The sequence below is a fragment of the Lissotriton helveticus genome, chromosome 1_1 (assembly GCF_964261635.1).
Source record: "Lissotriton helveticus chromosome 1_1, aLisHel1.1, whole genome shotgun sequence".
NCBI lineage: Eukaryota > Metazoa > Chordata > Amphibia > Caudata > Salamandridae > Lissotriton > Lissotriton helveticus.
Window position 1 is genome coordinate 1,908,420,834 of NC_136057.1, and position 72,089 is coordinate 1,908,492,922.

General features: G+C 45.8%; 1 protein-coding gene across 1 annotated transcript; it reads left to right on the forward strand.

The window, feature by feature from the left end:
• The first annotated feature begins 7,284 nt into the window (after positions 1 to 7,284).
• LOC144775634 (uncharacterized) lies at positions 7,285 to 36,828 on the forward strand. The gene is made up of 5 exons (XM_078659239.1): positions 7,285 to 7,418; positions 27,438 to 27,557; positions 28,424 to 28,576; positions 36,053 to 36,409; positions 36,704 to 36,828. The coding sequence occupies exons 1-4, from the start codon at positions 7,398 to 7,400 to the stop codon at positions 36,164 to 36,166; spliced, it is 408 nt and encodes a 135-aa protein (XP_078515365.1). The 5' UTR covers positions 7,285 to 7,397; the 3' UTR covers positions 36,167 to 36,409; positions 36,704 to 36,828.
• The last annotated feature ends 35,261 nt before the right edge of the window (positions 36,829 to 72,089 follow it).

A 72,089-nucleotide genomic window follows, 5' to 3' on the forward strand; every position in this document is an offset into this window, starting at 1 on the left:
GAGGCTAAAAGGTTTTGGTCGTTCATCAGGGCTGTTGGATCCCTACAGAAACATTATCAGATGTCCCCTATATCCCTACATGCTAACGTGAGGGGGGTTTACACCCAAGGTGTGCCCATTGAATCCTACCTGGAATATGTCTTCAGTTAAAAACATCCTGCATCAGCAAAAATAGGGGAAGAATAATACAAACAAGGACAGGTCACCGAGAACGTACGGTGTGCAAAACATGATTACTTATAAAAAAGCACACCATGGTGAAAGTCATAACTCTAGCCACAGGCATCCTTACATGCTACTAATCATCACCCAACATGTGCAAAAGATAAACTTATATCTCTTGAGTGTAAGTGGGGAATAAAACACACAAACCTTAATGGTCAGGAAGGGGGTAACAAAAACTAATGTGTACTGTGGTAGAAAGTCTCCACAACTACGTCCAGTCTCTGTTAAGTTACCGAACCGTCTATTTTGAGTATGGGAACCTATAACTCACACAGTGAAATAAGTCCACTACAATTAATCGTGACTAATGTTAAAAACATGCATACCCCTTATGCTAGACTTCAGGCTTTTGGTCAAAATGAGAGGTGAAGGCCTTCGTAGTCACACACTAAAAAGTAAAAATACATAAACAGGAAGGACAACATGAAATGAGCCCAAGAAAATATAAGATGAATAGGTTGGCATGCAACTCACAGGGGATGAGAAAGACAATAAACATCTTAATCTTTGTTGTTAATATCACTTTAGGCTGCTGAGTGAGAGTGCCAGCTCCACAGCAGGTTTGAGTACAGGTTAGAGCAGTTAAGTAGTTGCCAGCTACCTATATCCATGTCTTAGTTCGTCAAGGTCCCCAAATTGAGAGACAGATACAGACCCCTAGATAACGTGTAATCAAACAGCTGTTGTAGTATAAGTTCGTATGCCTAGTTGCAGAGTAATCTGTGTTCAAAACAATCAATATTACCACAATAATCTGATGGGCAGTTGTATATCACAAGAGTACAATCCCCCCAACGACAATACTGCTCGTTTCTTCACAGTGACAAATGCATGCCACAGCAGTATGTCGGCTCTCCTCTACAGGTTGATTTTTTAGATTATTTTGTTATGTATGCCAAACACAACAGTGTGTATGTCACACTATAATAAAGCAAACAATCAATCGCTTAGTCACCCCACATCTCGTTATGGCAAATGCAGGGTGGGGATAAACTTCAACCACAATCGTTAGGCATCCGAAGCACTCAGCCAGTGCTGTATCAGGTGCGATACGCACCTCGGTTCCCCGGATCCTCCTCCCGCTCCTTACCTCTTCAGAAGGACCACCACTCAGAAGAACCTGTTAAGTCTGCTCCCTACCAGATGGTTCAGTGCTGGCTTGGATGGGAGTGGATCAAGTACATTTGAAAACAAACGGTGCCTCCCAGCAGCACGAGTTCGTTGTACAATTAGTGACGGCACCCGGAGGCGTGGTCCCTAGGGCAGACAGCCAGTGTTGCCAGATTTTTAGACCCGTCTCAAGCCCAATGCCACTCAAATATAAGCCCAAAATAAGCCCAACCAGACCAGTTTCAGCCCAAAAACAAGCTCAAACTCGCAACTCTCAAATTATGCAGAAATTGTCAACAGAATCCACTTAAAGGATAAATCTAAATTCTATTCAATATACAGATAGTGGAAGGGGGTTAACTGGGCACCTGTGTTAATGCTACTCATTTTCATGACCCGTCACCATTGTGACATTGCAACTTGTAACAGGCACTGCTAAAGCTACAATAGTAGAAAACACAGAGATTGAGAAAGGCAGAAATAGTATTATGTGCTAATTACTGTTTCCTCTAATTTGTATTTTAAGCAGCTCCCAAAGGTAATGCCTAGTAGCCCGCGTTTACCCCATAGCCCTCAAGCCCCTCCCTCCTTCCCGAATGGAGTCTGACAACCTCCACTTCTGTTTCATCTGAAGCATATTTGTCAACATTTGGAAACAAATAAGAGGGAGATTCAGAGACAAACCCATGTTAAAATATTTACTCCTTTAACTTGTATTTTGTTTAGGGGGGTGCTTTAAGAGGTAATTACATAAAATAGTACACTTTTAGCTTCCAAAATGTGCAGTCTTCTGCCTAAATTGAATAATAGTACCACCTATGGGAGAGGTTGTGGCGTTACGGCCACTGCCATGTGTTGGAGGCAGCAGCAGTGTGCGCTTCCCTCACACAGAACCGGTAACACACAGATAGTAGCAAAGCAACCTTCACTTATTTATTTGAGATTAGCAATAGCTAGATCCAAAGTTATCAGAACACTTTACAACAGCAAATGTTCACATGAAAGATAACAAGTCTATACAGAACATCTGATTCAGAGTGTTTTACTTATCATATAGCACTCATTCCTACTCTTACTATAAATGAACTTACTTCAATTTGTGCTTGCTTCTACATGCTGTGGCCAGGCCCCGCAAGTTGACGGCCACAGCAGCACAGGGCTGCACCACCAGGGCGGGTCTGACAGTCTGAGACTCAAGAGAAAAGTGACACAGTGCATAGGTTTCAGATTGCTTATGTGTGACATTTTCATAATTTCAGTGTAATTATGAGTGACATTCAACGACTATGAGTGACACTTTCTTGTGAGCAAAAATCAAGCAACGAAGTTGAGGAAAACATATATAACAAATTGTAGCCATTTCAGCAATGAGAAACTCTACGAAGATCTTAAAACTATTACAAAGCACCAGAAATGGAAGGGCACTATTCAACATGAAAACAGACTGCATAGTTGCCACGTTTTAAGAGTGCTTATGTGTGACATTTTCGAGGTTTCAGAGTACTTATGAATGATATTCAACTGTTAAATGTATGACACTGAGAGTGACATTTTTTTGTGAGCAAAATCAAGAAATTAAGTTCATGTAAACAGATAAACATAAGAAATGACACTTATTTAAGCAATGTCAAGCTATGAAAAGAAAATGAAACTGATGCAAATCACCTGATCCTACTGACAAACTATTATTTACCCACAATCTAATCCTACATGATTTTACACTTGGGATCACCACTACTGCTTTCAGAACCACAGAAAATTGAACTGAGAGTGTAAAATTGCCAGACCATGACTGGGTCATAAAGGCAAATGCTAGCGGCAGTAGAACTTAAGTTTACACAGTGCGCTATGTGTTTCTTGTAAAAACAGCCTCACCGTGATAGGAAACAAGTAAATTCGTTTATTTTGCCTATGTCCTCCCTAAAAGGATCGCAGCAATGACATCCTAGGACCCGACACGACTTGTAAAAAAATAAAAGCCTGATCCTGTCTGGTGTTCAACTCGTGCAGAGTCATGAGAACACTGAAAGGAGATTGCCTTGCCAACAATTACCGACCACATAACAGTGACTGATTTACAAAACAAAAGTAGAGAATATATTACTTCACTTACTATTTGCTGCAATTCAAAGGTGGGGAGCGTGCCAATTCATAACGGGCCGCTTATGGCAGCAATGAGGACTCAGAGTTAAGTCACAGGCTGGCTCCGGTCTGGAGCGGGACTCTTGAAGTCCATTGCAGCGTTGGTGGTCACATTCAGTCACTCACTTTGTTTCAATCATTTCCATGACGATGAGACAGTGACAGTATGACTGTGATACGATTCCGACGCCTGTCACCACCCTGCTGAGTGTGCTGCGCGCACCGAGTGGACATAGCAAGGGTCATCATAGTCAACTCTTTCCCCTCCTACCCACCACGGGGGTTGCTCCCCGTACATCTGCTCACCTTCGACCAGGGCACAAGTCCTAAAAAAAGAAGTGGGGGGACTCTCCAAGGTAGGTGTGGTCACAGGAAGTGACATCACGACAGGAAGTGACATCACGACAGGGAGTGGCATCACGACAGGAAGTGACATCACATGTAAGGCAGATCTATCATTTGCATATATTACAAGATTTAACAATTGAAGCTGCTTGTTACTTAAGCCTGTGAGCAGCAGGCATTGAGCTACTGATAGATTCACCTTTACAGTCATCAGCACATCTGCTATGAGCCTAAGCAATTAGTTCCCAAGGCAGGAATGGAATCTAGTTGAAATGGAATTTACATGAAGCAAGTCTCACGTACAGGGGTGTTGCTTTTCAAACTCTGGTAGAACCAGAAGACGGTTGTCAGGTCTGAGAAGACAGTTTTCTACCACTTCGATAAAGACTCCTTGTTCTAATGCCAAGTTTATCCCTAAAAAGTTGCTAAGATGGTGCACATGTAAAGTGGCTAAGACACCTTCTTCAGGGCTAGAGGGAGTGAAACCCACCCACCTGCAGTCAATTGAACCCATTTGACATTTTACACACACAACCTTGATATATTACTATGGGGGGGGCCCGAGTATTGAAAAGATGGAGCAAGAACTGCAAGCTCCCCTGCAAATTACACACCACATGCCTCCAATATTCCTCTCTTGGGGGCCTGCTGTAAAATCTTGTTTATTTTGTGGAAGCAAACTTTGGAAAGGGCATTTAGTGATTAATTTGTGAGGAACAGGCAAATCTACAGTACGCTTTAACAGCACTTTCAGGATCACCTGGTAGGAACAAGTGACTTTAAATGTTGCTGGTTGGAGTTTCCAAATTTCTCAGTCCTATTTCTTTACGTGGACAAGTAAGTCACAGGGGAAAAAGCTCTCTCCGTGCGGGAGAAAGATACTGGGAAAAATGAAGGGCATGTTGCAGGTGGGCGGGACTGCCGAGTTGCAGACCCACCCATTCATTGGTTGAGGTCGGATCTTGGCGTCTATTGGGTACCCTGGCAACGGTGCACCTGGTAGGTGCAGAGGAGTGGTGACCGGCGTGCTTGGTAACTTCCGGATTCAGCCAGCCAATCGCCCACCAGGAAATGCTTTGTTTACTTTGTGCGCGCCGCGCTCCCATTTTGTAATGGTGGACGCGGTTTTGATTTAGCAGGGTGGACCGCGTCCACCCTGAAAAACCCTCGGAAATAAGTGGGGGGATGCCGTCCACCCGCGTGGTACCCCGACTCGTGCCCTGTTTGTAGCTTGTCCAACGGTAGTGCAGAAAACACTTGGGTGCCGTCCCGCCACAGCCTGAGAGTGGCCTCTCCTGCAGAGCCCAGCTTCCCTCAGCCCTGTTACTCATCCAACCTATGCCCTTCCTCCGCACCCTAGTACGGGCCAACACCCAGCCAGGCACACACGTCATTTCTGCTTTCCATTCTCTGTCACGACCCTGGAGCACTCCCCGTTGACCTCAGACCCCCAATACTAATCTGTGTCAACAGACCCTTATTGTTACGAAAACACAGACAGCTATTCTTCAGGTGGCTAGTGCTTGTGCTGGGGAATCCTGCGCCCGCTACCCTCTGTCCCGTGTCCACCTCCAAGCGTGACAAGCGGTGGCATCCCCCACCCCCTAACTAGGTTCTAAGAGATGCAGTGGATTTTTCAAGTATTTGCACATCATATGAAAAGTTCCCTACAGGATCAAACTTTTCTGGGGTACATCCTGCGGGACATTGTCTGTTATTTGCAGGCTGTTGTTTCCAATCTGGTTAGCAATGGCTCAGCTGGTTAATGTTCCTGCAGAGATCTGCGCGTAACATGCATGGTTAACACAACACAATTAATATTGCTGCTGCTGTAGATTGCAAAGCAGTCTGCCTGTGACAGGTTTTCATCCGGTTATCACAACTGAGCTCTGTCTGTTATCTGCAGGTTGCTGGTTTCAATCCGGTTATCACGGGGCTTCACCTCGTTAAAGTTGTTGCCGTAGAGATCTGTCTGTAATCTGCAGGTTGCTGGTTCTATTTTTATTCTACGGAGTAAAGGACCTTGCAGTCCTTATGGTCGATCGGTCTCCGTAAAGAAGAGGAACACAAAAAACGTAAAAATGGCATCCCACAGAAATCGGAGTTAAACCTCCATATCAATTCAGAAGCAAATTTGTGCATATACAAGACCAGCTAAAGTGCAAATTCAACCATGGACTAAAAAAAAATTATGCTACAGCGAAAAAATACTACAATTGTAGTTTTTTTGTTGCAAGTGGAAAATGTAGCATTGCGCGTGAGCATTCATTTATCAGTCAGTGTTTGATGTAACTTGGCGATTGGAGCCACTCTGACTGATAGAAATTGTGAAACTGGTTGTGTGCACTTTGGACTCTACATCCCCACGTTCTCACCTCCACCTAATAGGCCTGCTCTTCATGCAGATCGCCGTCGCTGTGGAATAGTTTCACTCTGTAATGGCGCTCGGTGTGAGACTTGATCACGCGGGCCGAGCCATACATTTTTCCTACAATTCTTTTGATATGCAATTAGAAGTGAACTGATCTTGGGTGTGAGCATTTTAGGAGTAAATAGAGAGCAATTAACATTACAATTACTGCTGCAGGTGGACAACAAAAAGCACCAGCGACAATTTAAAAGCTGCTAAGTGTTTATTAACTGGCACCTGGTAGGTGCAGGGGCATGGTGACCGGCGTGCTTGGTAACTTCAGGATTCAGCCAGCCACTCGCCCACCCGGAAATGCTTTGTTTACTTTGTGCGCGCCGCGCTCCCATTTTGTAATGGTGGACGCGGTTTTGATTTAGCAGGGTGGACGGCGTCCACCCTGAAAAACCCTCGAAAATAAGTGGGGGGATGCCGTCCACCCGCGTGGTACCCCGACTCGTGCCCTGCCTTCGACTACGCCTCACAGGAACTTGCGGGAGCCTGCAGTCTCTGTCTCGGTCTCCTCCCCAACAGTCTCTGGGATATGAACCATGGCCGGAGGGGCAGCAGTGCACAGGCTGGGTGGTAGCTCTGCTTCCTCTCCTCCAGACTGCGACTTCTCCTTCTGCACCTTGGTGAGAGGGGCGCCGGGAATTGGGAGAGTGAATACAAAGCGTCGAAGGGGCCCCAGGCAGGAACACAGCACGCACCTCGTCCCCGCTTAGTGGAAAGGAGGTAGCAGCGCTGGCTCTCCCCGGAGGCTTGCTTCCTTTGTGTGTAGCGCTAGGCCCCGGTTAGGGTGACAGGTGCTGAGAGGGGCTCTGTTTGACAGACAGATCTGATTTGGGTGACAGCCCGGTGCAGCCGCTTGATTAACTGATTTTAAAAAAGCGCGCAGGGGATGGGCAAACAGTATTCCCAGGGCCGTCATTAGTAGTGCTTTCACACGCAACTTGATTGACAGTACTCTTACCCAATGATAGGGTGAAGTTTGGCAGTGCCAGCAGCAGGTGCGCTTGCACATACACACACGAACGCACTGCTGCGGGAGGGGACAACTGTCGTTGATGCTCACGTCACTGGTAGGGTCTTGTGTGCACAGGCTGACCTTGTGGGTGTCCTCCTCCAATCATAGTCACCATGTCAGCGCGCTGCATGCTCATTCGTCATGATGGACCTTGCAACACAGGTGAGCCACTGTGATAGACGCACACCACTGGCTCGTCATAGTCGGTGCCGCCCAAACCAGTATTTTGCGCACACTGGCCTTAAATCAGCCCAAAAAGTAGCCCCCGGCAGGTATGGCTTTTTCCCGCCCAATTGGGAAAAATGTCGCCCAATTGTGCGGGAAATAGCCCAATGTGGCAACATTGCCAACAGAACACCCAGAGCCCTAAGGTGTGCGGGAAATGTTGTTTTGTGAACCAAACCGGATGGGATTTGAGGCTCATCTCCGTGAGTGACACTTGGTATCAGTTTTTTTTCAAAAAGTTGATCTAAAAAAAAGTTTAAACTCCTTTTTGCATTTTGTTTAATAGAAGGGTTATATTACTGAAATCAGGTTATCATTATATTCTATTATACTTGCCTAATTCAATACTGGTCAACAGGAATGCACAGCATAGTCCCCGAGATAGTAATTTGTGTTAAAATATTAATTCACCACAGAGATGCTAAGATCTTGTATGTAATGTAGCTATCCCTACTTGAAACATAATACTTGTGTAAAAGGCAAAATCCAGGTTGTAACAGAAATTATCAGGATATTCCGCTGAGGCTGCAATATAATGGCATAGACCAGGAACCATTGGGTTAGTACTAGGCTCATATAACCCTCTGTGGTCTGGTCGTGATCTTTAGAGAAGGAGTAAGTTATGAGTATTGGCATCCTAGTCATTATGAGTAGGATATGCTAGAGGAGACCAGAATGGCCTAAACCATAGGGAAAACAGTTATTAAAACCAGGGAGCTTCCAAACATCATGGGCTTGTACACAATCTATAAGGCCACAGTTATGACTTTGTAGGCTCATTTATGTGTATCCCTGTGCACTCACTCGAAGCTCCACTGGTGAATTTTGGGTCAGCCAGCCAGTATGCTACCCCATGGGATATCATCATTGAGTCCAACTCGGTCTGTGTGAAGCCTGAATACCCATCTCTGTTCGAACAGGAGAAAAGCTTTGGTCTTGTAAGTATGTTCCTGTGATAACCTTGCTTCTGCATCTGATTGTACTGTGATGTTCAGAAATACAGATGCACACCTTACGTGTCATCATCCCGATGTACAGGAGTCCACATGGGCACCTGATGACATAGATGGCATTAGTGTAGTTGCAATTTGTTAAGATTTTCTGTCTCCATGGAGGTCGCATGCCCAAATCCAATTCTTTCGTCCTTTTTGTAAAGCGGCACACACTACAGGATCCACATAGGGAGTTTCCCGAGGGAGGAGGAAGGTTCCACAGTGTGGTCTGTTGGGTCCCCAGTCCCTTTGTTCTTGGTTTGGTGTGTAACATTATGTCTCTTATGTTCTTTGCTCTTCTGAAAGTGTACATTGGTCGTTCTATGTCCAACCCTCTGTACTAGGGGATTTTCCAGTTGTTGTTCATCACGGTTCGGAATCGGTTAGACAAGTTGCTAAAGGTGGAGACACAAATGAGTCAGTCACTTGTCTTCTTTCTTTGTGGCATACGCAGTTGTTCACAGTTGTAATGGAATTCCCTCTTCTTTGCTTTTTTGATCAGTTTTGTAGGATAGTTTTTTGCCATTCGTTTTTTAGTCAGATTATCCGCATGATTTAGATTGTTGTTTTTCTCCACACAGTTCCATCCTAGTGGTAGGAACTGGGCTGCCGGCAGATTTTCTTGTAGCCCCGTGAATGAAAACTTTCAAATCACACCTATGTTCCCAGGCCTATGTTCTACTGAATAGTCCATCCCCTGTAGAGAAATGGACCACCTCAAAAGTTTGGGATTTTCCCCCTTTATTTGTTTAAGCCATAAAAGGGACTTATGGTCTGTCTGAACAATGAAGTGAGTACCAAACAGGTATGGTTTCAACTTCTTCAAGGCCCAGACCACAGTATAAGTCTCCCTCTCTATAGCTGACAAACTTTTCTCTTGGGCGGACAACCTCCTGCTTATTAAAGCTACTGGTTGCAACAGGCCCTCTGCATTTATTTCTGACAAAACAGCTCCTACCCCTATCTCAGATACATATGTCTGGACAATGAAGGTTTTGGAATAGTCAGGACATTGCAGAATGGGAGCAGTGCACATGGCCTGCTTCAGGCTATCGAAAGCCTTTTGACAGATAACTGTCCACTGAACTTTCTTTGGCATTCTCTTGAGGTGAGGTCATTAAGAGGTGTCACAATGGACCCATATCCCTTAACAAACCTCCTGTAGTACCCAGTCAGGCCCAAGACAGCTCTGACCTGAATCTGGGTATTGGGAGCAACCCAGGCCATGATGGTCTGGATTTTGCTCTCTAATGGCTGAACCTAGCCTCCACCTACCAGGTGGCCTAAGTATAAAACCATGCTCTGCTGATGGTGAGGCCTACCTTTTGCAGGGCCTCCAGAACATTTTTGAGGTGGGCCAGATGATCCTCCCAGGTGGGGCTAAAGAGAGCACTATCATCTAGATGTGCTGCACTACAGGCTTTCAGACCTGTTAGACTTTGTTCACTAGCCTCTGAAATGTGTCAGGTGCATTTTACAGACCAAAGGGCATTACAAAAAATTGATAATGCCCACTGGGGGTTGAAAATGCTGTTTTGGCTTGGCATCCTCAGGTAGTCTGATTGGCTAGTAGCCTGCATAGGTCAAATGTACTCAGAAGTTTTGGCTGAGGCCAAAGTATCTATGAGCTCATCTGCCCTTGGAATAGGATGGGCATCAGTCCTAGTGACTGCTTTGAGCCATCTGTAGTCCACACAAAACCGTATCTCTCGTTTTCCACCCTTGATGTGAGGTTTTGGTACCAGGACTGCTGGACTAGCCCTAAAGTCTCAATGACCCCCAATTCCAGCTTCTTTTGGACCTCTGACTTGATGCAATCTCTGACATGGTTAGGCTGTCTGTAAATTGTACTCTTTACGGAAGACTGTCACCTGTGTTCACTTCATCAGTACACCAGGTGGTTTGACTGGGTGTCAGAGAAAACATATGTTTGTACTGATTGAGGACCTTCCGAGCTTGGCTCAGCAGCAGGAGGGTAGAATCGTGTCTCTGGCCGGGAGCAGCCCTAGTTTGTTGTCCGGTTCTGGAAGACTGGTACCAGGAACACTGAGAGAAGCTTTAAAGTGCATGGAATCAAAACCTCCACACCGTTTATGATGTGGAGGTATGATTCCAATGTGTTTGATACCAAACATGACAGAGTTCGTTACAGCCAGGTTAGAGATGGCAATCGCATAATGATGCATGGCCACTCTATATGTCATAATGGCTGATGAACTTACAACCCGGGAGAATGGACTCCGAAGGTTGTAGGGGTGCTCCGCTCATGCAGGGGCACCCTCACACTGAGAACCAGGCACCCTGTATAAGGATTGAAAGGCCTGCTTTAGGGGTGACTTAGGTTCAGTGCAGTGACCTCAGATATAAGGAAAGCTATATCTGTCGTAAATGGTGCTAACACCAGCGTACACAGGCTGCAATGGAAGGCCTGTAGTTAGGATTTGAGTGATCTCTCATTGGTGGCATAATACATGCTTCAGCCAATGGGAGACCCCTGGTATACCTATGTCCTGGGTAACTTAGTACCATGTACAAGGGACTTATCAGGGTACAACAGTAGCCAATCTGGAGTGTAATTAAGTACTCATCATGTCTAATTTGGGAAGGAAGCACAGAGACTGGGGTCCTGGTTAACAGTATCCCAGTCAGACTAGTCACAGTCAACATAATGACACCAGCAAAAAGTGAGGGTGACCATGAAAATAGATACTACTTTCCTACAGTATGGCAATATTAATGCTAACTGATGGTGCTCTTGCTAAAGAATGTTCAATGAGAAGATACAACAAAAGATTATTGGTACCCGCATTCCTTCCTGGCACTGTTTAGATCTCTCCTGCCCTCCGGACCGCAACTTCCACAAACTTTTGCGCGCGGACTCGCATAAAGCCAGCATCCGTGACCCCCAGCGGTTGTAGCCACGTTTCTTCCTGACACTGTTTGCAGTCTCCAGGGGTACCATCAGGTCATTTTCCAAGAGGAGTGCTTTGACGAAGGTGACTACATACCCCTGCCCCCTGCAGATCATGAGGCATATTTTTGCCTAAACAAAAATACAGTGTGTCATTGTACACCTGTATGTATTAAGTATCAGGTGAGCACACATTAGGTGTGCACCTCATTGTTTCCTATTCACAGGATTCTTTAGGAGTGGTACGCATTGGGGCTGGCCCTCATGTGGTCCTGAAGAAGAGCTTTCGGGGCAAGCTCGAAACAAGTCAAACCAATTTTAGGGACACCATACTCATTACAGTTAGGTATTTCCCTAGTAATAACCCCTGATTTTAAAATGTACCGACTAGGAGTAGGAATAAAATATCAGCTCACTAGCTAGGTATTTTTAACCTATTTTTCCCACTCCACATCACTGCACCACACATATTTTCCAAAAACGAAGTGCTCCTACGTAGTTCGCAAGTCGCATCCCGTCTCAATCCGCAGCGGATTGAGAGGACCCCAATGATGAAGCATACCACCTAGGGGTAACCCTGGTGGGTGAGGGGACTCTAGAAAATATTTTTTCTTTCTGGAAAGAGGGTTTTTCACACATGTTCAGTGGAATCCCGGTTCTTCCTATGGCTAGGTTTCTAATTCCGGTATTCCAGATGTTGTAAAATTGTTTGGATCTCTCCTGTCCGCCGGACCGCAACTTCCACAAACCTTTGCACATGGACGCACATAAAGCCAGCCCCAACAGCCCGCAGTGTGGGACGCGCGCAGGCAGGGCCCTGGCTTATGGCGAGCCCGTCCACGCCTGGAGGAGGCTTGGCTGGGCCCCCCCCTCTAACAACACGGACTCCACTAAGATACTGTGCACAGACATTATGATTATTTCTTTCACAATGAGTAAGCCCAAGGGTCAGAGTGACCAAGTGGGTGGGGGAATTGCAGGAACCCTCGATGCATTCTTAAGAAGGACGGCGTCTGTTATAACACATTAAATAGAACTGACTGAGCGACGCATATCTTGAGAGCCTAATCTTCAGAAGCGATCTTCCTTGGGGGCCAATGTACACCTAAAGCTCCCATGCAACCTCCCGTACCAGAACCAGAACTCGGACCAGGAATATTTACAGTCTCCAAACCCATCTTCTCCTACCCCATTTAGCATGTCAAGAATACCCACCATTGGCATGGGCCAGGAAAAGGAAAAAGGGGTGGCAGCCCTCAGAGACAGAAACTAGCAAAAATCTCTAGATCGGCCAAAACAAGGGTTGCTGAAGAAATGAAACCTGCTCAAAACGTAGCTAATCCTCCGCTACTCTAACTTTGTGCCCATTGATGAACGATGGCGACACGTGGCTGCGACTAGAAAATATGGTCTCTACCATGTTAAATCCTATCCTGTTGAAGCTAAGTCAGATTGGAGAGAAGTTAGCCCATATGGACTTTCAGGTCGCAAATAACTTTCACTCCCTTGAGGCATTGAATCTCAGGAACTGACCCAGCACTGGCACAGAGACGGTGGAGACCCGCAGATCAGAAATGATCCTGAACCGTCCAAATACAGATCCTGCTCATAGTAATCTGGTCAACCTTGCACACTCCAATTCTGATATCCATACTAACACAACCCACCATACTCAAACGTCCTTGCAACAGCTGAATGTCCACCTGGAGGCCCTAGTAGGGGAGGTTCCACAAAAATTCCATCCAAATACAGCATTGACATACACCAGGGCCGAAGAGGAGGTCTGACCACCCGGGGGGGACAGACTCATGGCCGGAAGCACCACCTACCGGCAGCATCCGCACTTGTATTGGTGTTGGCAAATGTACCGCTTTTGAGGGGGGAAACGTCGTTTACAACGCGGTCGTTACATCGCGATGCCATTACATTGCGGTTTTTAGAACGCAAGTCTTTACAACAACTTGCGCTGGATGGCGCTCTAGGACAAGGAATAGTATAATTTACTATCCAACACCTTCCCTACTGTATGTAGACTGGAGTTGGAATAGTAAATTATACTACTCCTAAGTCCAGCGCCCTCCAACGAAAGTCATTGTAACGACTTGCGTTGTAAAAACCGCGATGTAATGGCATGCGATGTATTAGCATGCGTTGTAATGTCATACAACCTTTTGATGGAGGGTCAACTAGAAATGACTGACCAACTAATGTCTAAATCCCTCCATTGACTGATGCATCGACTAAACGAAGTGGGTGGAAGGGACAGCTGTGTCTCTAATCAAGTCATTATGGCTAGAAGGATAGGTTGGTTGGGCACTTCAAGGAAAGAGATGCCGGGAGATTGCGTGGTGATAAATTTCTAGAATGAAATTGTGATTAGATCCCTCCTAGCGTACCAATGTAAGGCTTCCCCTAAGGGCTCCCAGATTACTGTTTTATCACTGGAATACTTCTACAGACCTCTTTTCCTGCCAGTTTCAGGAGATAAACCCCAACAGAGGGACCCACAGACAAGGTTAAATCCATCAAGAATTTTTGGGGCATTGGGGTTGAGGTTGGAGAATAGATTTGCTCCTCTCTCTGATCTAGAATCATGCGATTGACTATGCCCAACCAAGATAAAACTCAAGAAAGTTGCGACAGTCAGGATATTCTTGTCCCTGTCACTGAAGGGAGCCCAATTACAGCCAACACACAATTGGGGAAAATAAACTATTTTTAAAATAGCATCATGGAATGTGGCAGGTATTGTCCCAAAACTGGGTGACGATAACTGGAGAAAATTCTGGAAAGACCACGACATTGCATGTTTTCAGTAGACATGGTCTACGGGATCAATCTTTGTAAATGAATATCGCTCCTCCCAAACACTGAATAGACCTTCTTTTTCAGGGAGTGCTAAGGGGGGGTCTCTTAACCTTAATTCCAAATAATCAACCACTAAAAGTAAATGGTTTGTGGCGGGTGAGCTATATAAGGCATTAGCTGGGCGATTTTATCATACACCCCTGTAAATACAATGAAGTCCCTGGCTGTGGCTTAGAGGAATTGGGGGGAAAACCAATATGCCACTTCACTCATAGTGAATATGGAAACTGCTTAAATAGGATTCTATTTTCCATTAAAATGTTAATAATTAATGACCCAAAACTACCAAAAGGAAATCTAGGCCGAACTTTTAAGCGAATTGGGTATAAGTCAAAGATTGATTATATAGTAGTCACTAACCCCCTCAGCATTAGGGCCACCCTGTTAGAAAATCAATTCACAATTTGTAGCGACCATGTCATTCTATCCTTACAGTTAAGTGTATCCACAAGGGACTCGACATCCCGTCAGAAAGTTGGAACACCAATTGTGGCAAGAAAAAATGGCTTTCATGAAATTAAGATGGTTCCAGAAATTGTTTGATCCAACCAGGGTAATATATCTATATGCCTGGAACCCGAACTGACCAAGGGGTAATGGTGTCCTCTTTTTGTGGTCTTTTAGAAAAGGTAAAATTGCCTCTCACATGCACCAAATCCTTAAAGAGTGGGAGAGGCAAGGGCTGGCTTGACTCCCCTTGTACTAAAGCGAGGAAGGCTCTAATGTCTACCTTGAAAACCAAACCTAGAACCTCAGACCAAATAAGAGCACTGCAGACCGCTTATAACTTAGCAAGAAAAAAGGGGGCGTGGCCAGCCAGCTAACATGGAGGACGCGATCTGACAACGCTCCGTCATGTGACCCTTAATTATCCTGGAGTTTATCCGATAGAAGGGTCTCCTGTGATCGAGACCAGCGGGAGCGGTGTGGAAAAGCAGTGGGGAGCCTGTGGTGCCCGATGGTTATCGCCTGGACGGCATAGGCGAGGAGGCAGCGGTCCGGCTGGAGAAGGGCGGCGCCGGTGGCGAAAGGCGCAAAAGTACCACGGGAACTAACGGCTGTCGGAGAAGCCTGAGATGGCGCTGGGGCACCCCTAAAGGTATCGCAACCTGCCACAGTACTGCCCTGAAGGTCCATGGCGCCCTGGAGAGACTGATTAGGTGAGGTGCAGGTAAGGACCGACGGACCCCGTAACCATCGGCCGCCAGTGAGGAGGAGCGAGTCCCGGGACGAGAGGCGAGCACGCGCGGGTTGCGGGGCACCAGCGAAGAGGCACCAACCTGTGGCTCACGGACAGCACTGGGGACCCGGAAGCCTGAGAGCGGTGAAACAGCGGAGGCTGGCGGAGCCTGTGAGGCTACAGCTGGCAGTGCTGGGGTTTTGGGCACCATTTTGAGCGGGACTGAGGCTGAGGTGGTGTGCCCTCGAAGCTGGAGTTGCATGAGCACTGGGTGGCTAGGAGCGCCATAGGAGTGCTGCGCCTGTCCTAAAGCGGTGCTGCAACGGTTATCAGCTGCAAGAGCCTGGTGGAGCCGTGTTGTGTTTGGCGGAGAGGCGAGAACGACAATGCGGCACCTGGAGTAATAGACTGGGAAGGTGTGCTGCAGACTGAACAGGCCTCAGAGCCAATGCGCAACGCGACGCGACTGGTTCCCTGACAGAGACAGCAATCACCCAGGAGGAAGCTCCCCATTTGCTGACTGCGCAGCCGCGGGACAGCCGCGATAGGCCTTCTTCTCGGCACGGAAGATAAGGAGGGGCCTGGGCTTTGGCGACCTGCAGCTGACCAAGCTCGCCCGACTCAACGACCGTCTGCGGATGCCAATGGCACAGCAACTAGTCATGGGCAGGCTGCGGGACAAAGCGCAAAATGGACAGCCGAGGCCTGACAGTTTGGGACCTTCACCGGGGTGCCAGAGTGGGAGCTGGACGGCTGACCAGCTCATGTGATTGAGCGATGCTGAGTTGTACATCTCCATGGCTCACAAACATGTGTATACCATACACTGTTCTTCCTTCCTCCTACCCACCCCTCCCCCTCTCCTTATATGCTCGCATGCATGCTATTGGAATGTGCTATGTGCTAGCGATGCTTTTGTCATATAATGTAATTTATGTGCGCGTATGCGAGATGCCTTGCTAGTCAGGGGATAGGGCGTGCTGCGTGGGGGTTGCGGTGGCCAGTCTATATCGCGGTGTCCCACACCGCTCCTGAAAGATGGTCTAACCTGTGACTCATCACACATTTCCTACGAGTACAGGAGGCTTGAGACAGGGTCGTAGAGTAGACGAAATGCTGACATACCACGCACCCCATTAGCCACTTCACTGGACTAGCTCTTTATCATAAATGTTCCGCTCAAAGTTTGGACATATGCCCTTTCGGCTCTGGCCCACCCCAAGTGACCCCATTGTTCCGCGCTGAGACGACTTACCCAGCCACATGACACACACTAATGTAGTGACTTGGAACATACGTGGCATGCACACACCATAGAAACGCTACTCCGTCTTCTCCTACCTGCTGAGGCATGCTGTGGGGTTCGCCCTTCTGCAAGAGACCCACATGACCCAGACAGAGCCTGACAAACTCCGCCTGCGCTGGAGGGGGCGCATTTATGGCACAGTCTTCTCGGCGCATGCGCGAGGAACCCTGGTCTGAGTGAGGGCGGGCATCCCTTTCATATGTGCAGAAGCAAAGGTGGATCGAGAGGGTAGGTACTCCCTAGTGCGGGGGAAACTGAAAGGTCAGGAGGTATTACTAGGATCCCTATATGCCCCGAAGGTAGATCAGCAATCCTTCCTAGCACAGATGTCCCAGGTCCTCCACCCTTATGCTGGGCTCCCATGGCTGCTTGGTGGAGATTTCAACATGGTATTAGACGTGCACCTGGACAGGTCGTTCCCCCCCTCCGCGCTGTGGCGGTAGCGTCCAATGCGCAGGAGCTCAGGGACTGGCTTTTGCACTGGGCGTTGCAAGACCTGTGGCGCACACTGCATCCAGAAGACAGACTCTACTCTTACTATTCCACAGTCCATGACTTGCATGTCCGGTTGGACAGGATAGTGGGTTCCCAATCCCTGCTCCCACTCATTACGCAATCAGAGTACTTGGGGAAAACACACTCCGATCATCAGCTGGGAGGTGCAACACCCACCCGTCCCTACGTGGAGGTTACAGCCTACTGCGCTAGAGGACTCAGAGTTTTGCTTGTCTCTGGGTACGGCCATCCTCACGTACTTTGATGACAATGAGTGGACAGCGAGCAATGCCATGGTAGAATGGGATGCACACAAAGTGGATGTCCGGGGCACTGCATGGGAGCCACATGGAACATACTCAAGAGGCTTTCTACCTCCCTGACAAGCCTGGAGGCTGAGCTTCTGCGATACGAGCGGGAAGGGGAAGTAGGTACGCGCACAAGCTAGGAGACCTACGCACTCAGCATGCAGAGCTTCTGGAGAAGCTTAGGTGCCACAACTATGCTGCGCACATGGCCAGAACGCACGCTAAGGCAGAGAGAGCGGGCCGATTGTTGGCCTTGTTAATTACGCAAGAAGGGTGGGGCGCCCCGATAGAAGCCCTCCGCACAGCAGGGGGGGAGATGGTGTATACACAGCGTTAAATCCATTGCGCCCTCACAGACCACTATGCGCAACTGTACAGGGCCCAAGGTATTGGTCCCAGGCACATCTTAGAGGGGTTCTTGGACTCTGTCCAATTGCCCACGGCCTCTGAGGAGCAGAAGGAGACACTCAATGCGCCCCTCTCGCTGGAGGAAGTTGGGGAAGCAATCCAGTCCATGGCCTCTGGGAAGACCCCGGGGCCGGACGGCCTGCCCGCTGAATATTATAAAGCGTACCGGGAAACTCTGAAGCCATTGCTGCATAAGTTATACACCACAGCGGTGGAGAAAGGGTCACTGCCACCCTCTATGCTAGAGGCATTCCTGGTCTCCCTGCCTAAACCAGACAGGGACCCCACAGCCCTGGGTTCATATAGGCCCCTGGCGATGTTCAACGCGGACTACAAGGTCCTTGCTAAGGTGCTAGCGGAAAGATTGGCTCATGTGGTCCCCCACTTAATCCACACAGATCAGAACAGGTTTGTCCCAACAAGATCCACGTCTTTGAACCTCCGGAGATACTTTAGAGTGGCAGCTGAGGCTGCGCGGGAGTGGCCCAGGGCAGGTTGCCTTATGCTAGATCTGGAGAAGGCGTTTGATTGCCTAGAATGGGATAACGTATCGGCGATGTTAGCGAGATACAGGCTAGACATGGGATTCCTAGACATGGTTAGCTTATTATACAGGAACCCTGTGGTTCGAGTGCGATTGGGCCCCTACATGTATTTATTTATTTATTTATTTTTTGATATTTGTAAAGCGCATCATTTACCCTTAGGCGTCTTGGCGCTAGTAAAACCGGTTATTTGTGATGATTAACATGAGGAAAGAGTAATCATTGAGCAAACAGCCAAGTTTTTAAAAGCTTGCAGAATTGAAGGAGAGAGGAACTCTCCCTGATGTTTAGGGGTAGAGTGTTCCAGAGCTTTGGGGCAGCCACCAGAAAGCGTCGATCGCCCCATGAAATCGTTTTTGTGCGGGGAATGACCAGTTGGCTGAGGGTAGCTGAGCGTAGAACTCTGTTAGGTTTGTATCGTTGTAGCTGTTCTTTCAAAAAATGGGGTCCTTGGTTGTTGAGCGCCTTAAACACGATACAGAGGGACTTGAAATGGATTCTGTTTCGAATAGTGAGCCAGTGGTAATCCTTAATACTGTTGGATATTGATTCGTATTTTGTTTTGCCAGAAAGCAGACGTGCTGCTGCGTTCTGGATAGTTTGTAGTTTGGTGATTACTCTGGATTGGGCATTGAGGAAGAGGCCGTTACAGTAGTCCAGAGCAGAAAGGACAAGAGAGGTGACCAGTGTTTTGATGGCTGAATCAGGAAGAAAAGGACGTATTTTTCTTATCATCTTCAGTTTTAAGTGTGCTGTGGACACTGTTTTGTTAGCATGATCCATGAAATTTAGACCTTCATCGAAGATGATTCCGAGGTTTGACTTTAGCGGTTGGGGTGGGAGGGGTACCGAAAACGTCTGGCCACCAGCTTGATGGCCAGGCTGGAAGAAGGGGTCCGAAAATGAGCACCTCGGTTTTTTCTGAGTTTAATTTAAGGCAGTTGGTAGCCATCCATTCTCCTATGTCTACAAGTCCTTTCTTGAATTTTTCAGCCACTAGATCTCCGTCCCCCTTGATAGCCAACACTAGTTGGGTATCATCGGCATAGGAGGTTAGGCTCATCCCGTGTGCTTTGATGGTTTTAGCAAGGTCCGACACATAAATGTTAAAAAGTGTCGGACTCAGGGATGAGCCTTGAGGTACTCCACAAGGAGATGAAAGTTGGGCCGATTGAAAGGGTCCTAAGATAACAGCCTGCGTTCTTTTGGCTAGGAAGGACGCAATAAGGTCTTTGGCAGTGTGGCAGATGCCAAATCCCTCGAACCGGTGGTGGTGGGCCAAGGCACCCGGCAGGGGTGCCCTTTGTCCCCGCTACTGTTTGCGCTAGCGATCGAGCCCCTGGCTGTAGCTATCCGAGAGACCCTGGGTGATGGTATTCCGATGGGAGACGAAACCCAATAGGTATCGCTCTACGCCGACGACCTGTTGGTGTTTGGGCGGGATGTGAGACGCTTACCCACGCAGCTGGCACAGCTACTACACACATTTGCCGCCGTCTCGAGGCTCAGGGTGAACGCGGGTAATTCCTGCCTTTACGCTTTCAGGGAGGAACTGAAGACCCGGGATACCATCTGGAGGGTACAAGAGTCCAATGGAAAGAGGACACTTTCCGTTATCTGGGGATACAAATATACCGTAGCCCGGCCGACTTGTTCGACGGGAATCTTGGGAGGGCTGTTGCGGCCATTAGATCGCAGGTACGCTTCTGGAGCACACTTCCACCGACCACCACAGGTAGAATGGCACTTGCTAAAATGGTCATGCTTCCCCGCCTCCTGTACTACTTTGTCAACTTACCGTTGTTTATTCCGGCTTCCTTTTTTGCCATGCTCCATAATCTATTGAGTGACTTCATCTGGGGCACCTCTAGGCACCGACTGGCGCTGGCGAAGTTGTTCTTGCCGACGAATCGGGGGGGTATGGCTGCCCCCTGTTTTGAGCACTACTATCTGGCCGCGCAGCTGCAATGGGTTGCTCGTTGGCTGGCAGATAGCGGTAGAGAGGACACAGCCATGGCAATGCCGCCATACTCCCTAGAGCATATCACCAGACTCTCCACCCCATGGCAAAGGTCGAACGCCAGGGCCCGCACTTCTTGGAGGTGGCATGCAAGTTCTATTGAAGAGCCTTATACCTCACCCGCGGCACGATCCCTTATGCACCCGCCATACCCTTGGAGGGCTCACCTAGTGGTGAGGGGGTGCTCACGTCCTCCATGCTTGCGGAGTGGTGGGAGGCCAACATTCACATGCTCGGTGACCTCTGCAGGGAAGGGGAGTTTACGGCATATGAGATGTTGGTGACCGAGGAAGGGCTGCCCCCTGGGGGGTTTTGATGCACAGATCCCTGATAGCGCAGCTGACGGCCAGATGGGAGTATGTAGTTACGGAGCCCCGGCAGCATTTAACAATGCAGTACCTCCACGTCATGGGGAGGGGCAGACATCTGGTCCGCTGGTTTGCGGCGTCACTACAGGAGCACGTGGCAATCAGTTTAGACCCCCTTAGAGGCAAGTGGGAGCTGGACCTGAGGCGGTCACTAACAGATAAGGAATGGGAAAGGGTGCTAAGGGTCCGGTCTGAATCCCCAGAAACATGCGATTCCGCCAGATTCAGCTCTTCATTGTCCATAGGGCCTACCTCACGCCTGAGTTTATCAACACGTACTTCTGTCTTGCAGACGCACTTTGCCCCAGGTGTAATGAGCAGGAAGCTGGATTCCTACACATGTTCTGGAGCTGCCTGGGGCTGGGTACCTAATGGCAAACAGTCAGCGAGAGGTTGCGGACCTGCACGGGTCGAACCATACCCTTTGACTGGCCCGAGTACATCCTACACCACTTCAAGAGATCCCCCAAAGATAAGGTGACATCCCGCTTTCTAGACCTGGGGCTGGTGGTGGCAAAGTGCCTCCTCACAAGGAGGTGGAAGTCACATGACCCGCCATGTGCATCTGCATGGACTTCCTCATTCCAGGCGTGGGCCAGGGCAGAATGGACCGCCATACGCAGAGAGGAAACGATGGGGCTCAGGAAGGAACCCATAGCGGCACATTGGGAGTGAATGTTGGGTACACTACAACAAACAGACAGGGAGGGGAACACAGGAGATGTGGAAAGGATGGGTAACGCACATGAGGGCGGATGCATGCCACAAGTCGTACTCCTAACTGGATAGTCCGATATGTTCAACTCCTACTCCTCTGAGACATAACGATAGACACGCCAGGGTAGCCGTACTTGAGGAGCGCTCGCAAAACAAGGGCGGGGGCAGAGGGTTGGGGCTGGGGAAGTGGGAAGGGCGGAGAAGAAAGGGAGTCGGATTCTTTGTGAGGTTTCTGCTACCAAAGTTAACATTTACTGTTTCATATATATACCATCTGTTTCCAAGCTCAAGATGAAAGGCCAGCCCTGAACTGTACGGACCATTGAGCGGCCTACACTCCGATCCCTGGAAGAGCTCGGAGTCTAGACGCAGGCAGGGGAGCTATAGTTCAGGTTACTCTGGACGAACATCTGATGTATCACCCAGTACAAAGCTGGTATACTTGTTTCATGATATGTCATTTGCTAATGTACCTATGAAAGCTGTATATCGGTCATCAAATTTCTATGAGGAAAGTGTACAATGTAATGAGTGATTCTTAAATAACAATAAAAAGAGGTTTGACACAAAAAAATAACTTAGCAAGAAAAAACAGGGAAAGAGCCATTAAGGATGATGCATGGTCGGATCTTGAAGAGGCAGCAAGCACGGGTAATAGTCGAGCTTTCTGGAAGATAATTAATGCCACACGCTTTAAAAATCCCAGAGACCCCAAAATAGATATTAACGTAGATTAAGACGCTTGGGCGGTCCATTTTGAAAACATCTTTGCCTCTAGCACTCATCCTCCCTCGTCATTGCATACTATAGACCTAAACGCACAGGACTCACTGTCCTTCACACTCACTGATGTGAGAAGAAGCCTCATTGCCGGCACAGGGGTCGCCGAGTGCGACGCCTTGTGTCTGGTCGGACCACTACCTTGTGAAAGGAGAACTCCTGATCACACAAAAAAGGAAACCCGTAGAGGGGCAGAGGGTGGTGAGAAAATGGAAAAATGTCAATGGAGATAGATTGGTGACATATCTCCTAGCGAACCCACCCTTGAACCCGGGTGATAAGAACCCGGATGCTCTCCTCAACGATCTGGACGGTAGACTTCGGAAGGCGGCTGACCATGTAGCGCCAGCACGAAGGGTCAACCTAGTGAATAGAGGCTCTGGATCTCCCTTGTATAACGACTCTCTTAGGGAGAAGAAGAGGATTCTGCACAGGATGGAAAGAGCTTGGCGCAGAGCCTATGATATCAAGGCGAGAAGTCTCTATCTAATGGAACTTGTGACTTATAAGCGTGCTATAATAGCCAGGAAAGCCGAGTTTTATGAAGAAAGAATCATCACAGCCATAGACCCACAGAAAGAAATCTTTAGGGTACTAAATGAACTCAGGAAAACGAAAGAACAGAGGCCGGAGTTCACCTGGGAGGACTGCCAGAGATTCCAGGATTTCTTTACCGGTAAAATAACTGATCTACTCTCTGAGATCGCTGGCGCTCCCTTACACGACTGCCCCCCACAGATTAATCCGGCTAAGAAGTGGGTGGACAGCCCTTTAGACACCTTACCCTTGATTACGAAGGACGGACTGTCACAGCTTATAGGACGAGTTAAATCAGGATCCCAGACTGACCCTTGTCCTCCGGAAATATTCAAACTGGCGCTGCCAGGAATGGAGGAGGAGGTTCTAACACTCTTGAATTCATCCTTAGCATCAGGAAAGGTGCCGCTAGCCTTTAAGGAAGCTCGCTTAGTTCCTCTGCCAAAAAAACCTGGGGCAGATGTGAAATGCATGAAAAATTTTAGACCTATATCGCAGATCCCTTTCCTTGCCAAAGTGCTGGAGCAGCAGGTACTTCCTTGCCTTTCGGACCATCTGGAAAGGAACAGCCTGCTGGAACACAATCAATCGGGATTCCGTGCGAATCACAGCACGGAATTGGTCATGCTATCCATTCTAGATGAGCTCAGGAGTAGGGCGGACAGGAAGATGCCTGGTGCCCTGGTGTTGCTAGACCTCTCCGCGGCGTTTGACACCGTGTGTCATAAACAACTATTGTCGCGGTTGAGAGATTTTGGCATCCAGGGCACAGCTCTCACCTGGTTTGCCTCCTTCCTGTCAGGAAGGACGCAAAGAGTGCAGCTGGGTGAATTAGTCTCCACAGCAATGGCAACATCGTGTGGAGTGCCGCAGGGGTCAGCCCTGTCGCCGCTGCTATTCAACATATACTTACAACCATTGATTGCCCTCCTCAATCAAATGGACTGTCAGGTATACAACTATGCTGACGACACCCAAATCCTCATCCAAATGGATGAGGTCCCTGTGGTGTCCACAAGGATGCAAAACATCCTTAAGCATATAACTAACTGGATGTCACTAAATTCTCTAAAAATCAACCCTGACAAGACTGAGGTTCTACCTATCACTTTGGCGGGCAGCCCTTGGCATGATGGGTTCTGGCCCTTAGAACTCGGTCCACCCCCAGTACCTGCAGTGACGGTTAAGAGTCTAGGCATCCATGTGGATGACAAGCTATCCATGCGGAAGCAAGTTAGTATGGTGGTCGGAACTTGTGTTGGACTACTACGTCAACTCAGGAAAATCGCACCACTCTTGTCATTTCCAACCTTGAGACAGGCGGTCTCCGCAATGATACTTTCAAGGTTGGATTATGGCAATTCGCTCTATATAGGATTGCCCCAAAAACTTCTCAACAAACTCCAAGTGGTGATGAACGACGCCGCTCGGCTCATCTTTAAGAAACTTAGGAACTCGCACGCGTCCCCACTCCTGCGCCAGTTACACTGGCTGCCGGTAAGACAGAGGGTGCTCTTTAAAGGGCTATGCATTGCTCACAAGTCACTTTATGGTAAGGCCCCAGGATACATCAAGGCCCATCTAACCCCATATATACCGGGCAGGGCATTAAGATCTGCTGATGCCTCTCGTCTCACCCAACCACGCGCCAGATTAGTCACGGTGGGCGGTCGTGCGATTTCAAATACTCTCCCTGCAGTATGGAACAACCTGCCGACCGATCTGCGTAGGGAGTCCAATTTGATGGCCTTCCGCAAGAAGCTGAAAACTGTCCTATGTCAGGAAGCCTGGGTGGGGTTATAAGTCCGGCTGTACCAATCTAGAAATCTGTCTGTTTGTGCTCACTTAGGAATTTAGCGGTGCTACTTGGACAAGCGCTTAGAGACCCCAGGGTATAACGCGCTATATAAATCGAATAAAATAAATAAATAAATACTATGTAGCCCTTGAACTGCCCCATGACCGGATAGTGTCCCAATAGATTTTTTTCAGGATACCCCGGACCTATGGGCGCCCCTTCTAATGAATGTCCTTAATAACATAGCGCGGGCAGGCCCCCCCTCATGAGCAACAGGTGTTATTGTTCCAAAACACAAAAAAGGGGCTAGGGCTAACCTAAAGAACTACAGACCAATCTCCCTGCTGGATACCACAGCAAAGCTAATGGGCTGACTCCTTCTTTTTAGGCTAGAGGGTTGGGTCCAAGGGAATAATATCTTAATCCAGGCGCAGTACGGTTTCCAGCAGGGATAGGGTACTGTGGACCAGTGCTTGAACTTAGCCCTGGTAATAGACAAATACACCAGAGTGAAGGAAGGGAAGATCCAATTTGCATTTATTGACCTGTTGGCAGAGTTTGACTGTGTGGTTCATGACAAGCTATGGAACATAATGGAGGAGATGGGGGTTGACTTAGACATAATTCACTTCATTGGACTGTCATACTCAAACGCCACAGCATCGGTCCGCTACACCAAAAATGGGGACTGTACCCGCCCATTCTAAATCGGTAGAGGGGTAAGGCAGGGCTGCGTCCTCACGCCATTCCTCTTTTCTATTCATACAAACCGAGTTGAGGATGCCCTCTTGGTGACCACATGGGACGTTCCCATTTTCGACTCACACCAGCTACCCATATTGGCCTACGCAGATGACGCGGTGCTGATCGCAAGAATGGGGCTAGCTGTCCAACGCCTGATAACTGCGTATGTATCCTTCCTGGATTCAATAGATCTGAAATTTAATCCGACTAAGTCCTATGCAATTATATCTGGGGCTAGAAAAAGAGACAAAACCCCGTACCTCCACGCGGACCGCGGAAGGATTGAGGTAGTTGATTCCATCCGATACCTGGGGATTCTCTTTGTCAAAAGTCCATTGTGGTCAAAGCTGATGGAAGGAAGTATGTTGGGAATGGAGAGAAGCCTTTCGGCCTTAAAATCCTTTTCCAAAAAATTGGGCACTAGACCATTACTTCCGATAAAGAACATCTTTCAGTCTAAGATAAAGGCTGCAGCAACGTATGGGGCAGGTGTTTGGGGCATGGTATCGACAGACTCCTCCAAACGATTGAAAACACCTTTTTTAAGTCTCTGGTGGGCCTTCCTCCCTCCTCCTCTAACTATATTTTACATATAGAACTGGACTTGCCCTATATCTCAGACTCAATTCGGCTAGCCGCGATCCTACTGTGGCACTCAATCTGGCGGAGGGACATGGTGACCCTGACACAAAGTATTATAAGAAACTGCTTAAAATTAAAATTGGAAAACCACAGAAGGTTCAGGTGGCTTAACTACATTGAGTCAGTATTGAATGATATTGGGCTTCCTGACTTATTCAGGGATCCACTAGCTTCCAGAAAGGTCTCAAAGCAAAAGGTTTTAATTGATGGCAGAATACAACCGGATGGAAATGAATCAGAACAAACAGGCAGTTCATATCTATCTCCTGAGATCGCCTTTGATAGCAGGAGGGTACTCCTATTTAGCAAACGTCACTAGTGCACAACACAAATTCATATTATTAGGATTTTGCGTGATACCGTTGATGTTAGGCTACACAGAAAAAACATAATTATTCAGATTTGATTTTGTGCACTTGTGATAACCTCTCCACACACACTGAGCTACACTTGGTTTTGTTGTTTGCTCTATGAGAAAGGAATGACTATCTTGTCCCGATTTTAAAGCGCAAAATTTTAAACAACGTCGGGTGGCACTTTATTTTTTTTAATTGTTATCTGACCCTCTGGTTTGCTTTTCGGTAGCCAAGTTTTTATGGGCATGTATGAAAAAGAGGAAGGGGGTTGCAAATAGTATTGGATTTATTATGCGGTAAATTTGCACAATACACTTTGGGTCTATTTAAACAACATGAGTTTTTTATTAAATGTAAAATGCTGCTTTTGACTCTTATGTAAGATGAATTGGAAATTTATACTGTTCTATTTTTTTATTTGTGCTTGTATGATCTTACCTAGTGGATCGAATAAATAATAGATTGATTGATTGATTGAATAGTTTAGCAAATAAATAGCAATTAAATTAAAGAGCTAAGATTATAATCAGGTAACATTAATTTATATACAGTTTAGAAACACTACTTATATTGTTTAACATAATTAAAAATACTTTTCATAATCATATAAATAATTTAAAAAAAGCATATTTCAATATAATGAAACAATGTAATAATAATAAAAGATAATTCAATAAACATTATTTTAAAATTCAATGTTAGTGTAAAAAAGATTTAAAAAAACTTTGATTATGTTCAATGTTTTTGTCCACAATGTTTCTGTGGGCATAATCTTTTGATCACAACATTATTGTCAGAAAGATAATTTGGAGTCCAAAGATTAGTTAGAATACTGCATCACTATAAATTCGAAATACATTTCATCTCTCTGCTCTACAGTGAAGTTGGAGTATTTTGCTTAAACTAAGGTAGTCTTCTTATTCGAAGGATTTGTGTTTGGAAGAGATATTGTTAAATGCTGTGTTTTTTGTTCTTTTGCAGTTGAGTCAGAATGACACCACAAAGAAGAACAGAAGGAGGGACATTAAGACAGACCCAAAAGATGATCATTCAGGTGACAAGACTATCCCCACCTGGCCAGAACTGCATGATAGAAAACAGGTAACCTTTTTAATACCTTCTAAATATTATTGAATTTGTAATACATGGCAAATAATGCATATGTTATGGTCTCACTAAGGCCTACTACAATACGAGTCCTGCAATAATCACTGTGCAGTAATTATGTATCATTAATGCTAGGATGTGCGATTAATCTGTGATTATAAGTAACCACATTTATAGGTTAGTGGGAAAAAAAGGAGGAAATTGGTGTTAGATCCCGATTTCCTCATGAAATTCCCAAATTCTGGGCTATTTTACAGAGCCTAATTCAACAGGTTTGACCTTGTAGATTTGCCCCTTGATTCAATTGTGCCAAATTCATGTGTGGTAATATTGCATGCAAAATTCATGCATGGCGATTAGTATCAACTTGGGCTAACACACCTGTTTCGGTCCAAATCGATAATAAGAGCCCACTTGTAACGAGGGACTAAGTATGGGCTAAATTGATGAAAATAAAATAAGGGGGTTGACAATTGGTCAGCTTCTCTTCGTCCACTTCAGCACATTTTTTTAATCTTCACAAAGTTGACTATATCTTATTTTTGTTTTTGACAAGTAGTCAAAAAAAATCCTACAAAAGTGAGTTTTGTGTGACAGATAGCTTTCAAAACCTATTTCTAGAACTAATTCACAAAGTTGAGTATTTTTCTGGAAGAATTCAAACTTTGCACAGTTTATGGAGCCGAAATATAGATTATCCGCCTGTAATCATATAACATTATCAACTTCAAAAAAGGGTCCCTCAAGAAAAGATTCAGTTTACCAACGATTGTCACTCTTTACATTAGCATTGTCAGTTCTGCAAAGGTACATTTAGAAGGTGTACAAAGATAATAACCCTCATTGCTTTGTACATACAGGCTCAACAGATGAGCGGTGATGGGTCGAAGAAACATAACTTCAGTCCTGAAAGGCTTGTACTACCAAAAATCAGACCAGATCCAAGCAATGAGAGAAGAAAAGAGGCCAGATCACCCGTGCGATTCCCACCTATAAACGCAAATTCAAACTTGGTAAGTTAGAAATGTCAATAATCTGGTTATTTGTTGCCCCTACTGTAGGGCTCCCTGTGTAAATTTGAGATCACAGTTGGAGATCGTAGCAGTCAGCTTCATATCTTCTTGTAATTGATAAATGTGGCGTTGCAGGACCACATTATGGCCCTTATTGAGAGTGTCGTGTAATAAACAGGGGCGTAGCTTGAAGGGGGGTGTTTGGGGTCTTGCACCCTCCTAATAAATGTATTTTCGGAAAAATAGTTGGGCACAAGTGCTTTCAGTCGGGTATGGGAATGTGTCTGTCGGATTTCACCAGGAATTCTTACATACAATGCTGTTTCGAAAGTCCTCCAAAATGTTGGTCATTTTGCAAAATATAATTTTTTCTCTCACTTAGTACTCCTACCAATCTGGATTAATCTCCATTTCCACTGCCCCTTATGCCCCTCTCATGCACCTAGCTTGTTGTTAAATGTATTTTAACATTATATGCCAGCCTGATTGTTAGAAAATCTGAAGCTCACATTCCCCCAATCTTACTGACAAAGCTACGCCCCTGGTAATAATAAACCCTGTTATTTCACTTCCCCACAATTACTTTTACTGTCTCATTAATTCTGGGAGGGGGGGACAGGGATTATTCACCCTTGGAGGACAACATTTGGGGATTGGATTTAATGTGCCAATTTCCGCATGTTTGTCCAGTGTTTCTGCTGGAGATTCGCCTGCTTGCACAGAGCTGTGGTATTCTGCAGAATTTAAAATTTCGACTCCAAAGGGTCTGGATTATGGGGCCACTCTTAATGAGGTCCTGTGAGGCAGTGTTGACTGAAGGATGTGGAAAGGATGAGCACACTATGCAGCAATTATGAGGCATCTCCATTCATTCCGAAGCATCTTGGCAGAACAGAAAGGAACATTAGGTTGTTAGCATGTGTGTGTCTCACTAGAATGTACTTTAGGATTCAAGACATGTTCAGAAAAGACGTGCAACATGTTAATGTTTCTTCTTCTGAGTACAGTGCTAAAATAACCGCAGGTTTGAGAACAGTGTGAAGTGAACATGAATTCATGCTAATCCCAAACTGGAATCATTCCATCCACCCTGTCTGAAGTTCATATAAGTATTTAAGGTGCTTGTATTCTTCAGAAGCAAAAAGCCTTCCCCCTGATCGTCATATAGGGATGGCTACATTGTGATGTGGATTACAAATTATAGGGTATGGGACGCACAGGCTTACCGGGGCAAGAATTATGATTACTGGCTTGTATTGCCACCCCATTGCATGCAATCTTGGGTATGAATGGGCGGTGTTGGGTAAAACATCATGATGTGGCACCCAGAATTACGGACCATTTCCTGTATATATATTCCCAATTCTGATAAAGGTGCCACACACAGTTTCTCCTGCTGAAATCAGAAGGAACTGTGGGTGGAAATGGGTGGAACCCCAGATGTGACTCTGTACCTGCCAGAATTAGCCAAAGTAGTTTCTCCCATGTAGATATTCCTGCCCCACTTCGGAATGGACCCCCATTTTACGGACATTATCTCGCCTGTAAATTTCTGATGTCAAAAAGCAACAGCCGAGATTGACCAGTCACCTTATGTAAAGTGTCTGCCTTGGTATTGTATCTGTACATCTGCAAATTATGCAGTAAGTGCTGGGAAATGTGATAAGTGCAGCAAAATCATGTATTGCCAGAAAGTCCTGCTGATGCACAATTGTGTTTTGCAATTGACAACATAATTATCCATGTTACATTATGTTACACTATTGTCGGTTAAGTTACTGTGCACTCTTTATATAGCCCAGCCAATTGCGTGTTCTTGTTTGAGTTTTAGAACTATCAAAGCATGAATATCCCCTCCAACACAGATCAGCAGCAGCCCTATCACATTTCAGGAAGGAAGTAAATATCAACGCTTCAAACCCTACCTCACCTCTTCCACCAGCTCTCCCTCCGCCCTCTGCCCCCTTTGACTGATTCCAAGGCGTCCATTGCACACACGTCTATCACATGTAGTGAGCTGCTTGTGAATCTTGTAGTGCGAGATGAGCTGTGATAATTTTGAGCCTCCAACTGAAACAAAGCAGATGACATGACGCGCACACGAGCACAAGAGAAATTCAGGGTCAGATGTGCAAAGCATTGTAACTGTTGCAAAAACTCCAGTTTGGTATTTGCAACCATTAAAATGCCTTTTCGAATGTACTAATCCCATTTTAGGGGTTCGTAAAATGGGATTTCAATCCCACACTTAATCAGTATTTGGAAGACTCATGATGCAGGTGACCCTCTTAAATACCGTTTTGATATATTATATATATTGAGAAAGGCGGAGCGCCGAAACGCGTCTGTTGCGAACTCTAAAATAAATATCTTAGAGCTACCCTGGAGTGCGTGGTTTCTTTGGTTGAAGCTTTGTGGAAACCGTGAGCTGAATATATATATATATATATATATATATATATATATATATATATATATATATATATATATATGTGTGTATGTATGTATGTATGTATGTATGTATATATATATATATATATATATATATATATATATATATATATATATATATATATATCCAAAACAAACAGGAAGCCCAAGTGAAGCAGATCCACACGAAGTTGAATAGGCACGTTTTCTTTATTTGCATCCATTTCACAGCTCGATCCCCAAAATGCTCCGAGCACAACCTTCTATCATAAGAGCCTGACGCGTTTCAGGAATTGTCCTTTCATCAGAGGCAAGGTTAGAAAGTTCTGAGAAACAGTCTCTGGTCGTACACCTCTTCAAATACAAATCACCTGCCAAGTGGGCGTGGCCTATCTTGCACTGCATTCTGTGCCTTGTAGTGTACTAACCCTCTTCCAACAGTGGGGCTGCTTCTCTGACTTCTCAATAACCACTATTGTTCCCCCAGTGGGGTGAAGGGCAGCGCTGGGAGCCTTCGGAGAGCGCTTTGTAGCTGCAAAATCGTGCCATAGCAGCGCCCCCTGCAAGGCGCCAGTCTTTGCTTCGTTCCGTGGCAAACTCCTGGAGTGAAGCCTGCCTTGGACCCTGGTCACAGGTGGGGTCCGCCTCTCGACCGAGCAGCAGCCGAAAATTATCCAAAACAAACAGGAAGCCCAAGTGAAGCAGATCCACACGAAGTTGAATAGGCACGTTTTCTTTATTTGCATCCATTTCACAGCTCGATCCCCAAAATGCTCCGAGCACAACCTTCTATCATAAGAGCCTGACGCGTTTCAGGAATTGTCCTTTCATCAGAGGCAAGGTTAGAAAGTTCTGAGAAACAGTCTCTGGTTGTACACCTCTTCAAATACAAATCACCTGCCAAGTGGGCGTGGCCTATCTTGCACTGCATTCTGTGCCTTGTAGTGTACTAACCCTCTTCCAACAGTGGGGCTGCTTCTCTGACTTCTCAATACCCACTATTGTTCCCCCAGTGGGGTGAAGGGCAGCGCTGGGAGCCTTCGGAGAGCGCTTTGTAGCTGCAAAATCGTGCCAAAGCAGCGCCCCCTGCAAGGCGCCAGTCTTTGCTTCATTCCGTGGCAAACTCCTGGAGTGAAGCCTGCCTTGGACCCTGGTCACAGGTGGGGTCCGCCTCTCGACCGAGCAGCAGCCGAAAATTATCCAAAACAAACAGGAAGCCCAAGTGAAGCAGATCCACACGAAGTTGAATAGGCACGTTTTCTTTATTTGCATCCATTTCACAGCTCGATCCCCAAAATGCTCCGAGCACAACCTTCTATCATAAGAGCCTGACGCGTTTCAGGAATTGTCCTTTCATCAGAGGCAAAGTTCGAAAGTTCTGAGAAACAGTCTCTGGTCGTACACCTCTTCAAATATATATAATATATATACATATATGATAATTCCCTGAAATCTGGTCACAAAACATTGAAAATTACAGTTTCTCAAGTTAGGCTGTTCATGCATCCGCAAATGCACAGAAGAACCTCCAAAATTGTATCATTGTTCAGTCCACATCACCGGTTGTGATATCAATGTTTTTTCTCAAATTAGTTAAAACCTTGCATTCATTAAAGAGGGGTGAATAATGTCAACATCAAGAATTGTAAACCCCTCCTGAACCAATAGCTTTACTAAATTTGACCTCTAGGGAGCTTACCACCTATTGCAAATTAAGGCTGGAGACAAGTGAATGATAGCCTTCTCAACCCGTGTGGTCCATTTTGAACAGAGGGTAATGCCCTCTGGTCTTTGCAATCCAGCTGCAAACTTTCGGAGATTTATGGTTCATATATTCTCTGACATGCTTAACCAGTTTGTGGTAGTATATTTAGATGATATTCTTAACTAGGGTAAGGACAGCAAGATCCACCATCAACATATTGTCCAAGTACTTTCAACTTAAGGGAAAACAATGTACACGGTAAACCAGAGAAGTGTGAAATTGACAAGACCAAGGTGGAGTTGTTGGGCTTCAGACTGAGTGTGCACAGAATTTCCATGGACCTCTAAGGGTGGCGGCAATTATAGATTGACCTATTCCAACTAAAGCAATAGAAACACCATGCTGTTTAGCTCTACCCCATTTCTATTGGCAAACTGCAAGAAATGTTACCCATTTATTGAGTGACATTAGCTGCATAAATAGGAAGGAGATGTTAGAACAAGAGTCTTGCTGGGACTCGAGAGCTGAACAAACCTTCAATAATTTTAAGTCAGGCTTTACTCAGGCCACAATTTTACAGCACATAGATTCTACAAAGATTTTTTATCTGGAGAATGATGACTCTGACAGAGAAATAGGAGCCATTCTTCTGCAACTCAAAGAAGTTGATGGGTTAATAAAGCACCCAACATTCTATAATATGACGATCCCGCACAGGACGCGTTGACGTCATTACATAGGAAACTGAAACTGAAATAAGCTGATTGACTCGTTTCAGTTTCAGTGCTTCGGTGCTCGTGGGGCTATCTCAGCCCCTGAGCACCGAATCACATGGGAGAGGTATCGTTGGTTAGGGGAGAATCTCTCCTTTCCAATGGTACCCTTCCCTAGTGGATTTCTGCTTGTAGATCACCACTGGAGGGTGTTCCATGCAGGGATCCACCCACTAGGCCCAGGAAGGGGAGAGCGGGCCCTTGGGCAAGGGTCTGTGCTCCTCCAATAAAATTGAGCAAATTCAGTCTTTCTATCCTCGGCGGGGGGCAGATGGGGGCAGCAGCCCCCAATCTGCCCTCCCAGGAGGGAAGAAGTCACCCTAGACACCAGGGAATGTTTTTATAGGTCAGGGGTGGGGCTGCCCAGAATGGGCATGCCAATGCCCTCACCATTCCCCCCTAAAAATGCTAAAGTCTTTCTGCCTCTTAGGCAGGCAGAAAGCCCACTAGGCACTAGGGATTCGTTTTTTATATATACTTAGGGGTTGGGGTTTCCCAAAACAAATTGCTGCAGTCTTTTTACCAACCCAGGAGGCAGATGGGGCAAAAGGGATTATTTTATTTCAAAGTACAGTGTTGGGGGCTGCCCAGAATGCCACAGTCTTTTTGTCCCTCCCCCCAAGGAGGCCCACTAGGCACCAGTTTTTTTTTTATACATAGCGGTGGGAGCTGCCCAGAATGGGCATCCCAGTGCCCCCACCCCTGGAAAAATTGTGAAGGTCTTTATGCCTCCCCCCGGGAGGCAGATTGGGGTATTAGCCCCTTATCTGCCTACTGAGGAGGGGGACCAGAGAGCCCAGTAGGCACCAGGGATCATTTGTTAGAATATACGTAGGGTTGGGGGCTGCCAAGAATGGGCATGCCAATACCCCCACCCCAAATTAGCCTGTCCCTCTGCCACCCCCAGGAGGCAAATAGAGGCACCCGTGAAGTTCAGGGAGGTATGGCTTGTGTGAATTCCCCAATGGTTCCCTACCAAAATCCCCTGTCAACCTCAAATTTACCCAAAATAATCACATTTTCTACTCATTTCTGTCTGGGATCATGGCGCCGGCACAAATTTCATACCACTCAGCATTCCCCTCAGTCTCCCAATGAAATTATGCCTCACTTGTGTGGGTGGGCCAAAGGGCCTGCGAATGGGAAGAGCCACAATCATAGGGATTGAGGGGATAGCACAGCAAACCTTTTAAAATAGGTTTTTAGGTGATTCTGCATTGAACACCCACACAAGTGATGTATCATTTTTATCGGAGAACAAGTGGAAACGCTGGGTGGTACGACATTTGTGCCGGTGATCCCAGAAAAAATTTAAGGGAAATGTGATTTTGTTAGCAAAATTTGTGGCTTGCATGGGATTCTGGGTGGACACATCACATTTTTCCAGTGAAAATTTACCCTTTTTTGCAGTGTATCTAGCTGTGGATTTTTGAGACCCTAGCTCAGCTGGAACATAGGGAAACCTAGCAAACCTATACATTTTTTAATACTAGACACCCAGGGAAATTAAGGATGGAGTGACTTGGGTAGCTCTCACTAGGTTCTGTTACCCCAAATCCCTTCCAATCTCAAACTTTGTAAAAAAAACACACATTTTCCTCAAATTTCTGTGATGAGAAGTTCTGGAATATGTGGGGAGCCACAAACGTCCAGCCATCCACCATTCCCCAAAGTCTCCCATTAAAAATGGTACCTCCCTTCTGTGGTTGGCCAAGTATCCGCGACAGGAAACGGCTCGAAACAGAACATGTACACATCACATTTTTCCAATGAAAACTGATCCTTTTTTGCAATGTGCCTAGCTGTAGATTTGGGACCCCAGCTCAGTCAACATCTATGGAAACCTAGTAAATGTGTACATTTTTGAACACTAGACACCCAAGAAAATCCAGGATGGGGTAATTTGTGTGGCTCTCACCAGGTTCTGGTACCCAGAATCCCTTGCAAACCGACATATTGTAAAAAAACACATTTTCCTTACAATTTCTCTGATGGAAAGTTCTGGAATCTGCATGGATCCTCAAACTTCCACCCAACCCGCATTCCCCAAAGTGTCCCGATAAAAATGGTGCTTCACTTCTGTGGGTAGGCCTAGTGCCTGTGACAGGAATCGGCACAAAACTCAACATGGACACTTCACATTTTTCCTGTGAAAATTGATCCTTTTTTTTACTATGTGCCTAGATGTAGTTTTTGAACCCTAGCTCAGCCGGCACCTAAGGAAATCCAGCAAACCTATACATTTTTGAAAACTAGACACCCAGGGAAATCCAGGATGGGGTGACTTGTATGGCTTGCACCAGGTTCTGTTATCCAGAATCCCTTGCACACCTCAAACTTTGTAAAAAAAAAAAATCCCTACATTTCTGTGATGGGAAGTTCTAGAATCTGCTTGGATCCTCAAACTTCCACCCATCCCTCATTTCCTAAAGTCTCTAGATAAAAATGGTACCTCACTTGTGTGGGTAGGCCTAGTGCCTGCGACAGGAAACAGCACAAAACGCAATGTGGACAGATCACATTTTTCCAGTGAAAATTGACCCTTTTTTTGCAATGTGCCTGTGACAGGAGGAGCAAGGGACCAGCAGGAAGGCACACCGGGGCACGAAAGAGAAGCGCTCTAGCGGTACGTGGCATCGCAACCAGGAAGCTGATGTGTCGGGGTGGAAGAAGGTGACATAAACAAAAGTGGCAAGTAGAAAAGGAACGAGAGGAGTCTCGAGGAAGTTGAAGAGTAGAGCGGGAGAGGATTGAGAGCAGTGGAGGTGTGCAGCTCGGATTCCGGGGACGGCGCGACGGACGAACCGGCTGTGGCAGGAACAGAGCCTGGAACGTGAGGAGAGGATGAGAATACGGGCCGTGATGGAAAGAACTGGAGGGAAGGCGTAACGCACGTGGCGACTGTGCCTCTGGTCACGGTTCAAGGCAAGTATTGTCTAAAATTGAGCTGTTAAGACATGTGAGTCTTCTCTTATGGGTTCTGGGGTCTGTTCTTGAGGGAACCCAGTTGGGAGGAGAAGCGGTAAGGGAACAGGGTCAAACCCCAACACTTTCTTTGCATTCTCACCCAAACAGTGGTGTATCACCCTTGGGAGGCAATAAAGGTATATAAACCATGGACTTGGTGTATTTTTCACTGCACGAGCGGTGACTGGTGGAGGGACTATCATTGTGCATGATAGAGTACTAATTGCCAAATACCCATTTATGTTTCCCAAGGGCATCGAGGAGACAAAGGATGGGAGAACAGAAGTGGAAGAGATGAAGAGAAGAGTGATGATACCTCTTTATGTCATTTGAGGAATTTAAGAATAACTAAAAAGTAAAAGAATAAAGCCTCACACTAATACTAATAAAGAATACTGTGGCTCCGCCTTTTTATTGTCCACCTGTCACAGTGCCTAGCTCTGGATTTTGTACCCTAGCTCAGCCGGCACCTAGAGAAACCTAGCAAACGTATACATTTTTCAAACCTAGTCACCCAGAATAATCCAGGATGGGGTGACTTGTATGGCTCTCACCAGGTTTTGTTACCCAGAATCCCTTGCAAACCTCATACTTTGTAAATAAAAAAACACATTTTCTGCCCATTTCTGTGACGGTAAGTTTTGGAATCTGCGTGGATGCACAAACATCCACCCACCCCGCATTCCCCAAAGTCTCCCAATAAAAAAGCTACCTCACTTTTGTGGATAAGCCTACTGCCCGCGACAGGAAACGGAAAAAAAACAACGTGGACACATTACATTCTTCCAGTGAAAATTGACCCTTTTTTACAATGTGCATAGCTGAGGATTTTAAACCCTAGCTCAGATTGCACCTAGGGGAACCTAGCAAACCTATACATTTTTTTTAACTAGACACCCAGGGGAATCCAGGATGGGGTGACTTATGTGGCTTTCACCAGGTGCTGTTACCCAGAATCACTTGCAAACCTGTTACATTGTAAAAACACATTTCCCTCCCCTTTCTGTGATGGAAAGTTCTGCAATCTGAATGGATCCTCTCACTTCCATGCACCTCGCATTCTCCCAGTAAAAATGGTACCTCACTTGTGTGCGTAGGCCAGTGCCCGTGACAGGAAACGGTATACAACTCAATGTGGACACCGCACATTTTTCCAGTGAAAATTGACCCTTTTAATGAAATGTGCTCAGCTGTGGAATTTGAACCCTTAGCTCAGCCGGCACCTAAGAAAACCTAACACACCTATTACAATTTGAAAACTAACACAGGAGGAAAATCTAGGATGGGCTGCCTTGTGTGGCTCTCTCCAGGTTCCGTTAACCAGAATCCCTTGAAAACCTCAAACTTTGTAAAAAAAAAAAGAAAACACATTTTCTTCACATTTCAGTGATGGAAAGTTCTGGAACCTGCATGGATCCTCAAACTTCCACCTACCTCACATTTCCTAAAGGTTCCCAATAAAAATGGTACACATTACATTTTTCCAGTGAAAAATTACCCTTTTTTGCCATGTGCATAGCTGTGGATTTTGAACCCTAGCTCAGATTGCATCTAAGGAAACCTAGCAAACCTATACATTTTTTAAACTAGACTCCCAGGGAAATCCAGGATGGGGTGACTTCTGAAGCTCTCACCAGGTTCTGTTACCCAGAATCCTTTGCAAATCAGACATTTTGCACAAAAAAAATGTTCCTCCCATTTCTTTGATGGAAAGTTCTGCAATCTGCATGGATCCTCAACATTCCACCCACCCCGCAATCGCCAAAGTCTCCTGATAAAAATGGTACCTCACTTGTGAGGGTAGGCCTAGTGTCTGCGAAAGGAAACAGCACACAGCGCAGCTTAGGTACATCACAATTAACACTTTTTTTTCAATGTTCCTAGCTGTGGATTTTGAACTCTAGCTCAGTCGGCACCTGCGGAAACCTAGCAAGCCTATACATTTTTTTTAATTTAGATACCCAGGAAAATCCAGGATGGGATGACTTGTGTGGCTTTCAACAAGTTCTGTTTCCCAGAATCCCTTGCAAACCTGAAACTTACCACAAAAAAAAACATTTTTCTCGCATTTTTTAGATAGAAAGTTCTGGAATCTGCATGGATCCTCAAAATCTGCCCACGAGCATTTCCCAAAGTCTCCCAATAAAAACGGTACCTCACTTGTGTGGAAAGGTACCTCACTTGTGTGGGAAGGCATATTGTCCGCGACAGGAAATGGCACAAAACACAACGTGGACACATTGCATTTTCCAAGTGAAAAGTGACCCTTTTTTGCAATGTACATAGCTGTGGATTTTGAACCCTAGCTCAGATTGCACCTAGGGAAACCTAGCAAACCTATACAATTTTAAAAACTAGACACTGAGGGGAATCAAGGAATGGGTGACGTGTGTGGCTATCACCAGGTTCTGTTACCCAGAATCCCTTGCAAACCACAAAATTTGTATATTAAACACATTTTCCTTATATTTCTTTGATGGAAAGTTTTGGAATCTGCGTGGATCCACAAACATCCAGGCACCCCACATTCCCCAAAGTCGCCCAATAAAAATGGTACCTCAATTGTGTGAGTAGGCCAAGTGCCCGTGACACGAAAAAGCACAAAACTTAACATGGACACCTCACATTTTTCTAGAGATGATTGACCCATTTTTTGCAGTGTGCCCAGCTGTGTATTTTGAACGCTAGCTCAGCCGGCACCTAGGGAAACCTAGCAAACCTATACATTTTAGAAAACTAGACACCCAGGGAAATCCAGGATGGGGTGACTTGTGTGGCTCTCACGAGTTCCTCTTACCCAGAATCCCTTGCAAACCTCAAACCTTGCAAAAAAACACATTTCCTCTCATTTCTGAGATGGAAAGTTCTGGAATCTGCATGGTTCCTCAAAATCCGCCCATCCGCATTTCCAAAGTCTCCCAATAAAAATGGTACCTCACTTGTGTGGGTAGGCCTAGTGCCTGCGAAAGGAAACGGCACACAACACATCACATTTTTCCACTGAAAATGACCCCTTTTTTGCAATGTCCCTAGCTGAGCCGGCACCTGCAGAAACCTAGCAAGCCTATACATTTTTAAAATCTAGACACCGAGGAAAATCCAAGATGGGATGACTTGTGTGGATTTCACCAGGTTCTGTTACCCAGAATCCCTTGCAAACCTGAAACTTTGTCAAACAAAATTACACTTTCCTTTCATTTTTGTGATGGAAAGTTTTGGAATATGTGTGGATCCTCAAAATTCCGCTCACCCCGCATTTTCCAAAGTCTCTCGATAAAGATGGACCTACCTTGTGTAGGTAGGCCTAGTGCCTGCACAGGAACCGGCCCAAACCACATCACATTTTTCCACTGAAAACTGACCCTTTTTTTGCAATGTGCCTAGCTGTGGATTTTGAACCCTAGCTCAGCCGGCACCTAGACAAACCTAGCAAACCTTGCAAACCTCAAACTTTGTAAATTAAACACATTTCCCTCATATTTCTGTGATGGAAAGTTTTGAAATCTGCATGGATCCACAAACATCCAGGCACCCCACATTCCCCAAAGTCTCCTAATAAAAATGGTACCTCACTTCTGTGGGTAGGCCTAGTGCCAGTGACAGGAAACAGCACAAAACTCAACATGAACATCTCACATTTTTCCAGTGAAAATTTACACATTTTTTGCAATGTGTCCAGCTGTGGATTTTGAACGCTACCTCACTCGGCACCTAGAGAAACCTAGCAAACCTATACAATTTTGAAAACTAGGCACTGAGGGTAATCCAGAATGGAGTTACTTGGATGGCTCTCAATCGGTTCTGTTACCCAGAATCCAATGCAAACCTGACACTTTGTCAAACAAAATGCATTTTTCTCATATTTCTGTGATGGAAAGTTCTGCAATCTGCATGGATCCTCAAACTTCCACCAACTCTGCATTCCCCAAAGTCTCCTAATAAAAATGATACCTCACTTGTGTGGGTAGGCCTACTGCCCACAGCAGGAAATGGCACAAAACGCAACATGGACACATCACAGGCCCGATTCCCAGAACTAACTTAAGACAAAATCCTAAACGTACTATCATTTTGGTATTCACCGAAGACTCTTACTCCTTTTGGTATTCAGAGAAGGCACTTACTCATTGATGAGTTTTTGCCTTCTGTGAATACCAAAATGAGTAAGGGCCTTCTGCGAATACCAAAATGAGTAAGTGTTTTCTGTGAATACCAAAATGGTAGTAAGTTTAGGATTTTGTCTTAAGTTTTTCTGTGAATCAGGCCTGTGATGTTTCCACGTTGCCTTTTGTGCCGTTTCCTGCTGCGAGCAATAGGTCCACCCATACAAGTGAGGTATCATTTTTATTGGGATACTTTGGGGAATGCTGAGTGGGTGGAAGTTCGAGGATCCATGCAGATTGCAGAACTTTCCATCACAGAAATGTGAGAAAACGTACTCATTGATGAGTAAGTGCCTTCTGCAATACCAAAATGAGTAAGTGCCTTTTGTGAATACCAAAATGAGTAAGTGTCTTCTGTGAATACCCAAATGGTAGTAAGTTTAGGATTTTGTCTTAAGTTAGCCCCACATTTCACAGTGAAATTGACCCTTTTTTTGCATTGTGCCTAGCTGTGGATTTTGAAGCCTAGCTCAGCCGGCACAAAGGAAACCTAGCACACCTATACATTTTTTTTTAACTAGGCACTCTGGGGAATCCAGGAAGTGGGTGCCTTGTGTTGCTCTCTCTAGGTTATGTTACCCAAAATCTCTTGCAAACCTCAAACTTTGTAAAAAAAAGAAACACATTTTTCTCACATTTCTGTGATGGAAAGTTCTGGAATCTGCATGGATCCTCAAACTTCCACCACCCCGCATTTCCCAAAATCTCCTGTTACAAATGGTACCTCACTTGTGTGGGTAGGAGTAGGGTCTGCGACAGGAAACTGCACAAAACACATTGTGGACAAATCACATTGTTCTAGTTAAAATGTACCTTTTTTTGCAATGTGCATAGCTGTGGATTTTGAACCCCAGCTCAGCCGACACCTGGGGAAACCTAGCAACGCTATACATTTTTGAAAACTAGACGCTCAGGAGAATCCAGGATGGGGTGACTTGTATGGCTTTCACCAGGTCCTGTTACCCAGTATCTCTTGCAAACCTTCACTTTGTCAAACAAAAAACACATTTTCCTCACATTTCTGTGGTGAAAAGTTCTGGAATCTCCATGGATCCTCAAACTTCCACCCACCCCGCATTCCCTAAAGTCTCCCAATAAAAATCGTACCTCACTTCTGTGGGTAGGCCTAGTGCACAGGGCAGGAAACGGAAGCAACGTGGGCACATCACATTGTTCTAGTGAAAATGTACCCTTCTTTTGCAATGTGCATAGCTGTGGATTTTAAACCCTAGCTCAGCCGGCACCTGGGGAAACCTAGCAAACCTATATATTTCTGAAAACTAGATACCCAGGAAAATCCAGAATGGGGTGACTTGTGTGGCTCTCACCAGGTTCTCTTACCCAGAATCCCTTGCAAACTGGACACTTTGGCAAAACATTTTTTTTTCATATTTCTGTGATGGAGAGTTCTGCAATCTGCATGTATCCTCAAACTTCCACCTATCCCGGATTCCCCAAAGTCTCCCAATAAAAATGATACCTCACTTGTGTGGGTAGGCCTATTGCCCGCAACACGAATAAGCACAAATCCAACATGGACACATCACATTTTTCCAGTGAACTTGACCCTTTTTTTTTATTTGCATAGCTGTGGATTTTGAACCCTAGCTCAGCTGGCACCTGGGGAAACCTTGCAACCCTATACATTTTTAAAACAAGACGCCCCGGCAATCCAGGATGGGGTGACTTGTGTGGCTCTCACCAGGTCCTGTTACCCAGAATATCTTGCAAACCTCCACTTTGTCAAAAAACACATTTTCCTCACATTTCTGTGATGGAATGTTCTGGAATCTGCATGGATGCTCAAACTTCTACCAGCCCAGATTCCCCATAGTCTCCTGATAAAAATGGTACCTCACTTGTGTGGGTAGACCTAGTGCCCGTGACAGGAAATGGCACAAAATGCAACGTGGACACATCACATTTTTCCACTGAAAATAGATCCTTTTTTTGCGATGTTCCTAGCTGTGGATTTCGAACCCTAGCTCAGCCGGCACCTAGGAAAACATAGCAGATCTATACATTTTTGAAAACTAGCCTCCCAGGGGAATTCAGGATGGGGTGACTTGTGTGGCTTTCACCACGTTCTATTTCCCAGAATCCCTTCCAAACCTGAAACTTTTTCCCCAAAAAAGTTCTTGAATCTCATGTATCCTCAAATTTCCAACCACCCCGCATTTCCCAAAGTCTCTTTATAAAAATGGTACCTCCCTTGTATAGGTAGACCTAGTGCCTGCATCAGGAAATGGCCCAAAACGCAACATGGACACATCACATTTTTCCACTGAAAACGGACCCTTTTTATAAAATGTGCCTAGATGTGGATTTTGGACCATAGCTCAGCTGGCACCTAAAGAAACCTAATAAACCTATACATTTTTTTAAACACCCAGGGAATCCAGGATGGGGTGACGTATGTGGCTATCGCCAGGTTCTGTTACCCAGAATCCCTTGCAAACCTCAAACGTTGTAAAAAAAACTAATTTTACTCACATTTCTGTGATGGAAATCTTTGGAATTCTGGATATGAAAACGTTGGGTGATCCATGCATGCCATACCTCCTTGGACTCCCCCGTGTGTCTAGTTTCCAGAAATGTGTGGGTTTGGTAGGTTTCTCAAATTGTCCGCCAAGCACTGGGCCAAAAACCAGGTAGTTTTGTGATAGGTAATTTTGATGTCTGCACAATACGTTTTGGGGCCTTCCGTGTCGTGGGTACTTGGCCCACCCACACAAATGAGGTATAATTTTTATTGGGAGACCTGGAGGAACGCTGCGTGGTAGGAAATTTGTGTCAGCCCATTGATCCCACAACCTACCTACACACAAATGTGAGAAACGTGATTTGTTTTACCTAAATTTGAGTTTTATAGGGGATTCTGGGTAGAAAAACGTAAGGTGTCCACGCAAGTCATACCTCCCTGGACTCACCGTGATGTCTAGTTTTCAGAAATGTCTGTGTTTGTTAGTTTTCCCTAGATGGCCACCGAGCTGAGCTCGGGGCCAAAAACCAAGGTGACCCTCCGGATGTACGTTGTTACAACGCATGCTTTTACCACGCATGCTTTTACAACACAGGTTTTTCAACGACTTGCGTTGGGGGGTGCTGGATAGTGAATAGTTTAATTTACTATTCCAACTCCAGTCCGTGTGGATAGTAGGGAAGGTGTTGGATAGTAAATTAAACTATTACCTATCCTAGAGCGCCCCCCAGTGCAATTCGTTGTAATGACTTGCATTGAAAAACCTGCGTTGTAAAGGCACTGCATGGTAAAAGTTGCGTCGTAAAGGATGTTTCCCGACCCTCCCTAGAAAACCAGGTAGTTTTGTGAAAGGTCATTTTATGTCTCCACAATATGTTTTGGGCCCTTGTCTATTGCGGATACTTGACCCAGCCACACAAATGAGGTATCATTTTTATCGGGAGACCTGGGGGAACGCCGGGTGGTAGTAGTGTTTGGTGGCCCATTGATCCCATAACTTTCCCACACAGAAAAGTTAGGAAAATATGATTTTATTAGCTACATTTGAGGTTTGCAGGGGATTCTGGGTAGAATAATTTAGGGAGATCCATGCAAGCAGCATTTCCCTGGACCCCCTAGGTGTCTAGTTTTCAGAATTATCTAGCTTTGGTAGGTTTCCCTAAATGGGCGCTTAGCCCGAGACTATGTACGCTGGTGACTCCCTCGCAAAACCAGGTAGTTTTGTGCTTCATAATTTTGTCTCCACAGTACGTTTTGGCCCATTTCCTGTCACCGGCACTAGGCCTACCCAGACAAGTGACTGAACAAGTGAAGAAGCTGAAGCATCTCCTTCAATGCCGACACATCTCCTTCTATGCCAACGCATTGCTGCTGAGGACCTCACATCGCATACTGCGTGGCTCGAAGACAACTCTTTGCTGCTCGAGGACTTTGCATCACTGGCTGCGCTGCTTTACGATGACGCATTGCCCTCACCAGAAAGGGTTTGCTGATGATGCATTTCCAACTGCATGGAAAGGAGCCAACGCATTGCCTACATCCAAAGGGATAATCGCCGACGCATCGCCTCCTTTTCTCCTCGCATTGGGTCTTCAACGACAACACATCCTCCATTCAAGGTACTTTTTCAGCAGGACAAGGTTGGTCCCTGTATCCGACCTGCGCTTCATCGCGGTCAGTCTGAACCTTCAGATTTGATCCGTCAAGTGTGACTGGATTGCCCCACTGGAGCGTTATGTTTCTAAGCACTATATTTCAATATTTTCTTAAAACATTCATGAATCTGGTAGTATTTATTAGATTTTTGTCGTTTTGGTATTTTTTAATTTTGTTTTGTTAAATTAAGCTCTAGTTGTCTAACTTGCTGTGTGCAAATACTTTACATGTTGCCTTTTAAGTTAAGCCTACCTGCTCTGGGCCAAGCTACCAGAGGGTGAGCACAGGTTTATTTAGGTTGTGTATCTGACTTACCCTACCTAGGATTGTGGTTCCTGCTTGGACAGAGTGCAAACCTCTGCCATCCAGAAACACAGTTTCTAACAATTTCCTTCTCTCTTCTCTTTCTTACATAATATTTTCCAAATACATGGGTTCCAACAAATCACAATTTATGACAGAGGGCCTCAATTCATTTCACCCTTCTGAAAGACTTTCAGCAAGATTCTTCATATCAATGTGGCATTATCATGCAGTTTTAATCCCAGATCAGCAGATACATTTGGGTGTGCTAACCAGAGCTTTGAACAATACCTGTGGTGGTTATGTAACACAACACAAAATTACGGATCGTTCTACTTAGATATAGCTGAATTATCCCATCACAACACTGTACATAACAGAACACATTTTTCACCATTCTTATGTCTACTTGGGTTCAACCAAAGACTTTATTTCTAATCAACCTACTTGGCAGTCAAACATTTCCAAATGCAAAGGATGTTTGGAACATTCTCAGATTCTGCGGTAAAAGATCCAAGAAAGTCTTTACTGTGCCAAGGTCAAGATGAAGAGATACACTGACATTTGTCTACTTCACAGTGTAATTTGAGGGATAAGGTGATGTTGTCCTCTCGATTGCTAATGTCTCACCTTTCAGCTACTAAATCCAAACCGTGTTTTATGGATGATTCAAAATTTCGCAACGTATAAGTCCTGTGGCCTCTAGGATGCAGCTTCCTCCAGTTTAGACGTTTAACCCAGTCTTTAATTCTTCCCACCTACAACCAGCGTGTGCACACCCTTTTTAATGCTTTTATCCTGAGCCACCTCCATTTCTGGTAGATGAGGTTCCAGAATCTGAAGTACAAGCAATCTGCAATTCACAAATATATAGAGGAAAGCTGCAGTTCATTTTAGACTGCAAAGGTTACCCACCTAGTGACCAATCTTGGGAAGATGCTTCCACAGTCAATGTTTCTGCCTTAGTCTTCCAATTTGTAGGCAGTTCACAGACAAACCTGAAGCTTTGGAAGGAGTTGTACAGTTGTGCCTCCCTGATGTCTGTGTTACCTCTCTCAGGAGCCTCATGCACGGGCATTAATCATCTTGTGTGTGGACCACCTTGAGCAGCGGAGTGTTGGTGTATTGTCATAATGGCAATAATTCCTTCCCTAATATGGCTAATTTCATCACCCTGCACACCTTGCTTCGAGCCAGGTTTTTGGCTCAAATATTCCTACATATGATTTTTCAAACTCATGAGTTCCCACAAATAGCAATTTATGACAGAGGACCTCAAATCATTTTACACTCCTGGAAGGCTTTTATCACAATTCGTTATATAGATGTGGCCTTCTTGTGCAGTTCTCATCTCAGATCAACAGATAAATTTGAGTGTGCTAATCATAGTTTTGAACAATACCAGTGGTGTTTTGTAGCACAACTCAAAATAACTGATCCTTCTACCTAAGTGTCGTTGAATTATCCTACGACAACACTGTCCATAGCACCACACATTCTTCACCATTCTACTGTCTACTTGGGTTTCACCCCAGCCATTTTTTCCCAATGTCCTTCTTGGGAGTCAAACATTACCAAATGCAAAGGATTTTTGGAACATCTTCAGATCCCGATGTGAAAGATCCAAGAAACTCTCCACTATGCCAGGGTCAAGATAAAGATGACATTTATCTACTTCACAATGTAATTAGAGGCATAAGGTGAGGTTGTCCTCTCAATTCCTACTGTCCCACCTTTCAGCTAATAAATCAAAAGCACCTATTAATGGGCCATTCGAAATAACCCAACACATAAGTCCTGTGGCCTGTACGATTCAGCTCCTTCAGTCTGGAAGATACACATTGTCTTTCATTCTTCTGCCTTACAACCATTCTTCACAGACTCTCATCAATGCACGTTTGCTTCTTATTCTCAACCTCCTCCTATTCTGGGAAATGTGGCCTAGTCTTCACAGTCTAAGTATGCCAGATATAAATAAGGGTGATCCTTTCCAGTAGCCACAATACTGTTGACATAGAAAAGTGTCTAACAGGTATCGCCTTCCAAGAGGAGCCCCGAAGAGCAAAAAACCCAAAGGGTAAAAATGTCCAGACATAGTCTATAAAGGCTATGGAAAACTGAGATGACATGACCCTATAAGATAATCTTGGTGGGTGGAAGCTGGAGTCGCTGTCTTGAACAATGATACAGAAAAGGCAAGCCTGGGAGTTAATGAATACTGAAGTACAGAGGAATAAGAAAGGAAAATAGAAAAAAGGTTCAGGAGGAAATCCAGAAGCAATGAATCTGGCAAACAACTACTCAAAATGTTAAGATAGAAAGAGTAACTTCTATTATTAACTTAGGAAACAGGAAGTCATGTCATCTCAATATTGATTTAGAAAATACTTTCAGTAACTTCAAAAGCAATGGCAATCTTAGGTTGGACAGATATTACCTTCCCCAATGACCTCTCCAATGAACCTTGGGAAGGAGAAGGCCTAGCAGACCCATGGCATATTCTGCATTGTCTACAAGATGCCTCCTGTGAAATAATAAACGCCTAAAGTCTGGGATTCCCAGCGCCCAAGAATCCATGTCTAATTTGAGTACATCCAATTTCACCCGACTGCGTCCTACGGCCCATACTAGTGAGACCAACAATTTGTTTAATGTGACAAGCGTAGAGTTCGGGATGTAGCAGAACATATTTTGAAGTGCGTAAAGACACCAAGGTAGCATGACCATTCTCCCCAGTGCGACTTGTCCCATAAAAAAGAGAGGAGGTCTGTTCCATAAACTGATTGATTCCCTCAAATTTGCGATGACTGCTCCTATGTTCAGTGCATATTGGGCTGTAGGTCGGTTTGTCACCTGCATGCCCAGATATCGGAAATGATTGGTTTCCCAGCTGAACTCCACTACTAGGAGGTCCTGTACGTCTACCTGTGTTAGAGCGGCCAGGGGAAAGATAACTGATTTACGGTGGTTGATGTGGAAGCCTGATGTGTTTTTGAAAGAGTGCAATACTTCTAGTAAAGCCGGTACTGCTTCTTCCGACTGGCCGAAATAAAGGAGTGAATCATCTGCATATAGAGATACCACATGTGTACGACCATCAATGGTAACTCCCCATGTGTCCATATCTCTCCTTAATCGAATTACCAATGGCTCCATCGCCAAGGTGAATAGTAGCAGGGAGAAGGAGCACCCCTGCTGTGTGCCTCTCTCGATAGCCATGCTCTCCGATATTTGGTCACTTGTGGGCACATGAGCTCTTGGTCTCCTGTAAAGTAGCTGGACCCAGGCAATGAATTTGCAGCCCAGTCCCATTTTATTGAGAACCTCCCACAAGTATTCCCACCACTGCTGCCCTGATATTGCTATCGGCACAGAGTGTAGCACATGTGAGAGGCGGCGGATGTTCATGTGTGTTACCCTTTCCGGTGTAGACTCACACTGGTCTTCATGGGCCTGCTGGGTTACCACTCTACTGAGGGGTGTCGCAAGAATCTTGGCTAGTATCTTTGAGTCAACCCCGAGCATTGACAGGGGGCTGTACGATCCCGGGTCTCGTGTGTCTCTACCTAGTTTTGGCAGCATAAGGGTTTGTGCCTCCCTTATAGACTGTGGTAGGGTTCCTATTTTATTTGCCTCTTGTAGGGTCTTTAGTAGTCTAGGGAGTATTAGGTCACTATACATCTGATAAAATTCTACCATGGAGCCGTCAGGGTCTGGGGCTCTGCATCTGGCCATACTCTGCACTGCTTCACATAGTTTGTCTAACTAGACCACTGCATCTAGAGCCAATGGCTGTTCCTCTGTGATTCAGGGGACTGGTATATCATTTAGGAAATTTGAGTTGGTAGTCTGCCCAATCTACGGCGTTTCGCTGTATACTGTGGCTAGGTGGTCATGCAAGCACTTGTTACTTTCTAATTGTGTGTTAACCGTAGTACCGTCTGGGTGTGGTAGCATCAGTATTAGTGGGAGCTTCCCGATTTATCACCTTCTCTATGCAATAGCTGACGATATTGCCATCTGGAAAGACAGTTGATTCTGTCTCATATCTCGCTCACTTGGCGGTGGGCTCGCAGCATGGATTCATTATGTGGTGTCGGTGGTTGCACTTCATGCTTTAACCAGGAAAGCTTGCCTTTAGCTTCTGTCAGTTCCCGTTCCAGTCTGTGTCTCGTCCCCCCTTCTTTATAAAGGCACTCACCCCAGATCACAACCTTAAGTGTGTCCCATTCTATTCCTCTGCCGGTAGCGGTTGACTAATTCATGTCAAAGAATCCTGCAAGTGTTTCTCTAAATTCTGCATGGAACATTGTGTCCTGAAGGGCGTCAGAGCTCAAACGCCAAATGGGTAGTTTCTGTCTGGTGCGAGCAGGACTGGGGTGTGGTCAAACAGAAATTGTGTGAGTTTGCTGGACTGTGCTGTGGCTTTTACGGCCTCTCCTGAGAGAAGGAATCGGTCTAGTCTACTGGATACATCCTGGGCTGGAATGTAGCACGTTTATCCCTGTGGATCTGGGTGAGTTTTTCGACAAATTTCTATTCATAGCAAATGGTGCATCATTTTTTGTAGGGATGAGGTCGTATTAGGTTTGTTGTGCAATTTTGGGAAGTGTTTGTCGAAGCCACCATTCAGTACACAGTTAAAGCCTCCCACCCATATAAGGGGGACTCCTGCGTATAATGGAAAACATCGGCATCATCTATGTTCGGGGCGTAGGCTTTAACCAGGCATACCTCGATTCCATCTAATGTACAGTGTATTACTATGTATCTGCCCTCTATATCTGCTGTGTAGTTATGCATCTGAAATGGGACTATTCACACTATTACTCCCCTCACATAAGTAGAATATGTGAAGGCGTATAATTTTCCTCTCTATTTCTTATATAGTTTTTTAATTTTGGGGTCTGGTAGGTGGATTTCCTGCACCATTACTATTTGTGCTCCCTGGCTCAATAGGTATGTACTCTGTATCATTTTGTAAATCAATTAAGCCCCCTCATGTTTCATGTTATCAACTTAAATTGTACCATCTGACTATTTATCTGCAGTCATCCCATGCCCTTCCTGCTCTGTGTTCCGTCACTGTCACTGCTCTCAAGAAACTTAGAAATCCCCCTCCCCAATATTTGGCTTTCCCCAACCCCCGGGTAAACACTATATCAACAATTCTTGCATGCCCAATTGTTTTAACCTCCCCTTATGCCCTCCCCAGTTGGCAAACCCCAAACATTATTCAAAACCATTTAAGAAACATTGGCTTTCATTTATGAGGCCCCTTGCGCTGCCGGAACGTCATTTTTTGTGCTGTTCCATGGAGCAGAAGCCAGCATGATATATATCAGGCAGCACTAAGCCACAATCCTTTGGTGTATTGCTGTATCGGTCCCTTCAACACAGTTTTTTTGGTTAAAGGGGCGAGCAATGGGTGTTTCTGGGGGCGTTCCCAGCAACATCCATGGCTTTTTGACACGGCCCCATATTTACGAGAAATCGTAAATCTGAGACAGCACCAAAAACTTATGCCTACCCAGGAGAGGCTTAAGGGAGGCACAACAAGGAGAAATATCTTCATTTCTCCTTGTTTTTCCTTTTTCTATGTGCGCTGCATTCTGCAGCACACATAGAAAGAGGAAAAAGCCTCTTGTGATTATTTTTGTACAGGACGGTGTCCCTTCCTGTACAAAAATAATCATCCCAACAACGCAGGCACCCTTGCACCATGGTGCAAAGGTGCCTGCGTTGGTGCACGGCATGCAATTGTGCACCGGCGCAGGGTAAAAGGACAGGAATGTGCCGTATCTGATAGATAAGGTGCATTCCTGCCCTTTTCTTTTGCCATAGGGCAGTGCAGAAGTAAGGCCTGCTGAGTTGCCCTATGGCAAGACCTCATAAATGAGGCCCATTAGCTTCAGTGTCGTATAACCAATAAGGCATGGTCTCTGAACAAACAGTTATGATCTAGAGATAACCTGATCACATGTATGACTCCAGTCCTTACTCAAATCTAAATGCCCATACACTACACACTCAGTCCTCCAATGTTATGTCTAGAGCCAGAGTGGGTTGATATGTGTCAAGTCACAACTATGGATCTATCAGCTTTCCTACCTCAACTCTTGGCCTCCATGCATGTATGCAATTGCTCTCTCACCACTCATCTATCAAACCATTCGTACCACACATATATCCTTAAAGATACACTAGTTAGAACCTGATGGCTTAGGAGAAAGGGGGGGGAGATGAAAGACTAAGAGTGGGATGCAATACAGGTGAGGGAGGAGAAAGAGTAAAGAGTAAAATGTTGGGCAACAATTACGATATGGCACACACCATGAGCAGTACTAGGATGAAAAAATAAGATAACATTGGCTACTCCACTCTGGGACTCAGCACAGCTGGTACTATTAATAAAACTACCCGGGATTGATAACTGGGACCTTATTGGCATCTCATAGGTGGGAGCCTTATGGGCGAGAGGAAAGATAATCCCCTTTTGTGATCTACAGAGGGATTACGATCTAGATGCTAGAGAAACATTTTGATATCTTCAGGTGCGCAGTGTATTACAAAGAGCAATATCTATTGAAAAAGATCCCCCAACTTCTTCCCCTCTAGAAAATAGATTGCTGGACGATTATTTGAGGAAGAAGATAATATCACTAACATATAAGAAGATATTAAACAACACGCCTGATAACTTGGGGAAACTACGGATTAAATGGGTGGATGACATAGGAGATATGAGTGATGAAGTGTGGCAGGAGGCGCTGACATCCCCTGTGAGATGGCTATATGGTCCCTATTCCGCTTAATTCAGTTAAAGATCTTTCATAGAATATATTATACGAGTGCGATTTTCGTCAAAATAGTCGCCTCCAGGGCACCACTATGCACCAGGCACTGTGGACAAGTAGGAACTTTTCTCCATCAATGGTGGGACTGCCCAATTATTAAGAAATACTGGGACAAAGTAACACGGAGTATGTTGACATTGTGTGGGAGGGTGCTAGAGACCTTGCCCCGATGGTGCCTCCTTAATATTCAGGAAGCCACAAATCTTACAACAAGAGAAAAAACCTGGGTCCCCCTGGGGTGCATGGTTGCTAAACGTAACATTGCGAGGGCATGGAGAGGAGCGACCGGACCTAGGTTTCGAGACTGGGAGGCAGATATGGATTGGTGCATGCAGGCAGAAAGGGTGGTCTATGAAAGTAGAGGCTGTTCACATAAATGGTCCAAGATATGGGGAGAATGGAACAAAAGCAGATGAATGATATGCATGCCATTTGATGGCCCATCAGTCCCGGAGGTATAAGGGGAGTGGGGGAATACTGAATGTACAATCAATAACTGTGGGGATATTACAAAGAATATGTAGCCTGCTATGTATAGGATTGGACTTTGAAACATGTATTGTATTAAATGATCGTGAACTGTATTTATTTTGCAAGCAATTTCCAATAAAATGAATTATAAAAAAAAAAGAGTAAAGAGTTGGGCTAAATGAGAAGGGGGTGTTTGGATCAGCCCATCATATAATGGCATCCAGTTCAATTGCCCACATACACCGGCCAGTACTATAGACCACTATTGGCACTCAGCTGCTGCTGTGGGCATAATCACACGGCTCTCACTCCAGATATCCCTTGCACACAAGTTCCCCACTCAGGGTTATACTTCTATATCTCGAATGGCAGCAGTTCAGTGTTTATCTGGTTGTGGTGTATCTTCTATCACTTCTCCCGTGCTGGCATCGGAGCTGGATGCTGTGACCACCGCCACCAAATCTCTTGCAGCTTCTCATTCAGCTTGTTGCAGAAGGGAGGCCACACGAGGTGTCCTCTAGTCGTTGCCATCAATGTCAGTGTGGTTCAAGTCTAGGAAGCCATTCTGGCAGACCACCATCCGCTGAGTTGAGTGCAATGCTCATCTGGATCTCCTCCCTCACCCACTAGTACTCTTTACCTTTTCAGTGCCATTCACTTTCAACCTCTCTCTTCCAGCCAGTCCCATGCAGCCTGAGGGGAGTGGTGAAAAAGTGGGCCCGCTCATTATGCATGACCTTTAGTTTAGCTGGGAATAGTAGTGTGAACTGAAGATTCGTCGCCCTGAGTTTCTTCTTCACCCCACCAAAAGACGCCCTTTGTTGTTGGATAATGCGCGTGTAGTCTGGAAAGATACAGATTACGTGATTCTCATAGGTAGGGTTACATTCCTGGTGTGCTGCTCTTAGTTTGCAGTCTTGGTCTCTATAGTTGATAACTTTGACAAGAAGGGCCCTGGGAGGTGTGCCTATGGGAGGCTTTGGTACATGTGCCCGGTGTGCCCTCTCGTTCACACAAATGGAGAACAATTGTGCTGTGGGGAGAGTATCTTTCACCCATTGATCCAAGAAAAGTTCCAGGGTTCTACCTTCGGTGCCCTCTGGGAATCCCACAAATCTGAGATTGCTTCTTCATGATCGGCCCTTGGCGTCTTGTGTTCTGCGTTCTAGGGTGCCTGATTTAGAAGCTGAGTGCATAAGGGCTGTTTGTAGTGTGGATACTTTATTTTCCAATTTGGATACATTCTGCTTGATTGTCTGTGATCTCTCTGCAACTGTGCAGAGGTGAACTCTTAGCAGTCCGATGTCCAGGGACATTTCATCAATTTTGGCCTGAACTGCAGTGCTTGTGGCTTCTATGGCTGCATGTATTTGGGCCCCTGTGGGTCCTGGCTGTAGATTGACATGCTCTGGGTGGTCTCCCCACAGAGCGACTGGTTTTGATGTGCCCCCTTGTGCAGTGAATTGGTCCATCTTAGTTTGTTGTGCCCCTCTTTGAGGCCTGTCTTTGTCCATATTTGTTATATCTGGGTACCCTTCCTCAAGAAGCCCTCCATGGATCCTACGGACGTCAAAAACTACAGACCCATCTCGCTCCTCCCCTTAATGGCTAAAGTCACCAAGAAGATTGGCAACATTCAGCTCACAAACTTCATCGAAGCCAACTCCATTCTTGATTCTTCCCAATCCGGATTCCGCAGCAACTACAGCACAGAGACCACCCTCCTTGCCGCCACCGATGACATCAGCACCCTCCTTGTCCAGGGCCACAAAGCTGCCCTCATCCTACTAGATCTCTCTGCAGACTTCGTCACCATCTCCCACTGCACCCTCACTACCAGACTCCACGATGCTGGCATACAGGGAACTGCCCTTAACTGAATCCACTCTTTCCTCACTGGCCGAACCCAAAGAATCAGACTCATGCCTTTCCTCTCTGAACCCACAGAGATCAACTGCAGAGTACTTCAAGGATCATCCCTCAGCCCCATGCTCTTCAACATCTACATGGCCCCCCTTGCTGCCATTGTTAGACAGCATGGACTCAGCATAGTATCTTACGTCAACAAAACCCAGCTCATCCTCTCCCTTGCAAAGCAACCCAACACCACTAGACTCAGCTTCCAGGAAGGAATGAAAGATATTACATCCATGATGAGCAGCAGCTGTCTGATGCTCAACTCGGAGAAGACAGAAGCCCTCATTCTTGGACCCACCCCCTCAGCATGGGACAACACCTGGTGGCCCACGGCAACCCCCCACTCCCACGGACCATGCCCGGAACCTTGGCGTCATACTCGACTCCTTCCGTACAATGACCCGACAGATCAACGCCGTCTCTTCCACGTGCTTTAACACCCTCTGCATTCTTTGCAAGTCCTTCAAGTGGATCCCCTGAATCCAGAAAGACCGTGACCCACACACTCATAACAAGCAGATTAGACTACGGAAATGTCCTCGACATCAAAATCAACAAATCCCTGCTACGAAAGCTCTAGACCATCCAGAACACCTTGGCCAGACTCGTCCTCGGCATCCCACAACATGAACACATCACTCACAACCTACGAGACCTCCTCTGGCTCCCCGTCAAGAAGAGAGTAACCTTCAAGCTACTCACGCATGCCTACAAATCCCTCCACAACACCGGACATCAGTACCTCAACGAAAGAGTCTCCTTCCATGTACCCAAGAGAGACCTCCGCACTGCCGACCTCTCTCTCGCCGAAACCCTGCACATCCGTAGAGCCAGAGGGGGTGGAAGTGCCTAATCCTACATCCTGACATAGACCTGGAATGTGCTCCAGCTCAACATCAGATTGATTGATTGATTGATTGATTGTGGGTTTCTAAAGCGCTAGAATCGATGCCCGAAGTAGTATCTCTGCGCTGTAGACCGCTGGGGAACCCGTCCTGGCTTTCCCTGTGAGATGGTCCCTACTGGGTATCTCCAAGGTGAAACCAGGCATCCCGGCGTATGTGGGGGGCCATTGTGGAGATGAGGCAAGCTAATGCCCAGAGTTGCCGAGTGTGATCCCTAGTTAGAGTAGGCACCGAGGCGACCCTGGTCCAAGACCCTGCCGCGTCGGGAATTGAACCCTGGTCCCGGGCCGTCCTCTGCTCCCGGGTCTGCCGCCTCTAACCAGTGAGCCACACCACTCCAATTGATGTTCCCCCCTGCTGCACACTTTCAGGAAGAGCCCCAAGACCTGGTTCTTTGGCTGAATCGGAGCTGCACGACCCCCCTCCCCAGCGCGTGGAGAACCTCACGGATGAGTAGCGTGCCTCCCAAATCCCTGATTGAGTGATACTTAGTTGATATGAAGGAGGCATTTGAGTTGAAAAGAACCTTCGCCTCTTCATTAGCTGGAGTAAAATTTCAAGTATTACCCTATTCGGATGATACTCTTTTATTAGTTCAGATGCCCATTGGACTACAAAGATCCTTAGATGCCTTAGTTCTCTACTGTGAACTGAACAGCATCAAATTAATATTTCTAAAACAAAGATCATAATTTTTGGCCATACACTAAATAATAAAAGGTGCCCATGGTTCCTAAATAAAGAGATGCTGGAGAGAGTTTCATCATCTAAATATCTAGTGGTATGGATGGAGGAAAGAGGCAGATCGGTGGATGATGTGAAATCTCAAAAGATCCCTGCCCAAGCCCTGAAGCTTTGCAAAGACTATCAAAGAATAAGTACAGCCCTAAATAAAAGTTCTGAGAAAGGTTAGGTAATGCAAATCCATGCTAAAATTGGTATTTGGGGCAATATCATTCAAAAACAAACTTGAAACCTATTTGGATATAGCCCAGTGAAACTGTTACTGTCAACTCTTCCTTCTACCTGAAGTTAACCTCACAAGACAACAGCTAATATTGAATGCAAGATTTTTATTGCATATTGTAAAATTGAAGAGGGGAACTACTGATACATTGAAATATTATTTGGGGGAGGCAAAAATGCAGGCAACGTTGCTGCGGAAACAGTATTTGAGCATCTTGCTACGCAACCAGACACGCACGATATGAGACGCAAATGTTCCTTAGAAGCAATTATCAAAGGTATTAGTGAAGCAAGCAAAAATTATATCTGTGGATTGACAAACTGAGATCCTTGGCAAAAAGTTGCATGGGAAACTGGCAGCAAATCCTTGGAGAATACCAATCTATCTAAAACAATCATTGCTCATAGATCAGAAACAGCAACTTATTAGGCTGAGATTGGGGCCAATTCCACTGAAAACCTATTGCTATGGAAGACTTGGTGACAACACGGAGAGACTTTGTAGAATATGCCGCACAACTCAAGAGACTTTGTCATATTGTATGTATTTCTAATAAGCTAGAAGCATTGAGAAAACTTTGCCTGCGTTCAATTTTTAGAACTCTTAACATCAGATCATGAATGGAAGATGTGCAGTCCCGCTTGAAGGGGAAATCGACTCAATTGTCTACGCAGTTTTTGAAATTCATAAATGCAGCAAACAAGACACTCAATGAAGTAGAAAAGCAACAGAGCTGATGAAGTAAGTACTTGTCCCATCAATTTAATACATTCAAAATAATTTTTAGATAATTGTCGTTGAAGACCAGAAAAATAATACCATGCTGTGTTCGGTGGTATAATTTGCTGGTTATTTAATAATTTTATTTGGAATTTTTGTGGTGATTTTAAGTAATCATACAATAAATAAATAAACTATCTACCTCGGAGGTATATGATAAAGAACTGTAGAAAAGGGCTAATTCTGTGGAAACTGGTACATATGATGGTGCAGCTGAACCTGCTGCTACAGAACCAAAGGTGCAAGCCTTTCAGAAACTTTACCATAAGGGCTGAGATCACCTGCATCAACATTCAAGCTTTTATCCTTTGGAACGTGTTGCCAGGGCTCGAATGACCATTTATCTCATTGAGCACTGCCCTGGTGGGCTGGAGCCTTTTAAGGCCAGTTTTTTAAGTGCTGGGGCTGTTGCTGGTGCCTCTGACACAGTGAGGGGCTGTTGTACTTGGCTTTTCCAGTGGGTATACCCCCAGAATTTTTGCTTTTTGGCCTCCTGTTTTTTACCTTGTTTTCATTTTTTGTAGGACTCTGGGCACTTTACCACTAGTATGCAGTGCTAAAGTGCACATACTTTCCATGTAAATTATGTTTATGAATTGGTTTTCCATGTTAGGGTATTTGATTTACTAGTAAGTCACTAGTACAGTGCACAGTGTGTGCCCAGGGCCTGTCAATCAAATGCTACTAGTGGGCATGTAGCATTGGTTGTGCCACCCACACAAGTAGCCTTTCAAAAGGTGTCTCAAAACTGCCACTGCAGTTTCTGCTTGCAGTTTTTACTGCCATGTCGACCTGGCAAGTGGACCCACATGGACCAACTTGGGAGTTGCTTTGTAACATCTTAAAAGAATAACTTTCTATTGGGACAAGATAGAGAAATGGAGTTTAGGCTTCCTGAACTCAGAATAAAGACACATCTGTAGGCAGGCTGGCTTAGTTAATGATGCATAGGTATTTAAGTGTAGCACCCTGCACTAATTCCTACAACTGTTATGGTGATTTTAGTGGTCTTAGACAACCATAAAAAACCCTCTAAGTGGTAGCTGTGGAGAGCAGCCTTCAGGCTTAGTTCAGAAGGAGTGTTAAGCAACTTGTTTTGCCAGGTCTAATCATGTAGTGCAGGGTAAACGAAAAAGAAACACTCAGTGTAGTTATAAAAATACGTCTATTTATTTCACAACACTTACTAACACACACACACATATATATATATGGTTAGTGAACAAGGCGGCAGGAGTCCGTCGAAACGCGTCTGAGCAGAAACTGAATTAAGGAATAAATACGTTTGAATTGAAACTCACGGAGTCAGCGCCTTCTTTCATCAGAAGTTTGGTATGGTAAAGAATATATATATATATATATATATATATATATATATATATATATATATATATATATATATATATATATATATATATATACATATCCTAACCGGAGATTTCAACACAAATATACAAGACTACTTCAATTGTGTGAGGTAAGTAAACACAATATACAGTGGTCACCGGGGGGGGGGGGAGACCAAACCATATACTAAAGAAGTGGAAAATGAACTGTGACCAAAGTCAGAACTTAGACCAGGAGACTGAAAGGAGCTGGGTATACAAGGAATCACCCAAGGTAAGTATCCAGGAAGCCCAAAGAGGCTGGTTGCAGAGTGGAAACACAGCAGCATACTCAATACAAGTCAAAGGGAACGTTGCGGTTGCAGTTTTAAAGAAGAAGGACCCTTACCAGTGTACCCTGAAGAAATCCCGTGAAAGACAGAAGGTTGGAGAGTCACCCCACCCGTGGAATCCCAGGAACCAGGATACCTACATCAGGGAAGCCCGGTTCATAGGTGTGAAGTGAAGTCAGAAACTGCAGTAGACTACAATAGAGGACTTCAGGAAAGTGGTCACTGGCGAAGAAGGTGAAAGAGTCCAGTGGAATCCAAGAATGGATTCTTGAAGAGAAGAACCTGTAGGCAGAGGGAACAGAGTCTATGCCACTTGGAAGTGATCAGGAGGCACGGAAGAGCAATGCCAACCGATGATGGATCCTCCATCATCGGTGGGCATTGCTTTTCCGTTCTTCCGCTCCCGCTCCGCTTCCGCTCTTCAGGAGTGATGACGGTGACTTTTTTGCTGCAGCTGTGAGGACCAGGTGATGCTATGGAAGACCAGGAGCCATTCACAAGCTGTCCCTTGTTGGAAATCGAAAAACAGGAGGTCAGTCTCCAGCGAGTGCATCAACAAGCCTTGGCAGCAGCAGCAGACACGGTAAATGATAAAGGAGTGACATTGGGACCAACAAGGTCCAAGGGTCTCATCCAATTGCAGGAGAGTCAGAGCAGGCCCTGAGAAAGCAGGGGTGCTCACTGAAGTGAAAGAAGACCCTCAGGAGGACACACATGCCAAAGGCACAGGAGTCACAAGAGGACCTCGAGTAGCTTACAAAAGATGCAGGCCCATGGTGCCTAGGATGGGTAAGGACAAAGATCTTGGCAGGAAGAGATGCTGTAGGCTGGGGCTTCTTGTAGACTGAAGATCCTTGGAGTACAGAGTCAACAAGCTTTAGCAACGGCAAGTCAAAGCGGTGTACAGGGGTTCTGTTCCAGCGGTTCTGACCAGGGATACTGGCCTCAAACTTTCTGAGAGGACGGCTCAGGCCTCAAGGTAACTGCAGAACTACCACCTGTGTTGCTGAGTCTTTTAAAGTCTGTGAGATGTCAGGAGCAGCAGACCAGCCAGGTTCATTGCAGTGCTGCAGATGCAGGGGAGTGACTCTTCCACTTCAAGGGAAGTTACTTCTGATGTTCTTGACGACCATAGGCCTGGAGAGGAACCTGGAAGAAGCACAGGCACAGATGACGCAGAAGCCTTGCAGAACAGTGAGACCAGGAGCAGCAGGAGTCTTCCTTGGTGCAGTCTCAGTTCCAGGTGAAGTCCAGCAAAATCCAGGTGCCCAGATGTTCGAAGTTGAATTTGTTTCGGGTTTGAATCTTGTCCCTCTATGAATCTGAAGAGCCATCCGCAGGTTAACCCGTAAGTACCATAGGGAAAGGGTTGGAATGAATCAGGGGTCCCTCACAGAGGAGGGGTGTTAAGGGATACATACAACTACTGGTTTCTCCCACCTGATTTACTTAGGTCACAGATCCTTAGATTCTCTCCTGCATTTATTGTTCTTGTCTCCTGAATACATTCCCCAAGTGAAATAGTAATCTGAATCTTGATGTTTATTGCTACAGCTTGCTCATTGTTTTTCCCAATGTTTGTTTTAGTTAAGCCAGCATTTATTGTTTGCATGTATCATGGGCAATGCCTATAAAGCACGTGTAAGACTAACTGTATAATCCTGCGTGCGAGTCATGCAAATTCAAAACCGCCGCACTGTAAGCTATTTATTAATTTATTATTTTTTAGTTTTATTTTTTATTAATTTTTATTCAAAGGTTTTTACAACATTTAGTCCCCTAAACCCCCCCCCCCCTTGCACAGGACATGAAAAAAACAAAAAATACAATCAGGTTTCGAAGTTCTAGGACATTTCTGTATCTCAGGTTTCAATATTTTGACCTAGCATAATATAATGGGTAACTAAGAGCATCAATCAAAACAGCTGGAAAAGAAAACCGTGAAGGAGAATCAAATAAACATAACCCCATGGATACAGCGTAGTTAATATTCCTGATTTACGCTGCACACCCGCCTGGAAACCCTATGGAAGTTCTGTGTTTCCCGCCACCCTATTCTTCCAGTCTGTTATTGGTTTCCAGATCTGAAGACCAAGGGATCTGCCCTTCTTCCCTTTTCTGGCATATAACGCTTTTTCCATGTTATATATATACAAAAGCCTGGCCAACCATTGCTGCATAGTAGGGGGGAGCTTATCTCGCCATGCCGAAGCTATGCATAGACGAAATACTACCATGGCTACAAACACAAAGTTCTCCAACTGTGGTTGCTCTCCAGTCCCATCCAATCCCATTAATATTACTTCGGGTGGCATCGTTAACTTACACTTCAGCGATCTATCAATCAATCAATCAATCAAACCATTTGTATAGCGCACTACTCACCCGGGAGGGTCTCAAGGCGCTTGGGGGAGGGGGTGTGCTACTGCTCGAACAGCCAGGTCTTGAGTTGTTTCCTGAAGGCGAGATGGTCCTGGGTCAGCCGAAGGTGGATGGGGAGGGAGTTCCACGTCTTGGCAGCCAGGTAAGAGAAGGATCTTCCTCCGGCGGTTGCTCTTCGGATGCGTGGTACGGCTGCGAGGGCGAGGCTGGTGGACCGTAGCTGGTGGGTGGGCGTGTAGAAGGTCAGGCGGTCGTTGAGGTACTTGGGGCCTAGGTCGTGGAGAGACTTGTGTGCGTGGGTGAGGAGCCGTAACGTGATCCTCTTGTCGACGGGGAGCCAGTGCAGGTTCCTCAGGTGGCTGGAGATGTGGCTGCGTCGGGGGACATCCAGGATGAGTCGGGCAGAGGCGTTCTGGATGCGCTGGAGTCTTTTCTGTAAGCATGGGCGTAAAATCCGCTCCGATCGCGGATTTTTCGGATTTTCGGCAAATTCGCAATCCGCGAACGCTCGCGAATTTGTCGAAAATCCGTGAATCCGCTCGCGGCAGATTTTTTGCTTGGTTGCGGCGCGCGGCGTGGTGCACGGCGTTCACTTTCCGTCATTTAGCGTTTGCCGAGTTGTTTTTCTTTGCGAGTGACGCGCCATTTTAGATCTTGCTGCGTGTTCCCGCGGGAGTTTGGCGCCCGCGAATACGTAATCGCGGCTTGCCACCTTGCACAGCACACCTCGCGAGAGTTCGCAATTGCGAACACGTAGTTGCGGCGGAAAGGAACAATCTCGCACTTGCGAAATAGAGATTTTGCAATTTCGCACAAGAAAATCACCAGCAAACAGGATAAACCTTCAGAAAATTATGATTTTTATCAGAATCACTCCTCAGGTTGACATTTGCATGGCCTTTTTTTTTGCAAGGAGTCCATTTGGGGGGGGGGAGGAAGGAAGTGCCCCACAGTCTCCAACTTCCTGTTCCTGTCCAGCAGGCTCCTCCCAGTGCTTTGTCCATCTCCTGGTCACTTTCATTTGGATCTGGAGCTGGAAGGATTACTTTTTGTGGGTGCTGCTGGATATTTGGATTTGAGGCCTTTTTGACTGTCTTTGGATCACTTTTGGATTAGAAATCAACTTTCACAAGTAAGTTTGTTTGGGGCATTACAGTTGCTGCAAGTAAAATTTTGGAACTTTTTCAGAACATTAAATAAATTATATTGTGGGTAGCCACAGTATCCAGTAGGACCAGGGTTGGTTAGGGGTGCATGATACAACTGTTTTGTTGAATTTAAACACCATTGAGGCCATGGATGGGCTGGGATTGTGCTGATTTTTGTCCTTTTTTTGGGCCTGCTGGTGTGGCCCTTTGCCCAGGGGTGGTGAGTGTTGCATGGGCCTAGTCTTTCTGTGGGGTGTCTTCTTGAATTTAAACATAATTGAGGCCATGGATGGGCTGGGATTGTGCTTATTTTATTGTTTTTTGTCGTTTTTGGGGGCTGCTGGTGTGGCCTTTTGCCCAGGGGTGGTGGTGCATGGACTGAGTGTGCCTGTGGTGTGGTCTCACTCTCTTTAATGTAAACATCATGGATGGCATTGGATTGTGGTGATTTCTGGCTGTTTTTCTGTTTTTTGGGGGTGTACTGTTGATGTGGACTGGCCATGTGGGTGGTGGTGGGGGCCATCTTGAGTGCTGGCTGGTACAGGCAACATGTGCTTTGGGTGTAAGGGGCCATTTTGAGGAGAGGCAGTGTCTGAGGCCTGCACTTATTTTGCCTACTTTTCATCCATTATGCCCAGGGGTAGTGAGTGTTGCATGGGCCTAGTGTTTCTGAGGGGTGTCTTCTTGAATTTAAACACCATTGAGGCCATGGATGGGCTGGGATTGTGCTGATTTTATTGTTTTTTGTCGTTTTTTTGGGCCTGCTGGTGGGGCCCTTTGCCCAGGGGTGGTGAGTGTTGCATGGGCCTAGTCTTTCTGTGGGGTGTCTTCTTGAATGTAAACATAATTGAGGCCATGGATGGGCTGGGATTGTGCTTATTTGATTGTTTTTTGTCGTTTTTGGGGGGGCTGCTGGTGTGGCCTTTTGCCCAGGGGTGGTGGTGCATGGACTGAGTGTGCCTGTGGTGTGGTCTCACTCTCTTTAATGTAAACATCATGGATGGCATTGGATTGTGGTGATTTCTGGCTGTTTTTCTGTTTTTTGGGGGTGTACTGTTGATGTGGACTGGCCATGTGGGTGGTGGTGGTGGCCATCTTGAGTGCTGGCTGGTACAGGCAACATGTGCTTTGGGTGTAAGGGGCCATTTTGAGGAGAGGCAGTGTCTGAGGCCTGCACTTATTTTGCCTACTTTTCATCCATTATGCCCAGGGGTAGTGAGTGTTGCATGGGCCTAGTGTTTCTGAGGGGTGTCTTCTTGAATTTAAACACCATTGAGGCCATGGATGGGCTGGGATTGTGCTGATTTTATTGTTTTTTGTCGTTTTTTTGGGCCTGCTGGTGGGGCCCTTTGCCCAGGGGTGGTGAGTGTTGCATGGGCCTAGTCTTTCTGTGGGGTGTCTTCTTGAATGTAAACATAATTGAGGCCATGGATGGGCTGGGATTGTGCTTATTTTATAGTTTTTTGTCGTTTTTGGGGGGCTGCTGGTGTGGCCTTTTGCCCAGGGGTGGTGGTGCATGGACTGAGTGTGCCTGTGGTGTGGTCTGGTCTCACTCTCTTTAATGTAAACATCATGGATGGCATTGGATTGTGGTGATTTCTGGCTGTTTTTCTGTTTTTTGGGGGTGTACTGTTGATGTGGACTGGCCATGTGGGTGGTGGTGGTGGCCATCTTGAGTGCTGGCTGGTACAGGCAACATGTGCTTGGGGTGTAAGGGGCCATTTTGAAGAGAGGCAGTGTCTGAGGCATGCACTTATTTTGCCTACTTTTCATCCATTATGCCCAGGGGTAGTGAGTGTTGCATACTTGCATGTCCCTAGTCTTTCTGTGGGGTGTCTTCAATGTAAACATCATGGATGGCATGGGATTGTGCTCATTTTTCTGTGTTTTGTCCATTTTTTGGGGTGTATAACTGAACTGATGTTCCTCTGTCTTCCATTGCTTTTAGGTGCACAAGAAGACTCAGGAGAACCACCAGTGCCAGGAAGAAGTCCTGCAGCGGTGTGTGTGTGCAGCATAACGTCACGCGACGTCACGTCTGGACACAGAACCCTCTGCAACTCGTGCAACTGCTGCCTGCTGACCTGCTCTGAAGAAGATGGCCCCAAAAAAAGTAACCCGTAGCTCCTCTAGCAAGAAAGGTGCCAGTAAGTAGCAGAAGAAGCAAGTTACCAAGGACACTGGTGTGCCGCCCGCCCCTTTTTTTGGGAGTAAAAAAAAAAGTATGCCTGCAGCAGCAGCGGGATCTGCTGGGGACCAAGCTGGCAGCAGCACCCCCGCTCCATTGGGCTCAGTGCCACCACCACCACCACTCCAACTTAAGTCCAAGCCCTTGAGTGCTGCAGAGGCAGCCAGTATAGTTCTTCAATCACCATCGACCAGTGATGTTGGCTCATCGCAAGAAAGCAGCAGCAATGTCCCTCAATCAACACAGGTTGTTGTAGCTCATCTGACGAGTGTTGAACAACCACAGCCGCAACAACAATCACATGTGCAAGTACAAGCCCAAGTACATGTGGAAGGAGAGGCAGCGCAAGCAGAGGTGCATGGAGGGTCACAAGTGGCCACAATAGTTGTTCCTCCCGAAGTAGGGGCACATCAGGAAATCGACAATCAAGGCGAGGTATCATTTGAGGAAGCCACTCCTCCTGATGATCCTTCATTGTCTTCCACACCCCTAGCAAGGAAGAGATCAAGGGTGGTGTCTACATCTTCTTCAAGCACACCTCCTTCTGATGATACGGATCAAACTTGGGAACCAGCACCACAGCCGTCTGAGAGTGAGGCACAGCATGATCCGACAAAGGTAGTTAAGCGTAAAAGGAAGCTCGTCCAAAGTCTCAGAGTTATGGAGTGTGATGAGGCTCAACAAGAAGTGGCGGATACTGCTGCTGATGAAGACTCTGCCAACGACGACCCAGTCATCATAAAGGTCACTGCAGCCCCAGCGGGCATGCAGCAAACAGACATTTTGACCCTAGCCCGAAGAGCTGCTGAGCGTGATGATGATGATGATGTTGTCGATGAGGAGGCAGTGGAAACACCACAATCATTGGAGTTAAGTAGTACACCAACTCGTCCCGCTTCCATATTTCTTTCTGGCAAGAAGAGACCTCCGTCAACCTCGACCTTAATTAGTGGCGGTGAAAGTGCAAAACGTACAAAAGTTGGGCAATCCAGATCCTCCACTTCATCTGGCATTAGCTTCATGACCACCACCACCAGTATCGCCGCCTCCTCCATGTCCCACAGACACTTCAAGTCCCCAGTTTGGGACTTCTTTACTGTTTGTCCAAAAAATCCAAAGTTTGCCATTTGTACCATTTGTAAGCAAGCAGTTAGTCATGGTAAGCCAGGTACCAACTATGGTACCGGAGGCCAGAGAGGTCATCTTAGGAGACAGCACACTGTCAAATGGTTTGCGCACCTAGATGCGATCAAGAAAGGCCGAATTCAAGGAAACGTTGATGTTTCATCTGATGATGACGAGGAGGAAGAAGACGTGTCAAACACTTCCCTTACACCCAGTACCCCTGTCAGCAGCACACCCAATGTGAGGCACACTAAGAGTGTTGGAGCGACTGAGACACCAACGCACAAAAGTTCACCAGCGAGCAAAATTGGGTCAACGAAGTCATTATCAGCCCGTAAATGCTTGGTCCAGGGCAACATTAGAACAATGCTTACTTCAGACGTGCCATATGAACGCAACCACCCACTGACGCGTCTGTATAACACTAAGCTGGCTAAAATGCTAGCTGTGGACCTTCTCCCTTTTTCTTTTGTAGAAGCGGTAGGTTTTCTAGAATTAGTGGCAACGCTCTGCCCTAAATGGAAGGTTCCTAGCCGGTTCTATTTTGCCAGAGTTGCGGTTCCAGCACTACATGAAGATGTGCTGGAGGCGATTGGGGCAGCTTTGCAGAAGAGTGCTGTTCACACAATACATCTGACAACAGACATGTGGACCAGTGGCGCAGGTGCTGATTACATGTGCATCACTGCACACTGGGTCTCTTTTTCAGGTGTTAAAGCAAAGCTAAACGCAGGTGTTGACCCGGACCAAGTTTTTAAAGCTGCTCGGAAACATGCAACACTAGCCATGTTTGGCTTGGAGAAAAGTCACACAGCAGAAAACCTTTTGGAAGAGTTTAACAAAAAGGTCTTGAAAATGCTATCCCCCCACAAACGCATGATTGGTTATGTTTCCACGGATAATGGCGCCAATGTAGTTAAGGCCATGTGGAAGGGTGACTATTTTAGAGTGCCGTGTTTGGCGCACTGTATCAACCTGGTAGTTCAAAAATTCTTGAGTGATAAACACAGTCCAGCGTTCGAGGTAATGGCCACCTGCCGCAAAATGTGCAACCATTTCGGCCATTCTTTTAAGGCCCGGAAGCATCTGAGGAGACTGCTACTTGAACGTCAAATGCCAGTGAAAGCACTCATCCAGGAGGTGGCAACACGTTGGAACTCAACCTTCTACATGCTTGAGCGTCTGTATGAGCAGTATACGGTACTCGATCACTATTTCTTCACAGAGGGTACATCTCAGAAGGAGGACATGCGGTTGGGTGCGGCGCAATGGGACATAGTTAAAAGCCTGACAGACATGCTTCGTCCTTTTGAGTTCTTCACGCGTGCAGTCAGCCAGGAGGACTGTAATTTGGGAAAAGCTATCCCATTGTTGTGCATGCTGGAGCACCAACTGATGGCGGTGTCTTCTGAGTTTGAAAAAGATGAAAAAAAAAGACCATTTTATTTTGTCTGAGAAATTATTAGAGCGCCTACGTGGTGATGAACGTCTTAAAAACATCAAGTCAGAACAGCATTACATTTGTGCTACTATTCTGGATCCACGCTACAAAAAGGCACTGGCAGGCGAAGCATTCTTTCCTTTTGCTGATGCAGATGTTCAAAAGTACAAACATTGGTTAGCCTTGTCAGCCAAGAGGTTTGAAAAAGAACGGCAGGTTATTGAAGGAGAAGACAGTACATCAGCATCAGCATCAGCAGGCCATCCCCAGTCACAAGAATCCACTTCTGCGCCTGTGGCTGGGGCACAAGTGACCTCTCAGCCGTTAAAGGCAACTGGATCATCTGCACCACACACAACAGTATCAGTGGCTGTTGTAGAGGATTGGCTAAGTTTGCTTGGGTATGGTTCTCGAAAAAATGTCAAAGGCACAGCAAAAAGTAAGCAAAGTGGAGGAACCGTTGATGACCTTGAGCCGATGGTGCAGGACTATATGAATGACTCAACAGAGGTCTTTCTTAATGATGAGCCATTGCAGTATTGGCATGGCAAAAAACAATTGTGGCCACAGCTCTCCAACCTGGCTATAAACTATTTGTCTTGCCCACTCGCAAGTGTGTCTTCTGAACGTGTTTTCAGTGCTGCTGGTGGCATTGTAACTCCCAAACGGAGCCGCCTCTCGCCCAAAAATGTGGAGCGGCTGACAATGATCAAGATGAATCAGCACCTCATACCACCAGATTACAAAGTACGAGAAAGCACGCCGCATGAAGACGAGGAGGACGGCAACGTAGATGAGGGGATTTGTTCTCTGTTCGGTGGCACTGACCTCATCCAGCCTGAATTCGCAGAGTATGATGACGAAATCTTCTTCTTATTCCCTGACACCGAGCCCTGAAAATGAGACAATGAATCAAGAACTTTCTTTTTCGTCCTTATTCACTTTTATTCCTGTTTGTCTCTCTTTCTTTGGTTTGCACAGTTAATTTAATTCAAACTTTAATCACCTAATCCCAAAAACAAGACCATCAGCAGAACTGTCTTCACTTGTTTGCTTATTGATTTGAAGGTGCCGCAGTCTACATTCCTCAGGTTCACAAGTTCTGAAGAACATGCTCCTCTATCCTCCTCCTCCAGACTGCGATTTCCCTCAAAGCAGAGTGCTGGATTACGCCCAATGAAGAAAGACTCAGCACTTGTGGGGGTGTTGTACTTCTTTGCGGGTGAGTTGACGGACTTGGGCCCATTGCTGTGAAGCTCTAATAATGGACAAAAGTGTTTTGGACCAAATATGAGGTGGAAATTTCTTGCCGTTTTTGCTGACTTGCTTGCCTTTGGGGTGCTCTTTGGCGGGGTTCCGGGTGTTTGTGGGTGATTTTTGGTGTCTGGGAGCACTGCTGCGACAATCTAATCTTGATTGCATTTGCTTTTCAGGAAATCCGTGGTGGAAAACAGGAGTTATGATGATTGATGATGATGACCTAGCTGCACAGCGCCGCGTTTGGACCGAAGGCCGAGAGATATTGTAAGTATGAGATTTAGCTTTTTCGCTGTTTGGGGGTGTTGTCGGGTGGTTTTTTCCGGGTGGGTTGGCGGGTCTTGCCTGGGGCATTCCTGGGAAGGTCTAATACCGGATAGAAGTGTTTTGGACAAAATCCTGAAGGAAACACCAGTTTTGGCACTTTTTGTAAGTTAGGGTTAGTTAGGGTTAGCCCTAGCAGCAGGATTGCATGTGTTTCGGGGGGTTCGATTACAACGCAGTTCTGGTGTTGTAGAGCACTGTTGGAGCGATGCTGGCTATGGATACTTTTGCTTGCTTGCAAGTGGTTTGAATACAATCCACGGTCTGTATTTGGGCCTACTGTTACTTTCAAAGTACGTTTTGTAACCATTTTTCTGCTAGGCATCGTTTTTGGAGATCTGATTGGGGTTCTTCTACATTTTGCGACTGGCTTTAGTAAGGGTCTTGGTGGGAGCATTGCTGGGAAGGTCAAATTTTGTTCTAAAACACAGTTTACAGTACACCTACCTTGACTTGAGGGGAAAGATCCGCTATAATATTTTGGCCATACTTATTTATCCTTAAAAAGGTGACTCAGACAGAGCACGCAATTTCAAAAATATTGTACTGTCTATTAGGGAAATCAAAGTGTCACTTTTTGAACCACACAGCGTACATACCTTTTATTTATTTATCAGTGGTATTGTAATAGCACTTCCTGTTTTCCGTTCAATAATTACAGGCCGGGTTTCAGTCAACATCCGCCAGGCAGGCAGTGGACAGGGTGTCTTCTGTCAGTGGTCACCAACATTGATGGACGAAGCGTCAGCTGGAATGGAGGAGTGCCGCCAATAAGAGGAATTGTTTGCTGCATGCAACTTACTTACCAAATTCAACAGGACAACTCCAACAACATACGCAATACAGATACAGTATCCATTGTTTTATTCTTTGAGTGTGACTGCATGTGCTTAGCTTTAGTTTGTAAACAAAGATTGTCTTTATCTTCAATTATTGTTTGTCCATGCTCTGCTTTTTTTTTCTTCTCTCAACAAAACCTACCCAAAAAGAAACCCCCATTCCCATCCATTTTACAAACCCTAACCCTCTTTCCCCGGGCTGTGTTGTTTTGCTTGATGTCTGACTAAAATGACATCAATAATTCCACACACTTGCTGGGGAGGATAAGGTCATAGCAACAGGCTGGTGAAGGAATACGAGGATATCTTCTAGACTTACTCAGCTTCAGTACTATATCTTCTAGTAGTAGTAGCCAATGTCAAATAAATTCAACGCAAGTACTAGTTATACTTGCAAGCAAATACTTTACCATTTGTTAGGCTACATTATGGCACTGTTCTGTCTGTCACCTGCTATATTCTCGATCGTACCGTAACCGTTGTAATGCTACAGTAAGGACAAACAAGGTTTCGTTTTCTTTTTTTCCATAGGCATGCAACTGCCACTGTGTCACACCACTAGTACCACCGCAATGAGGAAATGTCACCCGCCCAGGATTGACAACGTTAATCCCAATTTCATGTGGAGCCAGCCCTGGGCCTAGCCCTAATTTCTAACACAAATTACAGGTAAGATAAGCGTTTGGTGGGAGGTAGTATAATGGAGTATTATTTCGGAGTAGACAAGAGATTGACGGTTGTACTACTAAAGTCCTACGACTGTTCAGGAAAACAAAGTTACTGTTACACCCCCGCCCCCCACCCACCAGACTGAAAAGCAGTAAAAAACAGGTATGGTCAGATAAAGTTTAAAAATATATTTATGTAGCCCCAACAAAATAATCTCCCTCACCCACCCTAACCCCAACGATTGTCTTTGAAACGTCCCAAAACGATCCCAACTCCCAAATCCCACCCCCCAAAAGTCTATAAAAAAAGGGCAAGGGACACTCCACTACTGGAGGGTGCTGGTGCTGGTGCATTTTGCGGCATGGGCATCATACTCCTTGCGGAGGGTGGCAAGCTCGGAGCGGAGGCCCTTAACCAAGTTCTTATACTTCACGACCTCCTGCTCCAGGTTGGACATTCGGACTCGTAGGCGGCGTTGGCGTTCCTTGCAGCTCCTGTGGGGGGCAGCTGGTATTTCTGTTGCTTGGCGGTGGCGGTTGTCTTTGTTAGCCCGGCTCGGTCCCGCTGGCTTAGTCACGGAGGAGGATGCAGTGGTCCCAGTCGAGGATGTTGTTGTTGCCCCGCTCGACTGCGTGTCCTCCTCCTCCTCCAGGGCCACCAGCCGCCGATATTCGGCGACAGTGGCCTCCAGCCTCCGTTGCCGGGCCATTCTAGCCTGCTCCCTCCGTGTTGTTGATTTGGAAGGAGCAACTATATGAAGAAAGAAAGACATAGTCTGTAACCAATGCTCCTTAGCATTAATAACACAAAGTGATTGAGCCGAAAGTTGGGTCACAGTACAAGTAGCAAATTGAAAGCACAGTACATAACTATTGAGGACAATATCTATGTAACCTCCCACTTCTGCATCCTTGCTCTAACATTAGTGGTAGTTTAATGAACAAATTCTACGACCACTATGGACTTACATTACAGTCGACTATGACAGTACACCAGTCTTATTCTTCTTCTTCTCTCTTGTTTAGGGAAATTGGTACGTTATCTTATGCAAGCCGGCAGAATGACATGGACAGCACAGTGAACTTGCACCCGAGAAAAAAAGTTGCACACCATGATGAGTGAGACAGACTTGCGTTACTGTACCGGTCCAGTACATGCAGGTGGTGAAGCTATTACTTTTCTATTACGGGTGGCACTGATAATACTCTGTTACAAGGGCTACTGCTTAATTAATTTACCTTTCACCCTACAGTGCAAATTACTAGAAAAGGAAAATGAAGAAGCTAACTAATTTGATTATCTATCACTTCACATGGGACGTATTTGATGACATATGGCATGACTTTAGGTGCTTTGCTTAATATTGAGTGAACAGTGATACACCCACACATGAATGACGTACTACAAGTAAACTAAAGTTATTAAGAGAGGTACGGAGTGTCCACCGTAATAACCAGATATATGCTGTGATTGCAGACGCAATACAAAGTACTGCTACTATTCATGGTAGTATTGGACACATTTACAATTTCTTTTCCTTGCCTTCCCTGCACTGGAACGGACGTGCGGGTGCGGTGGTACATGCTCTTCAAGGTAACACTTAGTTCATCTGGCGACCATCTACTCTCTCTAGATACACATGTGCTATCTAAGAGTCAGAGAATACCATGCTCCAGGCATCCATTCAGTCAAAGTATACGCACACATACAGTTTCTGTTTCACCCACCCAGGCTGCTGTCCTTCCACCCATCCTTGCTTCATCATTGACCCAGCCATGCACCATACCATATTCTTTCCTTCCCAGCCACCTCGGGGGCCAAGCAAACACATATCGTTCTTCTTTCCAGCCATCATACAAGTTCGCGTCCCACTTACTTACACCCTTCTTTCGCTTTTCGTTCATCCCATCCATCACGTTCGTCTAAGAACTTATTGGGATTCTTCTCACCAAAAACTTCACAGCTAAGTCGAAGTACATTTCAAGGAGGCTACTACCTGGTTGATTTGTAATACACCCGTGCAGAAAGCACACTATGCAGTCTTCAATCTCAATAAGTAAGGAATATATAGCTTACCTGTTTCCGC

What these genes read in the sequence shown, in the direction of transcription:
- LOC144775634 (XM_078659239.1), top strand. Translation starts at nt 7,398, where the DNA reads ATGATGGACCTTGCAACACAG. An exon ending in TGATGGACCTTGCAACACAG is followed by an intron (nt 7,419 to 27,437) that starts GTGAGCCACTGT and finishes GTTCTTTTGCAG; the next exon opens with TTGAGTCAGAATGACACCAC. An exon ending in AACTGCATGATAGAAAACAG is followed by an intron (nt 27,558 to 28,423) that starts GTAACCTTTTTA and finishes TTGTACATACAG; the next exon opens with GCTCAACAGATGAGCGGTGA.